At 23.7% G+C, this 60,948-nt stretch overlaps 5 protein-coding genes across 6 annotated transcripts in view; 3 read left to right on the forward strand and 2 right to left on the reverse strand.

Annotated features, from left to right (window-relative positions):
* The window catches only part of LOC129611314 (probable serine/threonine-protein kinase DDB_G0282963), a 3,558-nt gene extending 2,127 nt beyond the window's left edge, over positions 1-1,431 (forward strand). Inside the window, exon 1 of the mRNA XM_055524395.1 lies at positions 1-1,431. This exon is cut by the window's left edge and continues 2,127 nt beyond it. Coding sequence (XP_055380370.1) covers positions 1-1,111 — 1,111 coding nt within the window. The 3' untranslated portion in view covers positions 1,112-1,431.
* Positions 1,432-27,251: 25,820 nt separating this feature from the next.
* Positions 27,252-28,716, reverse strand: LOC129611411 (mediator of RNA polymerase II transcription subunit 18). Its single transcript, XM_055524554.1, has 4 exons — positions 28,518-28,716; positions 28,332-28,425; positions 27,564-27,879; positions 27,252-27,502 (listed from the first exon to the last, which is right to left on the reverse strand). Exons 1-4 carry the CDS (start codon positions 28,631-28,633, stop codon positions 27,390-27,392), a joined length of 639 nt encoding a protein of 212 aa, XP_055380529.1. The 5' UTR covers positions 28,634-28,716; the 3' UTR covers positions 27,252-27,389.
* Positions 28,717-30,047: 1,331 nt separating this feature from the next.
* On the forward strand, positions 30,048-47,698 carry LOC129611373 (probable low affinity copper uptake protein 2). Of its 2 annotated transcripts, none has more exons than XM_055524501.1 (4): positions 30,048-30,616; positions 46,055-46,292; positions 46,380-46,734; positions 47,255-47,698. In XM_055524501.1, exons 2-4 carry the CDS (start codon positions 46,155-46,157, stop codon positions 47,485-47,487), a joined length of 726 nt encoding a protein of 241 aa, XP_055380476.1. In that variant the 5' UTR covers positions 30,048-30,616; positions 46,055-46,154; the 3' UTR covers positions 47,488-47,698. The 2 variants fall into 2 exon arrangements, with proteins under 2 accessions (XP_055380476.1, XP_055380475.1); XM_055524500.1 differs by having other exon boundaries at positions 30,048-31,100; positions 47,255-47,697.
* Positions 47,699-49,611: 1,913 nt separating this feature from the next.
* Positions 49,612-51,705, reverse strand: LOC129611448 (zinc finger protein 567-like). The gene is made up of 7 exons (XM_055524627.1): positions 50,879-51,705; positions 50,711-50,817; positions 50,560-50,613; positions 50,258-50,482; positions 50,022-50,198; positions 49,856-49,957; positions 49,612-49,797 (listed from the first exon to the last, which is right to left on the reverse strand). The coding sequence occupies exons 1-7, from the start codon at positions 51,703-51,705 to the stop codon at positions 49,613-49,615; spliced, it is 1,677 nt and encodes a 558-aa protein (XP_055380602.1). The 3' UTR covers position 49,612.
* A 1,239-nt stretch (positions 51,706-52,944) lies between these two features.
* LOC129611324 (delta-aminolevulinic acid dehydratase) lies at positions 52,945-57,228 on the forward strand. The gene is made up of 5 exons (XM_055524407.1): positions 52,945-53,365; positions 55,699-55,846; positions 55,916-56,368; positions 56,449-56,565; positions 56,633-57,228. The coding sequence occupies exons 1-5, from the start codon at positions 53,259-53,261 to the stop codon at positions 56,789-56,791; spliced, it is 984 nt and encodes a 327-aa protein (XP_055380382.1). The 5' UTR covers positions 52,945-53,258; the 3' UTR covers positions 56,792-57,228.
* The last annotated feature ends 3,720 nt before the right edge of the window (positions 57,229-60,948 follow it).

Genomic DNA, 60,948 nt, shown 5'->3' on the forward strand with positions numbered 1-60,948 from the left:
TTCATCGTCACCAATTGATTTATCAATTGGCAATAAACGACGTTTGGACGATCAAAAGCAATTATCAGAAGAATCAGAAGAAATTCAGATTGATGTATGTGAGGATGAAGTTGATGATAATAAAGATTTAGTAGAAATAAAATCATCTAATCTCAATAAAATTACTTGTAACGATCAAACAAATGATAATTCTGTAGTTGATTTATCTTGTAGAAAACGTAAACTTAGTGATAATGATTTTGAAAATATTGAAAAACCTCCAGAAAAACAACAAAAACTCGATCAAAAAACAGAAAATCCAAAACCTGTTAAATTATTTAAACCATATCTTTTAGACAATGAAAATGAAAAGGACAATAATAATACAGAAAATATTTCTAGTACTACGAAAAACGAAAAAGTTGATCGAAATCCGGTAATATGGAGTCATTATCAATCAGAATATGATTTACATAATGATGAAATAGTTAATAATAATTTTTTACAAGATTCAAATTCTCACAACAGCAGCAACGCACAAATAAATTCCGATTACCATTATATGACTGGGAGTCCTAATTTTCAAAATCAATCATCATTAACATTATTAACTTCTTCTTGCTCCTCTTCTACTATAAACCATAATAATAATAATACAAATAATCCACATACAATAACACCATTAAGTGATAGTTGTAGATCAACAATCATTTCAAGTGGTGTTTTATCCCCAAGATCACCAAATGGATTTTGGAATTGTCCAAAAGGATCACCAGTTTCTGGTTATGAAACTGCATCAATTTATAGTGATTGTAGTGATTATCATAATTCAAATACTTATAATAATAATATTCATAATAATAATGTTACAAACAATACTGGAAATAATAATAATTCTACATTATCTGGAACAAATAATGTTATATCAAATAATAATTCAAATGAATTACATCAAAATATAACAGATACTTCTGTTGTAACTTTATCAACAAATAGTAATAACAATAATAATAATGTTAATAATAATGAAGAATCAAAAATCATATCATTTAAACGTAATCACATTCAAAGATGGCTTGAACATGATTCAGAATCAGATAACGGTAGACAAGGTATAACACTTTATAGTTAATGAAATCATTCAATTTCATATTAATTATAATGTTAATTATTAATTATTTTAAAAATTTTAATTTATTAATTAAGGATTTCATTTTATAAATATTAAATTTTTTTTTACAATATTTTTTTAAATGTTTTTCTTTTTTTGATGGTTTCATGTGGAATGTTAAAAAGAATTTATTCTCTGAACTTTATATTACTGAAATATTATCATATTATTAAAAATATAGATAAATATTAAAATTATTATCTGCTATTGATTTGATATCTGTTATATAAATTATAGTTTTAAAAATTTCAAATTAAATTTTGTTTCATTTAAAATTAAAATATTTTTGTCCTTAATTTTCTACTAAAATAAATTATTATTCAACATATTAAACAGTATAAATTTTTATCGTATTGAATTGTTAAAATATGAATTTTGAAATATCAAAAAAAAATATTTTTATCTTTATTTAGTTTATATTTTAATTAAGAATAATAATTATAAAATAGTGCAAGACTTAATTATCAATATAAATGTTTTTTTTTTATCTTTGTTTTATGTATAAAATATTTAATATAATTGAAATATGAATGAAAAATTTCGTATAATAAAAGAATAATTTCAATTTTATAATAATAAAATAATTATTTTTTTAATTTAATTAAAAAAAAAATATTTTATATATAAAATATACAAATATAAATATTTTTAATATTGTAATAATATAGAAACTCTGACTGAAAAATTTGTTAAATTGTATATAATATGAAAAATTAGAAATAATTATAATAATAATGCCTTATTAGTTCTTAGTTTATATAGATAATAAATATATAATGTTGAAATAATATTAAAATTGTAAATTAATTACAATAAATAAAAGAAAATAAATAGCTTTTAAATAGATTTATAGAATAAGGAAATCTGTTAACGTATACATATATATATTTTAAAATATTAAATTTATGTATATATTATTATTACATAATATATTAAAAAAATATATATGCATAATAATTACTTTATTAATATTCAATAAATTTAATGTTTAATTTTTAATGTTAATTATTAAAATAAAATTATTATTATTATTTCTTATCATTTTTTTTTATTTGTAAAAATTTTTAAGTAAAAAAACTTTTCAGTCAAATAAAAACAAAAAAAAAAAGTTTAAATTAAATAAAACAATTAAAAATTTTAGTTTTAAAATAATAATGAAAAATATTTAGTCATTAAATAATAATAATAATAATAATAATAATAATAATAATAATAATAATAATAATGACAACTTAATTTCACTCATTATATTTAACACTTATTTAATTTAATAAAATTAAAAATAAAATATAAATTGGAAAATATATTCGGAATATATTAATTTATTTTAATTGAAGAGCTAATAAAATAATAATTAAAATGAATATTTTCAATTAATAAATAACCACAAATATTAAGAGTAGAAAAATTAAAATTATTTTGCAATAAATAAAATAAATAAAATTATGTTGATAAAATATTTTTTGTTTTGAATAAATTATTATATTCTATACACTTAAATTTCATATCTTCAATAATCAAACAAAAAAAAAAACAAACAAAAACATATGAATTAAAAATAAAAAATTAAATTTAATTAAAATATTAATTAGCTTTAAAAATTAAATTTAAAAATTGGAAATCATTTTACATTAAAGAAAAGAAAAAAAATATGCCTTTTGTTTTTAAAAAAAAAAAAAAAAGAAAAAAATTGTCTAAGTATTTTGTGATATTTGTGAATTAAAAATAAATAAAAAAATTTCTAAAGATAACAATAAATAAAAATTAAGAGAAATTAATTGAAAAATAAAAAAAAAATTTTTAATAAAATTAAGAAAATTTTTAATTATGATTTTATCATAATTAATTATTAATCATCATCATTATTTTATATAAGAGTATTTTTGTATATAATATATAAATTAGAGAATATTTTTGAATAAAAATTATATTTTATTTTATAATTTTTATTTTTTTTTTCTTGTTAATTATAGAAAACAGTATTTTTGGAGAACAAAATTATATTATCTAATTATTATAAATGTATAAAACAAAAATGAAAGTATATATAGTTTGCTATATATAATAAATAAAAAAAAAATACAAATAATTTTTTAAAAAAAGAAACATTTTTTTTTTATTTTAAAATTATAAATTTGAAATTTTTCAGAAATCAAAGACTAATCTCGAAATATTCACTCAAATTCTAAATAGAATCATTGTGATGTGATGACATATGTCAAAAAACATTTCGTGTACTATTGGGTTGAATTCACTTTTACAATTTTCAATGCGAGAGATCTTATTAGTTAAAACTGTACTGTAATAGAACTACTGAAGCAGCTCTGTCAACATATACATAATGGTGTTATAAAAAGTTTTATTTATATTCTCTACTAATTGAGTTCTCTATTAATTGAGGCTGTGACTATAAAAACAGGAAAAAAATATTATGCTGCCAATTTGACAAAAGACCTTTTGCAATTTTACTAACAAAATATGTTTTTTACAGCAAACTTCAAAAATGTGCTTTCATTGCAGATTTAAACTTTTACAAGACTTTTGGTTGTTATTTTCATAAGCCAGTTACTAATCTTCGAAAACGGACTTAACCAATCGAAAGAAATTCAAATTTAAAGACAAATTCAAATGAATTTCGAAACAATTTTAATATGCAAGACATTTAAAACAAAAATTTTTATTTTTATTTAAATGTTACAAATCGTGTAAGTCTGAAAACAAATTTCAAATAATAGTCATCAAACATTTATTCCATATTCTTTAATCACACACCATGCGTTTACTTGAACTGATTAGATTTTGTTCAAAAATATTGAATTTTTCGATATAGGACTTTAATTTTCAATATTGCCTGAGTAAGCTACAATCCTGTTGAACGAATGGTGCTTGACTACTTTTGAATAGTCAAGAATACTTCACCATATCAACGCAGGCTTTTCTCACCAACTTAATAACAAAAAATATAATTATTTGCAACCCGATTAGTAATGTTCATTCAGCATTAATAAACGTATTAACCAAATGAGGGTTTCTTATACGAAAACTGATACGTTTACGTATTTTGCTCGGGTGATAAATATTTAAATACAATAAAACATAACGTAGGAATTAATGTGTAATAATAAAAAATTTACTCAAATGCAAATACAAGAATAACATTATCCTGAAAATACATTTATACACTACGAGTATTAAAAATAAAATGATTGGCTTTCTTAAAGTAGTTCACATTACTTCTTTCAAGCCATTGGTTGCCAAGAATTAACAATCATGTTGGTCGGATTAACACGCATGCTCACTATGTTTACATTCATTCTTCTCACCATATTTCTTAGGATAAACACAAAAATCTTATAACTTTTATTGAAAACTTAAGTTTGCTCAAAGAAAACTCTTCATTTTGAAAAAATTTATTGATGTCACAAATATTTTATAGAAAATAAACGTTTTTAAAATTGAATTAGGAGTTTTAAAAATCGAGAACTTTCTATAGTATTTTATTAAAATTGAACTTTTTAATTTTTAATTTGATAAAACAGACCAATAAATAAAAATTTTACTTTATTACACAAACAAACATTATTCTAAATGAAATTAATGAATTCTTATGTTTATGTTTAGCCTGTCTAAATTGTCCTCAAGGTCCGTTTGTCTTGAATAAGTTTATATGATTTAAATGGCAAATTTATGTGAGGTTTTTTTCAAAGGAATTTACACAAAATTCAGTTTCTTCCCATATATACATATGAGTTTTTTTATCCTGAACGCAAACATAAGTCGACGTCAGGCATCATCTTGTCAAAATAAATGAAAAATTGTAATGAAAATTTATAATTAAAAGTTTAGTCTTTTATTTAGATAATTGAATTAGACACTGAAATTTTAATTTTATTAAATGAACTTTAGAATATATTTTACTAACCCGCCGGATTTATATTATACCCTATACTTTTGTATATACCCTGCCTATACATATATATTGTACCCTATACATTTTCCACATAATTTAAGTAAATGTGTTAATATATTGTAGGAAATCAGAGAATGCTTTCTTATGAAAATTATAACTGCATACCAATAAACGAAGCGAAAATGTTCAATATTCCTGATTTCAAAATTGCAATAATATCGAATTAATACATTAAATTCAGTTTATCAATTGTAATGAATATTCCTTTTTAAATTATTAACAGGAATTTAAAAATTAATAAAAATGGTGGATATTTTAGTACCTATATACATATATGCATTAAACTATTTAAGTACATATGAAAAAATAAAAAGTTATAAAAATACTAGAATAACATCGCCAGACAATTTCGAATAGAACATTTGAAATAAAATAATAAAATTTTTTTTTAAATTGGAATTTTTCATATTCATACATAGTTGACCATAAATACCAAAAATTCTAAACCTTTCTTAGCCTATGTAAGTATAGTTGGATAAATTAACTGTATATTATTTCCTTTTTCTAATATAACAATAGATTTTAAGAAATTAAATGAAAAAACGAACCTTATAAAATTCTTTTCAAATCGAGGAAAAAGAAAAGAAAAACAAAAAATAACATGCGATTCAAACAATACCATTTCAAGAACAATATTGAACGCTGCTAAACCAGACAAAATGACTCTTTCTCTCGACTCGATCTCTTAAACGCCTTTGAAAAATTATTAATTTTTTTTCTCTTTTTCTGTTTATAAATTTCAGTATTTCATATATTATTTGATTTTTTTTTTGTTTTTGTGTTTTTTCACCTTCCTCTTTTGAAATTTATTAACACCTGCAATAAAAACGTTTTCAACAAATTTTTATTATTGCGCCATTTTTAATTTTTGTTTTTGTTTTTTTCCTCTGTTTTATTTACTTTATAGAATTTAAAAAAACAAAATTATTTTTTTTTTTATTTTGAAAATAACTTTGATAACACAAACATGGTAGAAATCTAAACAAAAACTAAAAAAAGAAAATTAAATAAAAAATTATTTTATGAAAGCCATTTTGAGTTAAAAGCTTCACATTGCTTGGATAAGGAACGCAAGATATGGCAAAACCAACATTGTTTTGACACATTCGAAGTTCATTTAGCTTCATATATCACAACGGGCCATTCTAGCCTGTTGTTGTGACTGTTACGATAGCCCCATCGATCCAACCTAAGCTAACCTAAGTCCTAACTTGATATAGATTATTGGCTAGTTAAGTATTAACAGTTACAACGTTCCTCTCTCTTTCTTTCTCACTCTCTCTCTCTCTCTCTTCGTTTTTCCAAAATACATTTTTCATTTCACTCGCAAAATCTTAAGGGGGGATCAAGCTGTTTCGTTCTTAAAACAAACATTCAAAGATATTGAATCCCCCCGAATAGTAAGGCATTGGAAAAATTTAAATCAGATGTTCCATTAAAATCTCGAACTTCAAAATCCTAGAATACCTTATTAATTCATAATAATTCAGTTTCTGAGTTGTAATTTCAGTATTATGTAGCAATTTTGAAGTCAATTTCTACCTCCAAAATGCATTCAAAATCTCATTCAAAACATCATCCAAATTTTTCTTTAATTCCTTATACACAATTTTTAAATATAATTATAGACCAATATACAAACAATTTCTATCAATATAACAGTAATATAACCATTATAATATAACAGTAATTTTGAAAAAAGGATAACCAACTGTGCAGACACAAATTTATTTATCTTATATAGATTGTATACATATGTAAGATAAATAAGTATATAGAATAATATTTTAGACTAAGGCGACAAACAAATGTTATAAATAAAAAATTTAATAAAAATAATATTTTCATAAAATTCTCATTTAACATTTTTATATTTTAAAAATCTAAAAGGATTTATTTTTAGGATCCTTTCAATATATTTTCTTAAATGGCCAAAAATAAAACGGCAAAATTAAATTGGTCCAGATGTTTGGATTTTCCATTTTTTTAATAAAGAACGTGTTCATCAGAAAAAAAAAATAAGCAGTAACTCTTATACTAAATATTACAGGTTCTTTATTACTAAATTTTATTTGAGTAGGTACCTGTTTGTATATTTTCGTTATGGGAAGATACAAATATTACAAGTATAACAATTAAAGTAAAAATATAAAAATGGTTATGAATGCATTAAAAAGCATACGGGAATGGTAAAAAAAAATTTTTAAACAATGCATTTACTAAGAAATTTTGGCAATTTAGAGAAAAAGTAAGTATGGTGAGTTTAAGTGTTTGAAGTATTTTTAAAATTTTAGAATAGTTTATAATGCGCTTATTTTGTGGTAAAGTATTCGTTTATATTTTAACTATGACAAAATCATGGTTATAAGGTTAATATTTTATGGAGGGTTAGCCAACTTATATAAATAAAATTGTAAATACACTAAATTTAATAACATTTTTAAAAAAACGTAATAGGTTTAATTAAAAACTTTAAGATTTATTCGAGGACATGCGAAATTTATACCAATTTTAATTGCAACGAAAAAAAATAGAACTGACCATGTCAACTCTGTGATACCCGTACGAATTTTTTACAACATTCTATAACTTAAAGTTACTGTATTAATTTATTCTAAATTTTACTATATATTTTATAGTAAAATTTCTTTACTGTTATTTCAATAGTTTCTAAGACATGACCAAACAATTATTGAAGTTATACGGCTTCTACAAAAAGGAGTAAAGCAATTTCAATAGTTTTTATCAGACTTTACAGCCCTAATAATATTTTCGATTTTGCGAAATTTCAAGCAATGGCTTTTATAATTTCTGGGCTATAGCCAAATAAATTTTGAAATTGTATAACAGCTACCCGACCAGTACTATAAGAAAACATTTTATTATTATAAGAAATCATATATAAAAATCTTGGTTATCTTAGCTCAATTAGTTTTTGTGTTATCACTGGAACAAACGGAAGAACGCACGGACAAATGGACAGACATTAATAGATCGACTCCGGATTCGATACTAGTCAAAAACATGCACAGACCATTATTTCTTAGTGTTACAAAAGGTAAGGCAAATTTAGTTTACATTTCGAACATACGTTCGTACGGGTATAATAACACTATCACAAAATAATTTCTGCCAGATTTCGTTCCACTTAATCCAAATTGCTTCCGATTTTAACCACTTTATGTACAACTTTATGTCTTAAATTGTATACATTTCACTATCACTTTATCATAGTGACCAAGCAAGTGATCAAGCAAAAATATTTATAAAAAGTTTTTTTCAGTAGAATTATCAGACATATAAAGTGTATATAATAAAATCATATATTAAACACTATTGAAATTCGATGAAGTAATTGAATCCATACATAAGTATGTATACTCGTACCAGTAAATATTTGCATAAAATTTGTAGACATACAAGCACATCGGTGTGCTTAAGGTTGCCAAATATTATCCGTACATGATTTGACTGCGCTTTATAAATTTAATATGACATAGTACGAGTACATAACCAGGCATACATAACATTACTTTGCACGTACATATATTAAACTATCATTTAAATTTATTTATTTCTCCTTGTCTCTTTCATAAAGCACGGTTGTTATTTAATTGTTTCAACGAAACGGAGGGTGTTTTTATTTTCTCTATAACTTTTAAAGGAAATTTTTATTTAATTGTCATGTATTATGAATTTAATAGTCAGGGTATAACCACATATATATATATGTATATATTCAACACCTATGTATACATTTGCAATTCAAATTATGGACATTTAGAATTATTAATCAATATAAATTTTTTACATGATTGGAATTTCAATAATGTGAAAATAAAAAAAAAAATATTTTAATTAATTTTTTGGAGCTTATATACATTTAAAATGCACATTACATTATTATACTTAGATTACATACACATATCCAAGTATATATAAATATGGATAATTGTACATTTTAATTATTATTATGTATGAATGTGTATTTTGATTGGAGAACAATAAGAAAACATTTTTGCAGGTGGCGGATGAAGACGTTTGCTTTTGCTTATAATATTAAACAACAGCAATAAATGAAGAAAAATAAAATAAACTTTTGAAAAAAAATTTAAAGGTACTGTTTTGTGGGAGGAAATGGGTGGCAGCTCTAAATAAGAAAAACAATAGCAACAAATATCCAAAAAAAGCAAAAAAAAAAAAAAGTACAACGAATCAATGTTAAAAATTCTAATACAAATTTTATTGGTGAAAAACAATAAAATTAAACTATATGAATTTTTAATGAGCTCATTTATTAGCCAATAAACACCGAATTAAAATAAAAAAAAATTATATAGGTACTACATGGAATATTAAAATTCAATAATTTTAAATAATTTTTACAAAATGGTGTTAAATTCAAGGCTATATTTTAATTCCATTGTCTTTATTCTAGCTATATATAGAAAATTTTTATAATTACATATAAAATAAATAATTGAACAATAAATTTAATTTAAAATTAAAAATTTTAATTACAGAAAAAGGTGATTTGTACACGGTATTGGAATTATAAATTTTTTTTTGTATAAAAAAGGAAGTTTCAAATTTGGTTAAATTGTAATCAAAAGATAAAAATTTAAAATGCGCCATTTTGAAAAATTCATATACAATAAAATCTCGATATGTAAGAAACATCGAAAATTTTACAAAAATAATTCCACTACTAATTACACTAATTACATAAAATTTTATATACTATTAATAGGGACAAATAAAAAAAAAATGACTAAGAACACTTCATACGTAACCCCTTGCTAAATTCATTAATAGGACGACAAATTTCATTCAATCAACATTACATTACAGAATTAAATTGCATATGATGAATTTATATAATTATTTTTGTCATTTCACTATATTGCTCTTACGTAACAGGCTTACAATCTTGTTAATACCATTTCCTATAACATAATTGAACTACATTTTTTTTATTAGTTGTACTCGGTTCATTTTGTCTGTTTACAAAACTTGTATATCATTCAAGATAGAAAAGTGAGTTTATATACAAAAATTTGTACCTGCTTCGCCAAATTTCCGGCCTTTTGCCAATTTTTCAAATTTTGCGAACGCATGAGAATAGGGACTTGCTTCTTCTATACTGCGACACAACAATTGTTGGTTAAAATTAACCGATATATTGAACTCGTTTTTTTTTTCAACTTCAAGACGTAGTTTTGTTTTTTAACGGTAAGTTGGAGAACTCAAAATTTATCGGTTTATAAAAATCAAAAATAGTGTAGTCTGTCGTGGGAAAAAAGTTCTACCTGCCTTTTCAAATTAAAAAGATTCGAATTTTCGGTACCTATGGTAATGGGCGAATTGTCAGAAAATAGGAAATGCGCTACTTCTCAAATCCTAATAAATATAGGGCACATTCAATTTTATTTTAGATAATTCTCTTTACCTAAATAAATCACTTTTAGTATACATATGTAGTCTCACAAAACGTACTTACATTGTATAAAAATTTTCAGGTAAAATAATTTCATCGTCTCTAAATACACAAATGCATTTTTAATTCAACAAAAATAAAATAATCCTTCTCAATAACATTTTATTAAGTTTTTTGTTATATTTATTTATTTATGATATGCGTACATTATATAAAAATATAAGCATATGTTTGACTACCGTATAATTATATTGTAAATTGTGCATTACTCTCTCTAATGCATATCCATATAGAAAATACAGGTAAAATTCCCACGAACAAATTATACTTACAGGTATTTTTAATAACCTGCAATCACTGAAAGACCATTTTTAAACATATTTTTTTTTTCATATGTTCAATTGACAAATCGGAAAAACCCCATATATTCTAAAACTTAGTTTTCGAAGAAAAATTTTTTTTATTTTAATCTATGTACATACAGATGTATATATATGAATATGAACGTAAGTATGTTGCATATGTTTCATACATGGAAGAATTATTAGGGCAAATTGTTTATTCTTTGTTTCTAGAGTGCGCAATGCATGTATTTTTTGTACGTTCGTTTATGATTAATAATTAATTTTAAAAAAAAAAATTTTAATTACTTTGAATTTGAATTACTAATTTTTTTTTTAATTATTTTCAAAATAAATATAAATATGCAATGTTATTTTTTATTACTAATGTTATTATTTCCTCTAACATTTCATGATAATTTGCGAAATTATATAAAAAGGGCATTTATTTAGGTGACTGTGTATATGCGTGTCTATATTTAATTCATATTCTATAAAAATTTACCCTTTAAGTAATAAATTAGTGACTAATAAACAAGAACATTGCAGTAAAATTGTCATTACTCATTGGAATTGTATAAAAAATCGAATTTAAATTTTAAAATTAAAAAAAAGTTGTTAAAATTAATTTCTTCGCTTAAAGAAATGAGAAGTGTAGAAGTTTGGGTAAGAAGATATAGGGGAGGGAGTGTGTACGAAGCACCTCTTACAATAATAAGAGAGCTCTGATCCATAAGCGAATTGGAGTCTCGGTACATCTTTCACAGGAGAGAAGTTACAGACGCTCATTTCTTACAATACACTCTAATATATTACGTTGATTTAGATCTAGGAGTACTTAAACGCAGTTTCTTTTCACGTATAATCGAATACACAACTTTTATTATTGATGTAAATTTAAAAATCAAAAAAAAATTTTCCACTTACCTTAATTAAAATATTTAAGCTTCCACTTTTTTCTTTCTTACAAATTCTGTTCTCATATTTTTTCATACTTTTCCAAAAAATTTTCTAATTAAACTGAATTTTTTCTCTATACTTTTCCAAATTTTTTCTTATATTTTTCTGATGGTTTTTTAATATTTCAACAATTTTCTTCTAATCGCCAAATATTAATTGTCCATGATATCCCTTAATGCATTAAATACTAAATTTTTTAAAATGGCCGGTCCTTGCAGGAATATGAATTTTAATTGAGAAAAATAATTTTTATTCCAAAATATAAGAATCCTCTCCTCATATAAGAATATTATTTAAAAGCCAAAATAAATTCTTGATCTTCAATTTTTAATAGAATTGGAATAAATTAATTCTGTAATATTAAATTTTTTCTATTAAATGAAAAATTTAAAATTTTTTATTTTTGATTTATAGAACAAGAATAATACGATTGTGATGTTTTTTTAAAAATTTAAATTTTTTAATATTCAAAATTTTGTTTTTTATTTCTTTATAGTGGTATCAATTTTTGGAGCTTGTATAGATTACATACATATATTAGAGGAAGGCTAGTATTTGTAAAAATTATTTTGATATGTGATGGCTTTTATTCTTCTTAAAATAAAATTTTCAAATCGAACAAGTAATCCACCTATTTGTACTAAAAATGAGTTTTGAATTACATAAGGTTTTGAGACAAAACGTGTAAGGTTAGATTATAATGACTTAATCTTATTATTCTTAAATGTAAAAATTTTCAGGAACGTGTAAGTATCCTTATGGTATTTTAAAATTAAGTTTGATGACAAGCTCTTAGCTTCACAACAGTAGTAAAATATTTAACTTTTACAAAATTAAAAAAGTTTTAAAAAATACGCTCCTAAAATAGTGTATGTTAGTCTTGAGTGTCATGACTAATTTTTGATGTTAAATTAACAATTCTTTGCTGCGTTTCTTTTACAGTAATGAAATATTTTAAACGTGTAACTCTTCACAGAATACTACTACGAATCACAACAGCCTATAGTTACAAATGAGCACTTGAATGGAATAGTTACGTTTACATTTGGTGCGGTAGGTGGCTTAAAATTAATTGTACAGAATGTACAATTGATTTAAATTTGTAAGTTAATTCTTTGCTCCTATGTACAACAACGGAATTTTCCATACAAAATAGCGTTTCATTTGCAAACTTCTCCAAATTACTCCAAAGTATTTTAGATTTTAGAATGTCATATTCCTGTTTAAGGGACGAGCTAATTGAATGATTTTAATTATTAGAAAAATAGATGACATATTCGATAATAAACAAGTGGACTCAATCTCAATTCATCTTCATACATTTTTAATCTTAAATTAATTTTAAATTCTAAACTCATTCATTTAATTGAGAAGTAATATTTATTATTTTGCAAATTTTATGTTATTCTTTCTAAATAAAAAAAAAAAAAACAAGAACAACAAAAAATTATTTACCTATCATTAAAATAAAAATAATTTTGAAAGATCCGCAAATTTCATAAATAAAATTAAAAAAAATTTCTACAATATTTTGAAATTAAGAACAGAAAAAAAAACGTCTACGTAAAGGTACATAAAATGTATGAATGTGTGTACTTTATCTCAGTGTTTTTAATGTAATCAACAAGAAAACATTAAAAATAAAATAATTAAAAAAAAAAAGAAAACAGAAAAAAAATCTATTTTTAATGTCACCTTATAACAGAAACAAAAAGTAAATAAAAAGTACAAAATTTTCACATAGAAAGGAAAAATAGCGAAAAGCGAAAGAAGAAAAATGAAAATTTTCCTCTTTTTGCCAAAATATTTTCCAACTTTTTACACAAAATTTTCAATTTTCTTCTTGCCGCGTCGTGTTGTCAAGTGCTCTTAAAAGTTAATAATGTTTTTTTTTCTGTTTGTTTTTCAAAAAAAAAAAAAATAAGAAAATTTTTAGTTTCTACTTTTTTTTTTTATTTTCTTTTTAAGAAAAATAACATTTTATTTGATTTTCTTTTACTTTTTTTTGTTATGGCAGTCAATCAAATATGAATAACAAAAACTAAAACAAAACTAACTTAAAATTGCAATACACATTATATGCACTTATAGACATTGTGGTACTGTAAATCAAAATTTAATAAATAACTACAGGGTCATTTGGATTAAATGTAAACAGAGTTAAATATAATGTCTATGCCTTACTATACAATTACAATTGACCCAAAAAGTTCCATTAGTTCCAAAATTATCGATTTTTCTAAATGGTTTTCATGAGATATTTTTGAAAAGTATAACCTAACAAATAAAAGTAAACGCAATGTTAAAAAATTAATGAGCTTCTAAAATTCCAAATATTTTTTATTTTGATTGATTTTTAGCAAATATTGCAACCAAATTTAAGAAAATCAAAGAATAGCAAAATTTGGCAGCAGTGAGAACAAAATCTGGCACATATCAAATATTAAATTCATGATTGATAAACATAGTCGAGTGTAGTACTAATGGCTTTTTTAAAATTCTTAGTGCTGTAATATTTAACAGAATTACAGGAATAAGCACTTTCAAGAAGCCAGGGAAAGTGAAGCTACAGCAATACATCGGATCTAAAAAATTAACTTTTTTCTAGAATGAAATGTTAAAAATTCAAATTTTTCGAGCTGTAATATCATGTGATTTCGAAATCTGAACGGATTTACAACGTACTTGTTTATGAGAAAGCTGTTCTTCTGAGACTTCCGAATCATATTTATTAAAGCGCCTATCTAGTACAGGTGATTCACAGAAATCAGACCATGTTGATTTAAAATTCATGTTACTCCGAATCTGTTGAGTTATGAACATTATCTCCATACAAGGATTCGGTTTACTCATGAAGGTCTTACGATGGTGATATATAAAAGTTTACTTAAATAAGAAATACCCTGTATATTAATAATAGGGTTTCCAATAATAATGCAAATTTTAAGTAAATAAAAAATAATTAATCATATTCAAAATAATTAAAAGAATTAAAAGAATTAATAAGAACTCAAAATTTAAAACTTACCTAATAATACATTTAAATATAATAAGAATGAGCCATTATAATCTAAAATTTACTATAGTTATAACGGACAAAATGTCAACAATTAACTTTTATGTATACTGATTTTCTGAAAATACTTTTCCATATACGTACATATGTATGTGAATCATCCTAGCTCGAAATGAAATACATAGCTGAAAATTTTTCCCTTATCGCATTAAGCAAAGTAAATCTGAGTACGTTCCAAATACAAAACAGCAGTTTCTAAATTAAACTATACGCTTCTTAATTATTTTAATTTTGTAAAATTATTATTTTACAATTACATGCACTTATTGTTGGCAACCCTAAACATAAACTCGTATAATAATTATTATGTTGCATGAATTGTGCACACACATTCGTCCTAGAGTCCTAGACTCTAGAGATATACATGTGCATATGTACATTTGAAAAAAAATAATAACAATTGTTACTACATTCTATTTGACTTTTCCTACAGGTGTGCGTTTTTATTTTAGACTATTCTTATATTATAATAAAATATAAGCGAACAGAAAGTAGCCCTACTGTCTAGGATGTTTTTCACTCTAAATTATACATATGTATGTATATGTACAGACATACATTCAAATACAATTTATACTATTTAACATAAAATTAAAATTTTATTTTTACTACAAAGATTATTTAAATAATTTTAAACAATGAAAACAAAATAATAATTTGAAAAAATTTCTATATGTACAAATCCCCAAATAATATTTAAAATTCCTAAAATTTTTTAAAAATTTTTCAATTTCATTAGAAAATTTAGTTTTTAAATAATATTTATATTAGATCATAGTTAAGTATAATTAAAAGAAAATTAGATATTTCTTTTTTGTAAAAATATGTAGTAAATTAATGTTAGAATTTAATTTGACAGATAAAATTTTAAAATTTATTTTAAATTAAAAATATCTTAAAAATTTTAAAATATACGCGAATATTCTACAAAAATAAAAATAATTTTCTTATGCGTAATGTTTTTAGCATAATAAAGTGGCTCATAATTAGAAATGTCATATATAAGTTGTCATATTGTAGTTGTAAGTATACATTTTAATTGTAAATGGAATCAACTATTTCAAAATGTTAATAAAAAGTGATGAACAAATTTTAAATCTGTAATTAATAAATGTTGACAGATGTAATCGCGAAACTTTTATTATTAAAAGCTAGCTTTAAAAAAGTGTGCTTTCAAAAATGCAGTTCATTTAATTTGTACATGATACTTCAAAAGCTTTGAAGTTCTGACCTTAAGAACTGCAATTTCAAAAGCACAATAGTTTATGCTAATTGATTATTTGTGTATGGGGATTTTAATTTATGCATGTTGCACTGAAACATGTATACATTATAACTTCAATTTCTAATAAATTCGAATGCTAAAACTTCAGCAAAGGTTTTAATAATTTCTTAACTTTTAAATTTTGAATTTTCTAATTAATCAATCAATCGAAAATAATATATTATATAACATCATTATGAAAATTAAAATTTTTAAATTTAAAAAACAAGAAAAGCTCATATGTGGAGCAAAAAAATTTAAACTAGAAGTGTACGCTACGACAATACCCTCGACGCTCAATGAGAACGATACAGAGAACGACTAATTATAACAAAAACAAATTTTCGATGTCGTTGATAAAAATGAAATTTTAATTTAGTAGTTGCAGTTCGAAATTTGACAAACGGAACATATTGGGACTAGAACACATTTGGGTGTCAAGTTATTTTTCAATTTATTAAAAATTAAAACCAGAGATGACCTTTTGTATCAAATGAATGTGTTTTAGTTAATTGTTATTAAAAATCATTTTTTTTTCACTTTAATTGATTTTACAAAAGTAGCAAAGTTAATATTGGAGATAACAAAGGAATAAGCCTTATTATCAAATCACGGTTCGCCAATATTCTTTGCTAATTTTAAACAGATCGTTGAATTTCCATTGAACATTGTCAACAACATCAGCGATTTATAAAATAGATCGAGATTTATAAAACAGATTTCCGAATACACATTATTACAGTGAGTAATTTCTGAAATTACGATCTATAATGAATTTATATCGATATCGATCTATACAAATAACGGATTCTCATAATATTCTCAGTGTGTGCAGAGTTTCGAACAATTTTTGAATGTGCTAAAAGTTAATCCCCTATTTACTATATGAATTGTTAAAACCTATTAACATCGTGAATTACTGAATTGTATATATTAATATCGTATTACCGTATTTTAGAAGTCATGATATTATTGAAATTTTGAAATCGGGCATTTTCGTAAATATTGAACCTGCATATATTTCCTTTAATTAATATCAATTATAGATCTCGTTAAAAAATCTTACTTCTCCAATTAAATGAGGTAAAAAATTTAAAAATGTTGAGCTCATAGTTAAGAATAATTATTAAAAATTTTTATTATTTCTTCCTATTTATAATACATATTAAAATTCCAGGTATGATAAAACAAAAATTAATTTCAAATTCTTATAAGGATCAAAAACAGAAAAAAATCTCAAAACAAAAACTAAAAATAATTTTATTGCCAATCTAATCACATTTATTAGAAGGCATAAAAATGACGCAAACACAGAACAATTTATATACTAACAAGTAGAAAAATAACAAAAAGTGCAAAAACATAATTATTAAATTCTTTAAAAAAAATAAAAAAGGATTCGTGCTCGTGCCACCATATTTATACAAAAATACTTTTTGCATTTAAAATTTGTGTATGATTTCAAATTTCAAGGTTAAAAGCAACACTAAAAAGCAAACAAATACAAAAAAAAAAACCAAAAAATTAAAACAACCTGATTTTTTATTAAGAATTTCAAGTTCACACTCTTTACAGTCAGTTAAGAAGAGTTCTAATACTTTAATTTTAATACCATCATAAATTTTTTTTTTTGCAAAATATTTGGTACTCTCTCTAACTCTACTACTCTAGTTCATTTGAATAAGAAAAAAAAAAAACTATTTTTGCTGTTTTCTTCTTCCCTTTTATTTTAAATATTTTAAGGTAATAACCAGGTGGCACTATTCATAGTATCTCTATCTGTTTATACAAACATACATACATTAATTCATGTACATATACAAAAAAAAAATATTATTTTCTCTAAAATTCTTGCATAAAGATCCAACCATTTAAACTAACCATTCGAACAATTCACTAAATTTTATTTTGGCTTTTTTTTTGTCATTATCATCATGTATTTTGAGATTTTTGCTGGAATTTTCAAAAAAATTCTTTTGAACTAATTTGCATAAATTATTTTCACATTTGAATTAAGGATTAAGTATATAAGCGATTATTAAAAAAAAAAAAAGTATTACCAACAATTTTTTTCAGTAAAGTAGCCAGTACACTTCCTAAAAAATATTAATATAATTTTTCTTCTAACTCGAAAATTAAAGAAATATTAACCATTCTTTTTCAAATTGCAGAAATATTAACACTTGGCAAACTGAATTTAATATGATTTACTATTTGGCTCCAAGATTTTCACATCTTACGCCATTATGTTATTAAATAAGTCATAAGTGTTGCTAAATAAATCATAAGTGTTGCTTAATTTATAAAACGTTAAACTAGAAACAGAGACTTTGTATCGAACAAAATTTATATGATTCAGTCATAATGGTTTAATTTTAAAGCTGAGACTTAAAATATAATGAAAGTAACATTTAGTTCACTAAACTTTACGTAAATATTCTCAAAAGACAACTTGGTTTCTTTAGAAAGAATTTGACAACCACCACATCCGGGATACAATTACAATTTTAAAAAAATACATAGAAAGCAAGAAAATTTGTATTTATCAGGATTGTAAGGACGGACAGATTTTTTTATTTTTAATACACATTTTTCAAAATGATTTCTTTGAAATATTCTTACAAAGAAAAAAGTCTTTTTTCCCTTTGAATATTTTTTTTTGTCATTCAGAATCTTTTTGTTTTGCAAAATCCTTTAGTTAAACAATCAATTTCTATAAAAGAGAAGAAGATTAAAGGTGTGGTGTTAAAAAAATATTTAACAAAAAAAAAGAACTCTTGAAAAGCAATTTAATCTCAACTCAAGTAAGAATAGTGAAAAACGTTTAACAGAACAGAACGTTTTTCATTTAAAAATTTTCTCCTATTTTATACAATAAAAATAAAGAATTCAAGGACCTTCAGTACGAGTACATACATACATAAAAATTTAAGCTACTACATATTGTTTTATTAGCATTCTATAACAATTATTGTCTTTCATTTTCATTCGCTATAAAAATTTAATTTCTTTGGAAATTAGAAGAACACTAGAAAAGTATTGAGTTTCATTTCAATTAATTCCATAGTTCATATACGATATGAGGAATCTTCATTAAAGTTTATTGTTTCTAATTTTCATTAGAATATTTGAAAAGAATTTTTAAAATATTTTATTAAATGCGTAAATAAATTAATAAATTTGTAAAATTCTGTCAGCTTTTACTGAACTATAAACATTAAGAATCATAAAGGTTTCTGAAACTGCAATCCGTTCTTGGTTTTTTAGTGCGAATAACACTTAGTTTTCGTTATTGTTCACTTTCAATTAAATACAACGCTATTTTGCAAATAAAGATATATTCCCTGAAAGAAAGGTGACGTGGAGCTTCTTAAAAAACTCAATTTATTAAATTCTGAAATACTATATTTAACGTGGATGCGATTTTGAATACCAATTCTAATAGCTATATTGCAATTCTAAAAATATTTTATTTTATACACAAGAATCTATTCTAAGCTTATCATAATCATACTGCAGAAGTGACACACTTAATTCTACAGATTCTTATTTTATAAAAATTTTTGTATTTACTAGATTAATTTTTATACTTCTTATAATTCTGAACCATAAAAATCTCTGTTTATGTCACATAGGAATAACAATAATCCGGATTCCATAGTCAAATTTATAATTTCTGTTGTGACCTGTGGGTATACTTGGACCCCTTCTCAATACGAATTTGTTATTGACGATTTTTGAAACAAAATTTCACTTATATGTTTTTTTTATTAATCGTTCTACTTTTTTCTGTTCATCGTATAGGAAATCGGTGTTGATGCAAAGGAAGAAGCAATTCTTATTTCAAAACAATATATTTTAAGTGCTTCGAAAGTACACGTAATTGATTGAATGCATTTCTCTTTTGTTTTACACTTGGGGCTATTAAAAATAGCAGAAAAATTTGAATTTTAATTTCGAAAGAACCAATTTGAATATTTCCACATCCATTGCTTGCTCATTTTAATAAAATATAAATGTAAACTTTATACTTAGTTTATTATTTTATGGTTTTTGCTTTAAATAAAGTCTGAAATATTCGTATTTTGTCATAGTAAATATTAATTTCCCTTTTTGCAAATCAATATGAGAATGCGCTGGGTCAAGTCGGTTATTTGTCTCTAGGAATTTGACCAACTACAAAAAAATTTCTTTATTTTCATGATTTTATAATAAATAACCTGATAGCAACTACGTATAATTACACCTATCTACTCAATCTGATTATGTCAAATCCTAATAAAAGAAATTAAACCATTCAATTTTCAAAATTAGAAAATTGATACATAACACTTAGACCAACGAAACCGGCTGAATTATCTGAAAAATTTATATTTAAAATATGAAGTACTTTACTAAGGTGCCTCATCTGTTGTGCCAAATTTAAAATTTAAATTTTAAACTCTGTATGTAATTACAATTAAAATAATACAAAAAAAATTCTAAGCAGCTAGTAAAAATTTTAAAATACTTCTAAGTACAACAATATATTTAAGACTTTGATCTTAAAAACAAAAGTATAAATATTTTTATTCCATTTTCAAAAATAATATAAGGATATTTAAAATATATCCTCTTTCTATATACATACATAGTCTTTGTCATATTATGGTACTCTTGATCTCATCTTAAGCAAAGAAGCATCCTATTTTTCTTTAGAATATAAATATGATGCTCTTCAGAATAATAAAATACAAAATCTTTACACAAACAGCATCTTTCTTTTCTCTTTTTTTTTTTTTGGAAAAGAATAAAAAAAAATGGAATATAAGATTTTTCTTGAGAAAATGAAATTTTAAAGGTAATTTTTGGGGTTTTTCCGATTTTTTAATTAAAAACATTTACTGTTAATAGCAAATATAACACAGGTTCTTCTTACAACATTTCTTTTTCTACTTTACTAGAAAATTCTAAAATTAAAATATTCATATACCCTTTTTTACCATATTATATAGAAAATTCACTTAAATCCTATATTGCATCTCAAAACGCCTGCATCTTTTCTTATTACTTTTATGATCATTTTTGTATCAGAAGCACCATGATCATAAAAAAAAATCTATGAATAAAAATTATAAAACATGCGTGTGAAATTTCTTATAACTCAGGTGCTCGATTCATTTACACGTTTATTTTATTTCTAACTACACATTCCTGCAATAGATTACCTGTCTAAGGTAATATTTAAATTTTATTGCATGTACTTGTAAACACCATATAATTTTATGTCATAAAATACCTATGTACATATACACACTTTTACCATTATGATACGTATGTTCATGGCACCACTAGCAGGTCAAAACAAAAATTGAACAATTGAAAGTATTCATTAAAAAAAAAAAATTTTAATATTGCGCTATTTATTTTTTTTTCCAAATTGTTTTCTGTTTTCTGCCATTTTGTTTTTTTTTTTAATGAAATTGTACAATATTTATAAACTTTATTTAGATAAAATAACAATCGTAAAGAAAATTAGATGTTTAGCGAAATTTACCTATATAAACTTAATTAATAAACGAAATTATCTCATTTAAATTGAAAAAAAAAAAAATATTCGCGATATGATCTGAAATTCGATATTGCTTAAATGGTACACATCATTCATAAATGCATTCGCCATTGCTCAATTCAAAAATATAAATATGAACTACCAACGATCCCGATCTCGATAAAATAAATGCACAAACTGTGTTGCAAACATCTAAATCTGTTTATCCACCCATATATTATTCTCTTAAATAGATCAATTATAGTAGTACCATTATTCAAAAATATCGTAATTTTCTAAATAATTTTAAAAATTTTAAATTCTATAACTTTGGATAAAATTCCACAACCTCAACTAATTCGACTAACAGAATTTATTATTGACTGCAATGCAAAAACTCAATAAACGCATATTTTTAAGAAATATTCCACCAGTTTAGTTACAGCGCATAACTCTTCATCCCAGATTATATAATTTATTATTTTTAACTCACTTATTATAGGGATTTCTAATTAAGATTAAGCCGCTTTTCATTACTTTTTAATGATTCGGAAAATTTGCCATAAAATGTTAATATTATCGGTAATTAACAGCCAGTCTTAGCAGTAAATCGCCTAACTGCAATAATAATATTATAGTTTTACTGCAGTAATTTTTAGTAGTATATTTTTTATAGATAATCCGCAGTATTTTGAACTAATTGTACAATCATATATACATATGTGATTACATATGTATATACAACAATTGATAAATTATAAAAAAAAAAATAAAATCAATTAAAAAATTCTCTATGGGAAAGCAAATATTTAACTTATAAAATAAAAAATTAAAGTTCAAATCACAGCCACTATTACAACAATATTAATATTATCAGAAGCTTAACCTAATTTTTTATAAAAATGGTAAATAAATATTGATTATAATTAATAATTATTATAAAAAAAAAAATGTTCTAATCGGTTGCACAAAGCTATTTAAATTAATATCAAATAATGTAGAAATTACACAATAAAAATGACACACACATACAACATAATATATGCAATATAAGTATGTATGTATATATTTAAAATTAACAACAAACTATTTTTTCCCATAGGCATTTAAAAGAAAAAATAACTATAAAAATACACTAAGGAAAATTTTTTTTCGAAATTTAAAATTTATAAAAATTTATTAAGATTCAATCTGCCTTTCACAGACTGACATCTCATATGTGTATATGTATATATATATGTACATATATGTAAATAAATATTTCGGCGGTTGGAAACAACAATTTCCAAAATTAGTTTTGGTAGCTCTGGATTTTAATTTAAGACAATTTTATGAATAGAAAGACTGAACCACAATTTAAAAATAAATCTAAATTTGGAATCGTCATTTGCTACTAAAAACAGATTTTTCAAATTAAAAAATGTTTACCAAAGAATTTATTTATATATAATTGAAGCGGAGCTGTAAGCTTCAAACTAGTTAAATCTTCTAAATTTACCAATTAATTTCGATTATTTAAATTTAATGAACATAAATAATTAATTGTTAGTCGAATATTGTCATGTACGTGTAAATTTCCGCAAAATCTTCTTTTTCTCTACTTAAAATGAACAAAATTTTTATAGTTCGGCATTGTAGTCAAGTTCAATATTATTCCAACGCTGGACCGGTAATCAAATTAATTCTATTGCATCAACTACTTTTACTTTTGCATTTACTTTTTTTAAAGAATTTGAACTCTTGATGCAATGGAAACCTTACAAATTTTTTTGAATAATTGAATAAAATAAAGTAAAAAGCAGTTGATCCAATATAGCCCAGTTCTAATCTACTGTATCGTATATATTAAAGCTCAATAATAACCAGATTTAACAATAGCAAGATCGAAAATTTTCTATAAAAATGATAGAATAAAATAATTTTGCTGAGTGTGAAATTTATTTTAAAATGAATAACTAAAATATCTCAGTACTTTTTTTATTTTCAATTTGCTTTTAAAACACACTATTCTTATTCACTACCACCACATTCACATAATGTACAAACAAAACTTAAAAAAAAAAAAAATTCCAATGATTCTGGAAAGTTTTAGACATTCTGGCACCATAACTATAAAATATACAATTGTACAAACATATTATTATAATTAACTATTACAAAAAATATTTTCCATAGAAAACAAATAATAATCAAAAAAAAGAACAAATTCTAAAAAAGCTTATTTTGTTTTTATGTTCTAAATTAATTTTCAATCTTTTTTTGTTTTTCCTCTCTATACTTGAAAAAAAACTCGTACAATATGCTCGTAAATTATACACTCATATCTCATTTGACGTGTAAAATAGATAAAATGTGAAGGCCATACGTGAGAATGCTAATCTCACGCTACAGAGAGTGACACAAGTTAGCAAATTTGTTACTCTACTTCAGTTTTAAAATCACTTACAACTTCCATTAATTCATATGCTTGAAACCTAATTAGACATTAAATTGAGAGTAGTTTTTGTGTTGTGGAAAATGTCAATAAGTTGTTCATGCAATTAATCTCTTATGTCAGTCTTGAAGAACAAAACACAATATAATGTAAATTCAAATTACATAAATTTATATAATGAATAAATTAAGTAACTTAAGTAAATTACTTCATTTAAAAGACAATTATTAACTAGGTAACAGGGTCGTTTTACTTATTACAATTTTGACGTACACGCTATACATTCGTCCTAACTAAAAATATTATCAACTACTAGTAAATCGTAAATAGGTAAGTAGGTGTTTAACAAATTAAAACGAAATGTACAACACACTGTGCTACCGTATATCACGTTCCTAGAATAATAATAATAAATGTATGATAACTATCATTAAAAATTGATTATATATGAAAATATTAATAATACAGAATTATTGTGATTATAAAACTTTGCTACTCCATGTACAATGGCATTATAAGAAATATGAGAGGGAAATAAGAGTTGAAGAGAAATGCAATATGATATACTCATATTCCTGCAACAAGTGACTTACATCCAACATATCCACAATTAATTTGAAATAAATACTAACGAATTTTGATTTATTTTTTTTTTTTGTAAATATTTTACATGGAATATGGTAAAAACAAATTGGGACTATTAACGAAAATATTACAACGCCTGATAAGTAATATTAAATGCCATGAATGGTTTATAAAATTTCAAATAATATTTTTTTCAAAACTAATATAAACTTTAAAATTCAATCAGAATACACCCTTTCAATTGAAGATTAAAAATTAATTTAAATTTATTTATGAGCTTGTGTCTGACTATGTATAAAGATATTTGAAAAAACAAAATCCATTTTGAGGCGAATTTCAAATAGATATGGTATTACTCGTAATTTAGGCTACACAGGAAAAAAAAACTAAATTTAAAATTTATTTACATATTTGCATAGAATCCGCACTACTCTGGTCTCTAATTCAAATCAAAATTAAATTTCCAACAAGTTCACAAATATTCTTCAAATATTCGGAACAACTAATTCGGAATTGATGATGAAGTACTCAAAATAATAAACTAAATAATTCAAAATACAAGATTTAAAAAATAGTCTTAAATTTAAAATTTTACAAAAAATAAGTTCAAATGTGAAGAAAAATACAAAATTGTAGAAGTGAAAACTTGTAAACGGATATTGTACCTTATTGATCTCTTCCAAGAAACTAAAAACTATTATTAAACCAATTTTGTACATGTTGCTTATTTCTAAAAAACAAAATTTCATTATTTTAAGTAAAAAGTAAGCAATATATAAAAGTTAACGTCCCAAAACATATATTATTATATTTCATACTTACTGGTATAGCTAAATTATTTTATGAAACGTTCAGTCTTCAATACCTATGATGATATCTGAATCTCTACCTATGATTACGAGGATTTTTGAAGTGCTCATGTTTTTTTTTCAAAATTTTGCGCTTTTTTCATTTGCAAATTAAACGTAACTCTTTAAAATTTTTGCATTTCTATTGTTAAAAAGTGCATTTTAAAAGCTGCCTAATTCTTTATTTTCTTACTTAATCCTTAATTTCTTTTTCATGAATGGCTACCATCTTCATTTCATCATAAAATAATTCTAAATTGCAATTTGTTTAATTCATATAACATCATTTTTAACACATATAACTCTATTTTTCTTCAACTTTTCAATTAAACCAATATTTTAACTCTCAAATCAATTCCATGACATCTTATAAAAGCTTTGGTTGCTTAAATTTCTAATTTCCATGTCTTACATGAAGAAAATTTGCTTTTAGAGTTTTTTAATTGCTTTCTATTCATTGGCTTGCCTTTCTTCTAAAATTTTTTGAAAATAAATTGAAAACCATTGAATTTATACTTATAAAAAGAATCTAAAATTTGCTTCCCCATTTAATTAAAACAGACAATTCAATGAAATTAATATTGTAGGATTGGATTTCAAAATCTCAGATTAATGTTATAGAAGCGGATTTACATTTCAAACTTCATTTAAAAAAAATCAAATGAGAAATTACACCATTTTATTAATCAAAATCTTAATTAAACAAATTGATAGAGAATTTAAAATTTGGCTTGATATAAGGAAAATTATTTCTTTTAAAGGAAGCAGCATGTATGCTCCTAGTAGCCGAGAGAAGCAAGCATGCGCTGAGTAATAGTTAGAACATTTTTACAACGATTAGAATAATTGATCAATATTTTGAAATTTACTCTAATAATAAAAAATTAATCAACTATGGGATAAGATACCGAAAGCAATTTACTTTTTTAAATTATTGTATTTAGTTTTTCAAACTTTTACTAAATACAATTGTATAGGTTTAAGGCTTAAGGTTCATATGGTATCAACCTTATCAAATTAAAATTATGAACAATGGAAAGGACAAAAGAAAATCAGGAAATTGGTACATGAAAGGAGATGCACACACATAGAAAAAGTTTAAATATTAACACTTTTCTTTTTAGCAAAATAAATAAACAAATTTAGTGGACTGGTTGACAAAACCTTGAAAAACCTTCCTCTTACTCTTCTTGAAATTCACTTTAAAAGATATTCCAACGGTAGTACCTACTTAACCAAATTTAAGCTCTTCATTAAAAATGTTTTCATAATTGCTTTAAAAAAATATTTTTATAAAAATAATTTTGTTCTGAAAAATAAAATAATTATCTCACCTGTTGATTACTTTTACCAAAATGGCAAAATACAAGTTCTCTTAATTACAAATTATGTTAAATAAACCATTATATTGCATAAGACCAAATATTTTAGTATTTCTTTCTTACTAAATTTTTGTGTAGAAAAATATTTTTTTAATCATTTTTGAATTATGGAAATGTTCACCTGTTATAAAAGCATATTTTAATTGAAAATGAAGTTAATCTAAAATTAGTATTAGTAGTTGCATGCAAAAATGAAATATTTTAAATTTTTAAAATTGTTTTTCACATCAAAATCTGTTCACTTTTAAATCTGTATCTGCATCTTATTTATTAAATATCTTATTTTTATAATATTATATTATTAAATTTGTATTAAATTTAATATGAATTTAATCTTTTAATTAAAATTTAAATTATGTATATTTTTAGGTACTAATATTAATAGTTCATTTATATTTCATTAAAATATTTATTAAGGTAATGAACCCAATCTTTTATAATCTATTTTTTCTAATTGTACCAATGGTTTTAGTTGTTCTGCAAATGTTTTCATTTCCTCACCAATTTGATCTTGGCCACTTGGAGCTAAAAATAAAATGAAACTTTTAAATTAATATTTTTGCTTTAGTTTTAAATTCTTTATTACCTAATACAGAAAGTTCAACAAGATAACTATTTGAAATTGCTTCAGTACTAAATTTTCCAGGTTCAGTTGTTTTAAATATTTTTGATACTGTAATTTTCATGCGACCCTTTCGAAACATATAACCACGATTTACATATTCAAATTCTATACGACATCCTAATTCTGTTAGAAATTCTAATACTGTTGATGTACAACCAACATCAATACTTGAACGAACTAATGTCGGACGTGTACCAATTTCAGCTTGACCAATGTAACGTAATTGATATGGAGCTTCTCCATCTAATGCTCTACGAACACGTAATGACAATGGAATCTAAAAAATATATTGTGTGAATATCGAAAAATGCAGATACAATAAAATAGACGCGGCTTGAAAAGGGCGGGCAAAGTTTTAACTACACATACATACATAAAAAAGTTTAATAATGACAAGCTAAAGTGTCTATGTTGAAAAAGGCAAAAGTGAAAATTTTGTCTATCACAAAACGTATATATGTGTGTATGTATTAAAATTTTGCTCCAAAATAATGTAGGTATGTAATTAGAAATAAAAACAAAATATTTTGGAGGACATATTAAAAGTCAAAACTTCAAGGTAAGTCCATACATATGTACATATGTAGATATGTGAGTGAAAAAATTTTATATGAACTTTAGAATTTTTATATTATGATTTATGTAGAAAAAATTTCAATGCACAATAGGCTCCAAACTATTTCCTTCTTGAAACATTTTTGCTTGAAATTATAGAAAATTTCAACTCACCGCTTGATTATTTGGCGATCTTAATGATAAACATATTTCATGGTCATGAAATGCTTCAGGTCCAGTATCCACATTATCACATAAACCTTTCAACCTAAAAATATAATATTATACTTCACATTTTTAATATATATATATATTTACTTTTGTTAAGATTAATTCATATAATTTGTATATACAATTTACCTATGAAGTAAAGCTTCAACACCTGAATCTAATATTGAACCCTGCAATAAATACTCTTGATTTGGAATAATTTGCAATGCTTGTAACAATGTATCTTGTGCAGCTTGAATTGACATTATCAAATTTATTTTAATTTTATATTTATTTAAATTTAAAAAATTAGTATTTAACCGGAAAATTTTTTATGATATTTTATAAAATAAGTTTGAGTAAACAATATGCTGTCAAATTTGTTTTGATAATGCCGGAATTGTCAAAAATGCCAATTGGAATGAAGTATCAATTTTAACGAGTATCAATTAAAACTAAAATTCGAGAATCGAAAATCATGTATTTTATTTTAATTTAAATAGCATTTGTGGTTTGTGTCTATATTAAAATTTGAAATTACGTATTTAAAATATTACCACGACAACAACTAGTTTTAAATTTTTTATAAAATTTAATTTTTTTTTTTTCAAATTTCTTAAATAATCACAAAAAAAATTACAGAAAAACCTTTTACATTAGAATATTTAAAATTTAAAATCCCATCAAGTTTTATTATTTTAAAAATTAGTAAAATAATATTGCATAAATTTTGGATTCATTTTCAACTTAATTTTTCCGAAAAAAAACTGAAATCTATATAATACCAGATGGCGCTAAATAATATGAAAAATTTTCTTTATGCTTTTCAAAAATGAAAATTGCAACATTGAATAGCAATTGTTAAATATTTTGGCAATCACACCTAGATTGGAATTATATTACATAAATTTAGGATGACCAAATATTGTTATTAATTATTTTCGTTTTTTATCCTATAATATAATAGATGGCTCTTATAACGTTGAAAAAACAACTATTTACATAAATTTAAGAATTGACAATATTAATATAATTTTTTTTTTAAACCGCTAAATAATATGAAGGAATTAAATAAATATATTAATATTTATTTGATATATTAATTTAATAATATGTATTACATGTTTTAATAATTAATTATTAATAATTGTATATTAACAAAATTGAAATTGCAGCATAGATATGCATTTCTTAATTCATTCTTAATTCTTGGTTTAAATTAGAAGAATTGCATACTTTTGGGATTAGTCAAATAATTTATATTGCTACACATATTTCAATATAATTATTTTAGTTTTTTATATAGCACTCATAATACACAACAAAAACAATATTATAATTTTTTTTAAATTGCTAAACACAAAATATGAAAGAAATTTTGTCCTCACAAAATTGAAATAGCGTTTTTGAAAGACAACTTTTAATTTTTTGAAAAATGCAAGGGTTTGTTTTTACAATGCATAATATTAGCAGGACTCAAAAAAAAAACATTAAATTTATTTCAATATTTCAATATTATTTTTCTGTTCTATAATCTAATAGATGGCACTTACAACACAACAAAAAAACAATATATGTTACAATTCATTTGAAATATAGTTTAACAATAACTGTTACATGACATTTCCTCTCAATTACTGTTGTAGAAATTCTCAAAAAAAAATAAGGAGAAATAACAAAACAAAAATCAGCAGGTGAAGAAAAATATTTTTTTATTTTATCAAAACAAAATTTTTTTTAATTGTAAGCGTAGCTTTGTCGTGATAAGATGTTTGACGGTGTGACGTAAAATAAATAAATCGGAGTTTTTAAAAATCTAATTTGCAACTAAATACAAAAAATCGTATCAATAGAATTCTTAAATTTCCAAAACAAATTTGAAATACACAAAAATCAATTGATTGAAATTTGGAAAAGATACAACAAAGAATTTTGTGTACCTACAAGGAAAATTTAATTATAATAAAAAAATTAATATTTTAACGCGTCCAAAATAGATAATAAATAATTTAATTATGAATTTAATATAAAAATAAAGGAAGCAAAAATGGTTCAATAAATTCAATTATATTTTATGCAAGATTTAAGAAAAAAGCAAATAAAAGAAACAAAATTTAATTTTGAAGGCAATCAAGTTTTCGATAGTTGAAAAAACAACAAAAGAAGAGTTTGAGTTCTCTGGAATTTATTATTGGATTGGAATAAGAAATAAGAAACAAAAATTAAAGTACATATGTACATGTAAATATGTATGTATATTAGATAATAAGTGACCTACCTAAAGTGATTTTATAGTTTTTTACTCATTTTTACACAAAACATATTAAGTAAACGCAAACTTGTTGATTAAACCCAATATTAAAAGAGAATTTTAATCAGAAATGATAAAAAATATTGCATTTTAGACTGTGTTTTATAGTAACACACAAACACATATCTATATACATACATACCTGATATTTTATTGTCTTAAAGTGTTTAATCTCTGTGCTTCCCACTTTTGTTTTAGTATTACTAAAAAGTTATTTTTGTAGTTTTTTTTTTTTTTTGGTCCAAATTTGAAATAGATAGTAACTAAGTATATAATCTTCTACGCTGATAATAACATACATACATATGTAAAATATTAACGTATATGGCAGTATAAATTAAATCTAAAACCTAGATTTTATGGGGACTGGGATTGTAAATACAAAAAAAAAATTAAAGCTTTTTCTAGTGATTATTGATGTGGTAAGTGTTTTTTTTCCTCTCATATTTTACTTTATTCTCTATATATGTAGATAGATACAATAGATGTTTTATTGAAATTATTGTGAAACATCATATTTAAGATAAATATTTATTAAATTAGTTGTTTCCGTTCTAAAAAAAATTCTTTGCAATTGAATGATGATAAAATATTTTTATCTTTTTTTATTTATTATTTTTAGCAAAAGAATATGAACTTATGTGGGTATATGACCCTAGTAAATTTATTGCAAATACTTTCTTATTAAACTTGGATGGAGTTTAATTTAGGCATTACTTATCTTGCAAATTACAATGCTTGTGAGTAGGATCGAGAAATCCAAAACAGAGAAAGGAAGAATTTAGAATGATTATTGATATAGGAGTTGTTAAGAAGAATAAATAATATAGACGGTTTTATTGTTGGCAAACGAGTTGTATTTTCCTCGTTCTACAAAAAATTTAAATTTTTAAAGCAATTCAGAAGTCGTATATATATGTATGTATAATAGCACCTACTGCCACTGTGCTTCAAAATTTTAAAAACTATGTTTAGCGAAACATTCAATTTGTAAATCAAGTAGCAGCTCATATTAACAGGAGATATTATAGAAAAACGATAAATGAATGTTGGTTATAACATCTTTTTTAAATCAAGAGATAAAATATATAAAAAGTACACGTTTACTAAAAGCATAACGAAGCAATTTAAATATAGATTTTGTACTGAACAGGAAAGTTTGCAATTTTGCAATTGTATACCCAGTTTACAATTTATAGCAGAAAGATTAATTCTGCTATCCACACAATAGCAGAAAGATTGAGTTTATTGATGGTATACCTCCTGTGTCATATGAATTTTAAATTTATACAAGAATAATTTACAGAAAACTTAAAATTAATTCTAAGTTAAAGTCTTATTTTATACAATTTACTTACTATGTCCATAATTATAAGAATTTTAAAAGATTAAGACCAAAAAATGTGAACAAAAATAGGGAATTCCATTCAAAAAATAGAATTAGACTCACCCCAGTCACCAACCGTTTTCTAGGGAGACGCTATGCTAGCTATGGCATTTTATTCTTCAATTATTTTAGTTTTTGTAATAAAATTTCAAAAATGTGGAATATTGAAATATTGCTGTACATTAGGAAAGTTTTAAGAAACTTGAGACAAAAAATATAGTACTTAGAGGTTACATGAGTAAAATGTAGCACTGTGATTTTAAATAACAGTTAGAACTTTTAAACATTTTCTCTAAATTAAGAAAACTTTCAAAGGCAAACAATGTTGTAGATTGAAATTCTTTAATATATAAATTAGAGATAAGTAGGTACTTAGTTAAAAAAAATTTTAGATAAACAAATTGCATTTTCACTTCTTTATTCAAGTGTAAATATTTGCCGTCTGGTTACATTATGCACGTGCATAGATGAACTTACTTAATAGATTACAAAACTTGATCTTATATGCGCTCTTGGGCTTATTTAATTCTTTTAATTTAACTATTTTAACAAAAAAAAAAATGTTATTTTTTTCTCTACAATAATTTGAGCTTTTCATGATAATTTTGGCGAGTTTTAGCTTTTTATACTTTTAAATATTTTCAAAGCAAGTTTTTACTTATAAGTATATCTGCTTATAAGTATGTATACTTATTGACTGGCATATTTTTACACAAGAGTATTTAAGCATTTATAAAAAATAGCAACTTATGTGTTAATAAAATATTTTTTGGAATGTTAGTAGGAGTTAAAAATATACAAGTTATGTAACATGGTTATGTTCATATTAATTTCTATAGTAGTTTTAAAAATTCGATAATGTGAAATAACCTGACAAAAAGCAATAAGTAATAGTTGAAAAATTTAATCGTACAAAAAAAATTTAGTAAAAGCTTAATGCATGGTTAAGATTAAAATTTTGTTCCCCATTTGAAAATGAAGCAAAATTGTACAAAATTCCAATTAAATTTAAATATTTATGGTACTTAGTTTATAAATATATGTAAAATTTATTTCTGAATTGCTATTTTTATTAAAATAAGGCCTAAACAAATAGTAGAAGTCATTTAAGATTAAAATTTTAAATAATGAAAATTCCCTCATAAAAATGCAGGACAATTGAATATCATAGCTAAAGGAACAAGTCAAGGCAGATGAATTAAAAAAAAAATTCTGCTCAAACTGGACCAGAACCAGTGATCTACCGGTTTTTAGACCTTGTTATTGTTAATTTTTACAAACATAGATACAATTAAGTTACAAAAATTAAAAATTTTACTTTTCGAATTTATTCTCACATTGATTCCATTCCAAATTTATTAAATTTATTTACAATTTTTGTAATTTTTAAATGATTTTATGAGAATGTTTTGTGCACTAAAAATAGTTTTCAATTTGTTTCTTTTATTGTTAGGGAACTTCCCCGGTCTTGTCTAAAATTAAATTATTACAAATTTGTAATTTTAATATCACAGTTTTACTTTATTCAATTTTCAATAAAAAAAAAAAACAATAAAAATAATTTTCTAAGTAAAAAGCAATTACAGATGGTAGAATTCAGAAGAATATAGTGGATGCATACTTAGAGTTTAGTTTAAAATCCATACCAAATAGAATTAGGCGCGATTAAAAAGAAAAGAATGTCTACAATGGACATTTTCACAAAGTATTTTGTGCCGATATACGAATATTAAGACGGTATTATAAGACTGTATATTTTAGAGTATGCATAATAATTAATTAGGTATCTGTGTTTATTGGATTGTGCCATATTTATCATCATGAAAATTTGAAAACTTCGCTTAGTTTTGGATCTAAAACTGATTGATTTTAAACCGAATCGTCTTTGATTGATTTCCATTTTAAAATCTTTTACAATTCTAAGGCCTAAAAATTTTAGCTTTTATTAAATGCTTTATGTGAACAAAAATTGGTTGGTGAAATAGGGCCCAGGCTTTATTTACTAAAATATCAAATCATTGAATAATTACAGAATTTGAATAATAAGGATTAGTTAAGAACAAAATTCATATAAAATCTTTATTATTTTGTGAAAATTCAAGCTTTGAATTTTAAATAATAAAACCAATTTAGGAACCATAACTGAATTGACCATAAATTCCATTTAACATAATCGTTAAAATTAAGTCGTTCCATTGAGTCTTTCCATTGGTATTTTAAAAACTGCATTTTTCTTTTTCTGATTTCCCCTTCATCTTTTAATCATTTGCCATTTCCATATTTCGAGTTTAAATACTAATTAAATGTAAATTTTTATGGTGCAATAAAATATTTATATACATATATACAATAAATATATTTATTAATTAATTTATACATACATACATATGTATATGAGTACGATTGATATGTTTAAATAAACAACTCAATACACATAAATACACATACAAGCTACATATATAAAAGTAGTTACGTTAAAAAATGTAATTTTATTTATTTATTTTTCTTTATTCTTTTAGAAAATGAAAAGAAAAACCTGACCATTCCCAATATTTACTTGTAAAATATTCAAGTTTATTTACTTTTTAATAATATAAATATGTGAATAAAAATTTATGTTTAAATTTATTAAATTATTTGAATATGTGCGGTTAAGTAAAGCGAAATCACAAGACTAGCATTTAAGTAACTAAGTATATAATGATTTTCCAAAGCAATAAATTTGAAAAATTAATGTGGTTTAACCAACTTTAACACTAATTGTATGCAATATGGAAAGTATGTATGTGTATTTAACAAGGTATTGCCTTATTAGAAAATCAATTAGAAAAAGTAGTTAAAAAGAAATGAGTATTGAAATATAAAAGAAAAATTTTTTTATTTATGAAATTTATTTTTAGAGCCAAGTGACATTATTGTATATACAGGATGGTTGGATTCAGTCTAAGATATTTAAACTAATTTCTAAACTTTTGAAAATCTAATGAATAAGAGTTGCGGCTAATGATCATTTGTGTTATGGGTATTAGTTTGAGATAATTCAGCCGAAATCGAAATATATTTGATATCCTTGAAAATTATTCTGATAAGTGTTTTTGTTTAGAGAAATTGGAATTCACAATATATGATTATGTAACTGCGTATATAAAGGTTCCATCAGTTTTGATTTTATTTCAATAGGTTCAATGTCAAAAGCTATCTTATGGTATTCTCGATATTTTTGCAATTTTTTTGCTTCTACATTTGGCGGCTAAGATCCAATTTTTTTTTTTTGAATTTTAACAAAACATTGTGAGATAGTTATAGAATTTCGGCTTTCGGGGATGCCTAATTAAAACTAGCCTTTTTAACAGTTAATACGTATAGTAAAATTAAGCATGAATTGACGTAAAGTATGAATGGCGAATGAATTCTTGATCATATTAGAATGCTTGGATCAAAGTTTTTTATTTATTTTTTAATTTATATAATAAAAGCAATATTATCTACATACTTGTTTATACTTATTAAAAATGTAAAATACTTTTAATTAAAAAACTTATTTAATTTTATCCGGAAAAATCTTATACTTATTTTAGGGAAACAAACTATACGCACACTCGAGTAATGTAAAAAAATATATTTTATTTTTATCAATAAGTAATGAAATTAAATTATACTTTTTTATCTATTTTAATTAAAAACTGGTTGTAATTTTAATAAGGCACTTAGATAAATTTTAAAAATAGTTGAAGAACTTATTTTTTATAGTAATAAAAATGGTAAAAATAAAGAAATTAATCTACTTGCAATTCCTCGTTAATTTATTATCACTTTGACTTTGCTTACTTGTGCTGTGATTTTATCTTTTTACAAAATATGTTTTCTGTTCATCATGTCTCTATGCTACTTTATTATTGTTAGAAAATCACCTGCTATTCACTTCTTTGAAAACATCTTAAATAAAAGCGCTTGTTTATACTTGGTTTAAACATTTTAAATTTAGCTCCATTAAAATTTTCGCCTTTTTCGATAATTGCAAAATGCATTTGAATTCTTTTTTTTGTACTTCCATTCTAATTGTTGTAACGTTGACATAATTTTAGAATTTATGGAATAGTGACGAAATAAGCTTAAAATTAAATAAGATTTTTTTATACTTAAAGTGAAAACGAATGTATTCAAATAATATGATGTAAAAGATTTAAAATATAAACTTAGTAATTCGCATAATAAATTAAAATATTCTACACAAATTATAATTATAATTAAAATTATAACACTTTCTTAATTTTAGATTATTAATTCATATTGATTCAAAATCAGAAATAATCAGTACTTATAGGGCGTGATCGTGTATCTCGCTATTTTATTCATCAAGTAAGAAAACAATAAGTGACTATCATTATATTTGTATAAGTATAATGCAATTTTCGAATGAGAAGAATTTGTTTGTATTGTGTATCGTGTTTTTTTTTTAAATGCATACAAAATTAAATTCACTTTGTTTTTGAACGTTTTATTAGTAAATAAGTAAGGTATTATGAGAAAGAGTGCGAAAATCCAATTAAATATTGAGAATTCTGAGTTTAATTCTGATCTAATGACGACTCTTAGGCGTTCATATTAAATTAAAATATTCTACAAAAATTACAATTATTGCAATAATTATTTAACAACTTTATTAATTATTTATTAATGATTCATAATAAGTAGGTATATTGATTCAGAATGAAAAATAATTAGTATACATACTTAATCCGAAACAGTTCAAATATTAGAAATTAATATAATTTGGTAACCCTAATAATAATAATTAACACTCCTTATTTACTTATATGCATTTGATCTTTTTTTTTTTTTGTTTAATTGATTGCAATTAACAATTCAAATATAATTATTTTGTCTGACAGAATAAAATGACAGAATAATTTAATTTATGTATGTAGATACTTGCTTACAGTTATTGGTTACGGATGATTTTCCGATATTACAAAGAAATTATTTTTTTTTTTTTTCAAATATTTACTTATGATGATCAACAATATCAAATAATATTTATTTGTTTTTTTTTAATCTATTATCATAAAAATAAAAACAAAGTGTTTTCCTATTTTATGTATAGAATTTTTGAACAATAAAACATATGGTAAATACAGGAATATTTTTTTGTTGCCGTCAGTCTTAATCTTATAAAATATGTAGACTTAAAGTACATGTACCTACATATATTGGCATAACGTTCATATTTAATATTTGATCAACTTTTTTTCTAAAATTCGTTTAAAAAAATATTTCATATTGAAATATTATTCAGCAGATCGGATCGGATCGGATCGAATCGAATCGAATGCTTCTATCAAAAGTATATGAAAAGTATAAGAAAAGAAATTCAAATATATTTTTTTTTTGGTTATTTATTTAGTTGTTGTTTAGATTTACTTATTCTTATTAAGTATAAGTAAAGTAAGAAAATTTTTATTTACAAACTTAAGTATACATAAACAGAAAAAAAAAATAACCTGAACAACAACATTTTTTTTTTATTTAAGAATAAATTTTTTGTACTTATTGCAAATAATTTTTTATTGTTTTTGTACATGTGCCCTCCATTCATTTATTTGTAAGAATTTTATATTTTATAATAAATTTTATTAAATAATAATTTTGAATATTTTATTATCGATTAAAATTTAAATTTCATTTTTCAATAGATATTTAAATATTAATCACCGGTTTAAATTCGGGATCATTTAATTTTTTTATAATTCGTGTATTTATTTTGAGTATAAAATTCAATTTATATTTAGTTATAATTAATTGAATAAATGGTTTGTTACAATTATTTTTAGTTTACCAAAATTTACTTAAATAAAAGTTGAAATAATCCAATTTTCGTCCAATTTGGAGATAAAACACACTTAGCCTTTTAATGCATATTTTTGGTTTATTGAGCCTTTAAAAGTTTTATTTATTAAAAATATAAAATTTGTATCAATAATTAATATTTGTGCTTAAAATAAAGTCATTATAAAATTTTTAATTTAATAATTAACAAATTTGTTCGAAAATTTGAAACTGTTAAAGCAATAAAGATTTCAGTTTTTATGATATAAATACGTTATAATGTGACATTGAGTATATTACACGAAATGAAAACTTTGCAGTCTAAAAATATTCTTATTTAATTGGTATAATTTCATAATAAAATAACAATTAAATAATTTAATAAAATAAGAATAAGTGATTATGAAATTCATTTAATAAAATTCAATAATTCTGAAATTATTGTATTCAAAATTAGAAATCCACTGTAACTTGCAAGACAGAAAGAAAAATAAGAATTTACTTACAGAATTTTTGATATAATTTTAAAAAACTGAATACCATTTCTGATTCTCATAAGATCAATAAGAAACTGCATACTTAAAAAAAATTAAATAGAATTTCGCAGCTCTTTGGTTTTTTTTTCAAAATTGTAATCTCCAATTTTAAATAAAAATGCAAAAATGATGTTTAATATAGTGCTTGTGAATCATGAAAGTTCAAGCTGAAAAGATTTTCGGAAAATCTATTCTAAAAATTCACATGGTCTCAACTCATGCGCTTAAGTGGAATTAATTTTTGAAATTATTGTCAGTTGTTACTTGAAAAAATTGTCTATATTAAAATTCTTAGAAATTTTATGTACTAATGCAGTTCTGATTATAATTATAAATTGAAAAAATTAATTTTTTTCCAAATATTTATCAAAATATAAGGTAGTTTTTTAAAATTCTTCAACAATTCTCCAGAATTCAAGAGGCTGGTTGAATTTTTAACAATTTTTTTAAATTACTAGCTAGATATCAAGTATTTTCATTCAGAAAATATTTAAAAGAACTTGCAGTTTGTTTCAAAATTCAATCAAATTTAAATAAATTTGTAGCTAACGCATGTTCTTAATTCCTTCAAATTTAATTTCTAAAATAAAACCAGCTTTTATATTATTATTTAAATACAAGTTACTTCATTCTTTTACTTAATAACCCCAAATATATTATAGGCCGGTTTACAAATTAAAGCCACTTTTTTTCCAGCATAGTTAGAATTAATCTTTAACCTCATTCTCGTAACTGTAAATTGTAGCTGAGAATTGATCCAATATTAAAATTTGTAATTTTTTCATTCTACTTACAATGAATCAATGTTTAATACAATTAATTAATAATTTTAAAAATGTTTCACCGAAAAATCATGAAAAGTGTGTTCACATACTTTTATAGATAAAAACTTTAGTAAGCTAAAAAAAAAAAATTAGCAATACTCACTTTTCCAATAAAATTCAATCAAGCGGCAAAGCAAAAACAAAAAAAAATTTCATAACACTATGCTTTATTAAAAAAAAAAACTGCTTGAATTTAAATTTTAGTTGAATGACCCCAACAATTTTCACAACTTTAACAAATTGTAACCTTAATCAAATATTGCGAAAAAAATTTAATTTACTTATATTCTTAAAAATATTAATAATTTTTTTTTTTTATTTAAATAAAATTTTAAATTAGAAAAAAATTTTAATATAATTTCCAAGGTTTCAAAAGTTTGGTGACTCTTATGGAGTGATTTTTAATTGGTTTACACAAAAAACAAAACAAACACGTGTGTTTAGTGTCACTTGCACTTTACTCACTTTATCTGTTTCTGTATGCAAGCATTTTTTGTTTTTATTATTCTAAGAAAGAGCATTGCCATTACTAGTGCAAATAAAATCATTATGGTAATAAATTTAGAAGTTTATTAAATTTTAGAACCGCATAAAAACAAAAAGGAGTGGTGCTAATGTTTAAATAAATTTTAATTAATTATTATTTACGAATAATAATTATTTTGAAAAATTTTTTGTCATTCTATGGTTAACTTAAATAGTGATAAGATTAGATAAGAATCAATTTGAATAATTTGAATGGAAAACGCATTAGATCTACATCATTTTTTTAGATATGTGTGGGTTCATTATGCCGTCTAAACATTCATAATTATAAGAACATTTTTTAAGTTAAAAATTATCTTAATTTCTGTTTATTTTGTTTAAAAATTTTCGCTGTTTTAAAATTATTAAATTTCATTTCACTTTAATCTAAAATTAATTATAATGCAATTGTGAAAAATTTGGAATAATAATCACAAAAATTATTTACAACCAAAGTATCACAACACTATCGTATAGCTCACCTTTGCAAGTTATTCAGAGATGACACTTCGTTTCAATTCATTTAAACCTGTAATAATTACAATTATTACTAATTAGAACTTGAAATTAATTATTCTCATTTAGAATTATTAATAATTTTAATTAATTATATAAAAATATTAAAATAACTTAAAATAAAATAATTTTAGTTTTAGGATTTGTTTAACTGTTTAACATATGTGACTTTGACAAAATCTTGCTCAATTTTGACATTTAGAAATCAAATTTATATTACTTATTTATAGTATATTTTATAAAATTAAGCGCTTACACACAGTATTACAGTGTATTAAGTAATAAGTCCATAAATTCGAAGTAAGGAATGGTTTAATAGGTTTGGTATACAATCAAACCCCTCTATAAGCAACTCAAAAAATTAAACGATTTTCATTGCTTACCACTTAGCCATAATTTGCTGTGCTTACCCATAAAGTAATTTTGCTTTTAATGCGATTTAATTTTATTCGGGTCGAATTGTATGTGTGTATAATTTATTATTTTAAACGTTTTAATGCAAATGCAATATTATTTCTGCATGGTCACATAATTATAATGCTGTTATATAAGTAATGACAAATTTTTGTTAAGTGTAATAAACTTAATCAAAATGTAAATTAAATGAATTTACTTATTCCCAAAACGTATGAACAATTTATTTAACATTGTTTTTTGGGCATAATTTTTATTACTCGCGTTTATATTCACGGTATACCTGTCTATTCGTACCGTCCATTCCAATATGAGCGCTAAAATTTAAATTTTGTAGCGTTTAAGAAAATTTATTGATTCTTTCATTTTAGCATTTAATTATTGTGAACCGTTTTTAAAATTCCTACAAATATTATAAAAACTGTGATAGTTCTTAGTTTATTTTATTAAGTTGAGTATTTGATAATCAATACTAAATTTTAATAATTTTTATTTTAAGTTTAATTTATAAAATTAATTTCTAGGAAAATTCAAGTAGTTTTTAGTTTCGCGAAACGTTGGGGGCCTGATAATGTGTTTTTGTTGATAAATTGTAATATTTATTAATTTTACTTGTCACATACTTACTTAGAACATTCAAAATCCTCTTAAAAATTTTTAATTTATACATAAACCAGTCATTTAACACAAAATGACAATAAATACACGTTATATAAAGATTTGCAGTTGAATAAATTTTACATTTTAAATGAATATGACCAGTTTTAATTTTTTTTTATAATTCTAATAATTTTGTGAAAATTATTTAAATTAGGCGATTGTTATATGCAGGGCGATTCTGTAATCGGTAAGTTCAGTAATCAAAAATGACTAAAATTTTTGTTCGGAATTAGGTGCCAAATCTCAATAATTTCCGAGGCACACGGATTTTTAGGAATTTTCACAATATTATTACTTGTCCAAGTTGTTTTGCTTATAACTTCCCTTCCGAAAAAGATAAAAGTTTCAAACAAAAAGTTTTAGAAAGGTTTCTATTAAATTGCTTGAAAGCAACTTAGTACTAGATTTTGTATTTTATATACTTACTTAATTTTGGAATACCAAGCATTCGAACTTTTGAAAAAATAAAAATTTTCCCTTTTTTCATTTTTTTAATTTTCTTTAACCCAGAACGAAGCTTTTTGAAAATATTTAAAATTTTTGTTACAACACCTTTATCCAGCTGCTTAAGCTTTAATTTAAGTCATTAAGCGTTAAAAATCTGTTACATAGGAGATGTAACATAAAAACCATTTCTATGTCAAGATTTTAAAGACCCTAATAAAACGTAGAAACTGAAAAATTATCACTATTTTTCATTTTTATCAATTTTAAGTGCTATAATTGTTATTAATAATTAAGATTCTGTCAGTGATTACTGAATCACTCTGTATGTGAATAAGTAATATGAAACATTAAATAATTTTTTTTAACAATAAAATTAATAATTAAAATAACACTGCATAAATTTCTACAAAACACAAAAACCGCAATTGAAATAAAATAAAAATTTTTTTTTTTTTTTAATTTATTAATTTTAAAATTTATTACTTAGTGAAATACTTGAGAACTGTTAAAAATTAATGAGAATTTAATTTTTTTTTTGTTTTGCTTATTAAATTTATAATTAAATAATATATGTAAATTTGATTAATAATAAAATTTAAGTACCTATATAGTAGATTTAAACAAAATTTTAATTTTAAAATAAATTTTATATCAGTAAATTTAAATGCGTGTGATAAGTTTTTAATTATGAAAGTTAAATGAATTTTATAACCATAAGCTTTAGTACATTGCTAAAAGAGTCAGTTAGTGTTTATGTCAAGGGAATAAATAATTGACAAAACCGAGAAATGTTGATGTTACATTTGCAATAATCGCTAACTTCAATAGCCATATAGCACCCAGCTGCTATCAGAACACAGTTACATTGATATGACTGAAATAAATAATTGCTGCATTCGCAATAATATTCCGCTGTAATAGTCATAATATTTAAGTATTAGAACCAGCTATATATCTCAAAGAGCCAATTTACATGGTAAGGAAATAAATAAATGCGAAAACAATAAAAATTTTACGCTACGTTAGTAATAATATCTAGCTACAGGAGTAACGAAAACGACTTGTATTTTTTAGCAGATATAGCAAGAATTCAGTTCAATAAAATAAGGTAGAAATTGCATTTCTTACGCACCATCTCAATTTCTACTAGTTTTTATCACGCAGGAAACTGCAAAATTATTACTGATCTAGAATTTTTTTAAGCGCTCAAATTCATATCTACAAAAAGTAAGAAATCCAAATTATCAAATTTTTTCATACACGCACAAAATGACGCATTAAGTACTTCTGAATTGATTTTTTATTTATTTTTTAAGAAATTTTAATTATTATAAAATTTTTATGATTAAACCGATGCGCGCACTAATATTTTACAAGAAACTGGGTTTTTTTTTTTACTTGAATTCATAAAAAATAAATAAAAATGATTCATTTTTGAAAGTACAAAAATTATTCAAGCAGAATGGCAGCTTTTTTAGCACATTTGTTACAAAACTAAACTTTATTACTCTATCCATTTGTTTGTCCTCCTATTCAGTGCGGATTTCTTTATAGAAATTTAACATAAGTATATTTTAAGAGTGAATTCTAAAATTTTAAAAACGAATGATGATTACGTTACCAAAATTAAATTACAAGTGTTAATTAAAACTTATCAAATATAAAATAAATTTGTAAACAAGTCTACATCGTAAAATATTAATAGATCTAAATTATAGAATTCTACATCTAAAATATTAATAGATCTAAATTATAAAAATAATTAAATGAATAAATTGATTAAGTTGAATTTAATTCGATCGTTATATCACAGCTCCTCTCTTAATTTTCTAGCAGTCATTCTCTTAAAGCAGTGTTCCCTTAAAGGTAAATAAGAAGAGAAATTTTTTTTAATAAAAATTATTTTTAACGAAATTATTTTGTATTTTTTTACCATCTTAAGTGAAATGTGCTACTTTACGTAACATTGATTTGGAAGTTGTTAATTTTTAACAATAACATTGCGCATCTGTACAATTTAAAAACAAATTCTAAAAACTAGCTGAAATATTGCAAATTAATAATACTTTGATTAATTACTCGTAATTATTATTTATTGTACCTATACGGTAAACATCTGGTAATTAAATTGAAAATTCTTTTTCATTTCAATAAATTCTTGATACGTTTTATAATATGTAATTGCAATTGTTCTTCTAAAAATCATTGTTGGTTTTAATTTGACCTCAACACTTCAGGGAATTATTAATTGTTTTATTATCGCCATTCAACAACACATTATTGGAGAATTTTTCAAAAGTTTACCGACAATTAAATTGTACATTTGAAACTAAAACTTATTTCTGATGAGTGATGATTATTAATAGCAACAACGCCTCTGAAAAGATTTATTTGTGGTTAAAAGTTCGAAAAAAAAAATGAAACAATAGGAATTTTTTTCAAAAATGTATTTGATTTTCAATAAAATTCTTAAAATTTAGTAAAATAGCAAAATAACATCTTTTAAAAATGTCAACTCCCATCTTAAAAGATTATGTAACATTTAATAACTTAAGCCTGGTTCAATTATTAAAGAGCGGGAAAAATTCAGTAAAAACCATTTTGAAAGTTTCACAAAATTTTAATTAGAAATAGTCGAAACAAAAAAAATTAGAAAAATCAGAATTTTCTTAAAATTCGGATGCTTGTACTTCCGAAAAAACATGAAAAACCAAATATATTCTATTTTTGGTCCTCTCTTAGCCGGTTAAAAAAACTGTTTGTTTGAAGCTTCTATTTTTTTGAAAAGAAAATTGTAAGTAAAAAAAACTTAAGTACTTATACTTATGTTAAAATTTCGGCAAATTTTCTTAAAATCCCTGTAGCTCAGCAATCATTAGAATTTGGCAATATGTTCCGAGCAAAAATTTTACTCATTTTGGACCATCTACCTGATAGTATGTGGCTCCAAATTTTCTGCAGAATCAGCCTGTCAATGTACACATAATTTGAATATAGCTATACTTAGGCTTCATAAAAATATACAAGATTCGATTTTACATGTTACATCTGCATACATAAGAGTACATATACTACACGCATAAACATATTTTCTAAGTTTTAGATTTAAATAAAAACAAAGCATCGCCCAATTTTTGTACACCTTTGCATAATAAATATGTACACAAATATAAACATATTAGAAAGATAACAATAATGCACGCTTACACTCACTTATTGGTATTCAGAGTTCAAACAAGAAGTGGTTTAACCAGAAGAACAGCGAGATTTATTAATTGTGAATGTACTCAAAACGCGTTTGCCAAAACATAAGCAAATCGTAAATAAAATTTTGATTTCGCAGTACAATTTTTTGTTTTTCTTTCTATTTTTTGTTTTGCACTCTCACTTTTTAAAACAATTTTTTTTTTTTTTTTTTGTAAAATACTCGAAAGCTGTTAAACAAGTGTTTTTTTTTCATTTTTTGTTATTATTCGAATTTTTTATAAATTTATCGAGAAGAGTTTTAAGGGTATCGAAAATTTATGTAAATGCAGAAGAAAAGCAAAAATTACTTAATATATTGGTTAATTTATGCTATGCACGTAAATGTATATATGGTTGTATATACAAAAGGTAAAGCGTAATACGTAATAAAAAATTCGTGGTGCCTGATTATACCTAGTTATGCAACTTTGAGAAATACAATCAAGAGATGATAAAAATTGTTTTCGTTATGTTATAATCAATGTTTTGTTCGGATTAAGAATAATTGTAATATTATGATATATATGTACATATATTCCAAATTATTATTATGTTAGTAGAAATATTCTTTCGAACTCAAAAATTTCAAATACAAAATTGATTTTGTCTACTATTCTTTGAAATTAAAATATATTTAATGCGCAAAAGAACAATTTCTCCACGGGTGACTCTATATAAGAGGAAAGTCTCCTTAAATTGAAGTCAATGTGTTACGAATCAAATGATAAAAAGTATGTTTTTATCCTATGCAGTAGTTGTTATTAAAACGGTTGATCTGATTCCAATATTTTTAACGTTCTTGGTATATCTCCAAGCTCATTAGATGCAATAATATTTTTATAATGCATATAAACAAATTTTATTTTAAAAATTAAATTATACACGGAAACACTATTCAATTATATAATACTCGTAAAACTAAATTTTATTCAACTGATCAATTAATTAATATAATAAAATTAAATAATTATTTTAATCTTCTATATTTTTAATAGATAAATGAATAAATACAAGGCTCAAAATTATATTATATATAAAAACCCGTTATTAAAACAATAAAAAAGAAAGAGACAAATAAATTAATACAAAATCAAAATGCATCGAATGTCATTTTATTGGGATACAGATGTTGGTCTATTTATGTTTCCTGGTTTAAATATTAATGGTGTTGGACCACTGATATCATTATGTGCTGTTCTAGTGATATTTGCTTTAATTTACGAAGCAGTTAAGGTAACAAAAATTATTTCAACATTATTTTGTACCCATTGTAATTTTAATTAATTTTATTTTTTTTTCTGTTTTTATTTTTCATTTTAGATTATTCAAACTAAAAGTAAATCTCGTACTGCAAGAGAAATATCACATGATAATTCTTGTCCATCATCTCATTTAATAAATAATGAAGAAAATCAATCACAATTACATACGAGAAGAAGAAAACAATTATCTGAAAGAATTTATTGGACATTACTTCAAACATTAGTTTTTTTATTTCAAACCGTACTCGGATATTTATTGATGCTAACTGTAATGGTATATAATGGTTATGTATTCGTAGTTGTTATATTAGGTTGTGCACTTGGTTATTTCTTTTTTGGTCATATAGCAATGAAAATAAATATGGAAAATATAAGAGCACGTAAAACTCATGTTATATGCTCACCAAATGAACGTAAGTAGAGTAGATTGATAATAAGTAAGTCTTCATCATTTCCTATTCAGTAGTTTTGTATTAATTATAATTAGATTGAATTTATTTAAATTAATTATTATGTATAATTAATTCCATTAAATTTAATAATATTTCCATTAAATTACTTTTTTTGTGTCTATAGATTTTGTTTGATTTTATTAAAATTTGTTGAAAGTATGATGTGATTAAGTTCATAAATTTTGTTTAGCGCAAAACATAGAACGTCATTCAATAAACGGTACCTAAAACGGTAAAATGGTGCGGTTTCTTAACTCAAAATTATTATAATTTATAGAAAAAATGAAATTATATCAGCATACTTATAAATAAATAATTTTCTAATATGTTAAGGCAGATTTTATGCAAAGCTTTTACTTATTCCAATTTTTATTTTTAAAATTAATGTCATTGATTTTTATTATCTTTCCTATATATAATTATTTTTCCAATTGATTTTCTTAAATAATTATTAATTTTATTAATTTATATTTATTTTTAGCATCAACTTCAGCATTTTGTGAAAATTCAACTAGTTCATGCCATTTAAAGAATAAAAAACCTCAACATTGTGAAAAAGACGGTTATACTAATGAATTAGCTATATCATCATCTTCTTCATCATTAAGTACAAGTTTGACACAAACAACACAGTTAGATAAAGAAATAGAATCTAATATTAAAGATGATTGTGATGATAATGATTCAAATATTGTTCATTCCTGCCGTCTATAATATAAAGCTAATAAAATTGTTACATTTGATGTTATAGAACACATTTAAATAATTTATACAATTAGAAGTCTTTATTTTTTTATTTTTTCTTTTAAAAAAGAGCAGAGCTTTTAAGTGACAAACATATGTATTACGAAAAGATAGAAATCATCAAAAGTTTATAAATTTTTAAATTCTTGTACATACATACATAAATTTCAATTAAAAATAATATTGGTACTGCAAAATACCATAAGTTAAAAATTAATTTGATATTATAAAAGTATGTAATTGTCATTTTATAATTATAAGAGTATTATAAAAGTATAGTTTGTAAATTTGGTAATTAACTAGAATATATAAATAATATATTGTTACATTATATTTATATGCATTTGTGTTAAATTTTGAATACGAAGTTTAATACATTTTTTTTTAATTTCAAATAAAAGAATTGCATTTATTGAAATAATTTTATGTCACTTTACGGAAATCTTAAAAATTTAATATGCATTTTTTTTAAAAATTTGATAAATTCCTGTGTATTAAAATTTTTCAAAATAACAATTCTAAAACAATAAAGTATGTATAAAGAATTTAAATAACTTTACATAAAATCAAAATTTATAATAAATTAAGTAAAAACTTATACATGTATGTATATATAATGTTATTGAAAGAATTTATTTTTCATTAGATGATTTAATAAAAAATTAAATTTAACATTTATGTACATACATATGTATATGCAAACCGTATATGAATATGTATATGTACCCCCGATTTATATATATAATGTAGTGTGTCTTACCCGGTGTACTATAACCCACCATAAAGTGTTTTAAAATTTATTGGCAACTCGTTAAAATGTTCAAAGCTCCAGAATCTTAAAATGATATTAAAAAGAGTTTAAAATTTATTGCTACGTTTTCAAAAATGTATAGTTACATAATGTACATACTTTGAAATCTTCAACATTTTAGATATTTATTTAAAGTCTTAGCAAAGTGTTGGCTTTTGCTTCAGGTGAACTTCAAAAATAATGAAATAATGCGAATAATAAAATAGGTGTAAGTAGATTTATCCAGAACCTATAAAATATAAATTATTAAAAGGGCTAAAAAAATGATAATCCAACCGTTACAGAATTCAAAGCTACTTTAAAAGCGATTCGGGCAGAAAGGACAAAAGCGGTATGTATTACATTTCTATACTTCAGTATGGTTCTGCTGTTCTTTCAAAAAAAGGTGAAGATAATTTCATTCGTTTACCTAAATGTGCAGAGCATATTACGACTTATTTTGCAGATAATCGGCATTATTTTTATAACTTAAAATATGTGACGCTATCAATTCCTTTAACAGAAAAAGAACATGATTTTGAGCATACCTAAATTGATTATACAAACAAAGAAGAATCAGGTTTCCCTTCAAAATATTTAGTTTGTAATACAAACTAAAAATTTGTAAATTGTATGTATTGAATTATAAGAAAATACATATGTAATATTTAATGAATTTTAATCAAATAAATTTCACTCTATAAGTTTACTAAAGGATTTGAAACAGCGGTAATTAAGCCTTAATTCCATTGGGAATAAAATAATTCGTATGCTTTGGTTAAATTAATCCAGTTGGTTATTCAAATAAAAAGAGTATAAAGCCGATCCACTAAAATCGAGTACTACTGGAAACGTTTCTTTATAATGAGAAATTATAATCTCCCAGAATAACAGCATTATTATCAATGAAAACTGCAACCGATGAAAACATTTCGTTTACAATAAATAATAATTTTTAGTAATACGGTTACTAACCAAATTATTCGAATAATTATTCATTGTTATTATTCATTTATGTCAGTTTGAATTTTTATTCTATTTGTTCTTTGTTTTTAAAATTGATATAGATGACGTTGCCTTTAGTTAAATGTAAAATCTTTGAAGTCTGAATAACAGTTCAGTATTTTTTCGGCTAATTCTATGATATTTTTCAAATTTCCGTATTCTGCCATTAAAAAGCGCAATACGCAAAACGCTTCAAAAAGTTTTGCTGTTATGGTTTTTGAATGACTAACTTGATGTTTTCCATTTTCTCTTTAAACACAAATTTAATAATGAAAAAAAAGTTGTTTATATTAGGCACCTTTATTTTGTATTTTTTTGTCTTGCTAGAGTATAATTACAACTCGCCGTTGTAGCACATTTATGCTTTCGCCTCAAATGATAATTGATATCGGCATATGTTCGGAAACTTTTTTTGCACAAATTGCAAATGTAGTCTTTTGTTTCTGTATGAATGTACTCATGCATTCTTAAACCTTTTTTAGTTGCTAAAAAATCAAGAGTCTTTTAGTTTACATTAAAATGATCTTAGGCTTAAGAGCTTACCAAAAGTAGTTGAACAAATGTTACACATAAATTTTTTTTCTTCCGTATGAATTTCTTCGGTTGAAGACGTTTTCGATATATTACGACACGTGGGTTCGTTAACTAGAATAAAAAAAGGATGGAATTTGAAATATGTATGTAATCTTAATTTTTTACTGTTGTATACCTTGATATGTTTCCATTACATAATTTAAGTTTGCTATTGGATTACATAGGTGACCTTTTTCTATATGATACCACACCGCAGAACGTGTTTGAAAATGTTCCTTACATATTTTACAAATAAAACCTCTTGATTTTGCATGAATTGTTTTCTGATGTTCATCTAAAGCATATTTACATGCTACAAGTAAAAAAAAGCATAGTATTGAAATAAAAATTTAAAAATTCTTAAAAACTTACAGAAGCGAGCTACACAAAATTTACAGTGAAATTTTTTTTCAGGATGAGATTTACTTTCTATGTATGGTAGTCTTCCTGGTGGCTTACGCTCTATTTTAACAATTGTGGACATATCATTATTATTTTCACCTGGATCAAGTGGTTTGTGCCTTTTTTTATGTATTGTTAAAAGACCAGTTGTTCTAAATTTCTCACCACATATGTCACACATATATGGTTTTTCACCTATAGAAAAAAAACCAAAATTTTAATACTATAATATTTATATTAGCAAATTTATATCGAATTTTATAAATATTTACCGGTATGTATCCTCTCATGATGTATTACATTAATCTTAGTATAGAAACGTTTTTCTGCAATTAAAATATATGAAATTTATATTTTAAATTCTATGGGGCATAATATGATACACCTAGCCTTTAAAATTGTATTGAAATTGAATTTGCGTACCACAAAATCTGCAAGAAAATTTTCTAGTTCCTGTGTGCGTCATCATATGACTTATAAGACCATGATGGGTGCGGTAATCTTTAGGACAGAGACGACATTTTAAAGGTCTAAAATATTTAAAAGCATTTTTTCTTTATATTGTTACATTTTAAACAAATTTAAACCAACCTTTCTCCAGTATGTGTTCGCATATGTGCTTTCAAAACATCTTTGGAACTATAAACACCTCCACACTCTTCACATTTGAATAAGGGTGGCAATTCAAAATGGGTTGCAATATGTATCTTTTGTTTTGCTTTGGTTGCGTAAGTTTTATCACATTCAGAACATGGAAATCTTTTCCCTTTCTTAGTATTTGTTTCAGTTTTCTTGGGGTTTATTTCGCTATATTCAGTTTTAATAATTTCTGATTCATCTTTATCAGCTTCTTTATCTTCCGATTCAGTTTCCTTTCCATTTGTTAGAATTTTTTTCTCATAGTTTTCATTTTCCTCATAAATTTGCTCACTCTTTATTGTTTTCGGAAAAATAACTTCTTTATCTTCAACATTGATACTATTTATATTTTCATTTTTAATAAACCTTATTTCATTACTACTATTAATCGCCATATCATCTTTTCCAAATATATCTTCACCCAAAAATTCAACATCCTCATAATAGTTTTCATCCTCACTGCTATTTATTGATGATGGACAAGAAGTATTTATGTCTTCAATCATAGTATCAATTGTATTTTCTAAATTTAAACTTTCTATTTCAATTTTATGGATACCATTTATTCCATTTTGTATATGTTGGTTAATAGCATGATTTATAAAGGTATCTACTACGCTATATTTATCTTTGCATATGTTGCAGCAGATCCACCACTTTTCAGGATTGTTTTCAATAAAAAAAAATTCTCCATAACTTGCAGCATGCAACGTAAATTCATCTTCATCTAAGAAAAGTTGGGAAGAATCAGAACCATGAGAATTACCGGAACTAACCATTTCTTAATTTTACTTCTAGTATCTCAAAGAATTACCACGAATTTTGTATATTTTGTACATCTTTTTGTATATATTTTGTCAAAATAAAGGGCAAGAGGAAAGGATATCAGCAAAAGACGTATAAAATATAGACTAGCAAACAGTGTTGTCGTTAGTATTTCAAAAGTAGACAACCAACGTCACTAGGGAACATTTACTGATGCAACTGCTGTTGGTAAAAATAATAGCAAAATAGCCACAAAAAATTAATTTCATTTGTCAAATTCAATTTAAAATGAAATGCATGTTTACTTAAAAATTTAAAATTTCTGTCTGGGATAAAAATTTAAATAGTCTGTCTGGGATAAAGCTTGAAAAAACTTTAAACATTTTAAAAATGAGAATCTATATCATTTTCTCTCCTTTTCGTTCGCCTTGCTTTGCATGAAAAAACCAACGAATTGGAAATACTAAAGGAAGGAACATCTTTGTTTCTATCTCATTAAAAAATCGTATCTTGAAAAAAAAAAACATAATGAAGCCAAAAACTTTAAAACAATTTAATCCTTTTCTTTGCTCCGAGCATTGTCAAACTGAAATCAAAATTAAATGCCAAATTTTGTTGTTTTTTTTTTCTTAAAAAATTACGCGCCGTTATATAAAAAGTAAACAAAGAAGATTTTTTTATTTTGATTATAAAATTACCGCAATTTGTAAATAAAAAATTATAAAATACTTAATAAAAATTGTTTAAAAAAGAATACTTTTTGATAAAGACTTATAAAAAAAATATAACAAGTGAAAAAAAGGAAAAAATCTATTGAAAAAGGAAAAGGTATATAGTTCTAAATTGTTATTTGCTATGTAAAATCAAATAGTTTTCTTATTCTTTCAATAATTAAAAGAAATATTTATTCAACCGTTCTTTGATTAATTCATAATTTATAATTTTATTAAGTTTTTAATTTTGCAAAGAAAACATCTGTTTTTGTTTTATAAAACAGATGTTTTCTTTGCTTTGATAGTTCTTTTACAAAAGAACTATTGTGTAAATCCTGCTAATTATGCCACTCGGATACTCAACATTTTACTGTATATAAAGTCGCAAAATTCTTTTTTCTCCAAACATATTTCTTCTCAAAGACGTCATATTTTCAAATCTAATTACTATCAAGTAGATCTTTTAAATTTTTAGACCATATCGTTGTCATATCATCAGAAGCAACAAAATCTCAAAAATATAAATGTGGTATTGTAGCTTTAAAGAATATTGTAATTAAACTTTCATTAGAATAAAAAAGCGTGATGATAATTTTAAGTTAGTCAATTAAGTATAGTTGGTTGCTGATTCTTTAATTTTTTTTTACTTGTAACCAACTTACCATGACATCACAATAGTTTCTTTTTAAATATTAAAGTTTTGCTTAGATAACTGGAACAGTTCCTCGTTTTATTTTAATTTGATTAAGTTATAAAATTCATTTAATCCTTCAGTTTAACAAGAAAAGTGTACTTAATATATACATACTTAGTATATTACTTTTTAAGGAAAAGGTGCAATTTTAAGATAAAATATGCCTAGAAAATTACATAGTGGAATATTTCATCCTACTCTTAGGAAATTACAGGAGCAGAATGTTCAGCTACATTCATATAATTTGATGTATCCTATATTTTTAATGTAAGTATTCTTAGATAAACATAACCTTTGATAAACATACATATGTATCCTTGTATGATAAACATACATATGTTTAGTTTTCCGGTAGGTAAGCTAATTTACCTAAATTATTTACATTTTATCTATAGATTACATTTTATAATTAATATTCTTTATGAAAGGAAACATATACACATTTTATAATCACATTTAATTTTTTTAATGGAGTTTGATAATGATAAAAAAATAGTGTTTGTCATATAATTATCATAATATGACAATTGAAGTTCAACGGTATTGTTCCTTATAGAAAAAATTAGTTGATTGCCAATAAACCCAAATATGTTATATAAGTTTGTATTTATGCACATAATATAAAAATCTAAAATTTATTACGTAAACTGAAAGTAATGACATCTGGTAAATTTATTTGTAATTATCTTTAAGGTTTGTTAACCTATTGCATAAATAATTACATAAATACATCCATCCAATACTCGATCTACAGTCTGTTCAAGACAGATAATAAAATTTTAAAAGTTTTATATGTATATATTATGTCGGGATTTTATTTAACATTTTTCTTAAATACACATTATTTGCATAACTGAAAAATTTCAAACTACATAATGTTTGTAGTTAAGTGTATATATAATAAGAAATTGTATTGAATGTTATAAGACATTAGGTTTTTATAGGAAGGTAGGTACAACTGTGTTTTTACTTTTGCTAATACAATATAAATTGCAAATCAAAATGTGCATATAAAATTTTCTATTTCCATTTTTAATAGAAATAATATAGATTTCATACACACGCAAATAATTAAATTTTATACGCATTTCAAATATTATTTTATTTTTAGAACAGATAATTAAGTAATTAAAAAATAGAAATTTTAAATATTTTCATAATTAAACGGTTATCAATTCTTGACTACCTCTATAGATAAAATATTTTGTGTATTTAATAAAAAATCATCTACAGTATAGTGTCATTGCAGACACTTAGAAAATAGGTATAACTATACATACATATATACATAAATACATATTAATAAGACGGTTGCAGGAACTTGTTTTCAATTCGAATTTAAGTAATTGTTTAATTTTCACTTTAATTCAATTTAAAATCGTTTAAGTCTTTTGTTTTTATAATTTTTTGTTTATCAGTATTGCTACATACATACATATATGTATATTACTTTTTTTCCTTTTTCCGTTTTATAAAAATATGAAAAATTATTGCTATATTAAAATTAATCAAAAAATATTTGCTACTTGCTTTATAATTTAGATAACTCATTAATGGAGTATTTAAATACATATATATATAATATATATATAAATACAGGCTGTCTCGTATTTGAGTGCATTGCTATATACAATTGTATAAGCCCTCATGAGTAAGCAAAACTTTTGTATGGTGACGATGTTCACAGCTCAACAAGTTTCGAGTTACAGAGGCTTTTTTCAAGGATATTTTCAGGCAGGTGCATTGATAAATATAACTTGGAAAACTCAAAATAAGGTTTTCTCATGATTATCTACATTAGTTATAATTTGTTAAGATTTTGGAATCACATAAATTTAAAATTCGAAAAATTTTAAATTTTAACTTTGCAGCTTTCTCTAATTTTAGCACAGCTTACAACTTTGTCAACTGAGCTTTAATTTAGTATATGACTCATCTTCCTATCTGTTCTGGCTTAGGAAAAATTAAGTACATACTGCAAATGTTATATTGAACCAATTTGTTTTCTTCAATAACTTAAAGTATGTACAGCAAGCGTTAGAAAAGGTGTCTCTCTTTTGAGACTAAAATTTTGTATATTCATGAAGTCCTATATAATTGTATGTGGCAGTGCCTTTCCATACGACATACCCTGTATGTATATACTTTTGCCGAATAATTATTAAATCATGTGTTTTGAATAATGAAAGAGTTAATAGTTTAAAATTTTATTGATAATTTATACGGCCGGAAGAGTACACTATAGTAAAGCTTTACTTGGTTGAACATTTTTTTTGGGTCTTAATCGTTATCAATTTATACTTCTTTTATTATACGCCCGCTTGTAGTATAATTGTATCTCATCGGATTATTCGCTAAGAAGGATCGAATTGTGTATCGGATTTTGTAACTAAGGTTTTTATCTAAATTTTCTTTTAATGTCATAAAATACCTACACATACATACTTTTTATTTTCTAAATGCATTAATTATATTTAAAAATCTTTCAATTCAGGAAATGGTAAATTAAGTTTAGTAAATTATGTTCTGCGAATCATCTAATAATAATTAATTAAATTTAAAATTCAATTATGTACTAAATTTTTCAATATTGTTTTAAGAGAAAATGATGATGACGCACAGGATATTCAAAGTATGCCGGGAATACAAAGAATGGGTATTAATAAGTTAAAAGAACATTTAGAATCTTTAATTCCAAAAGGATTGAGTTCAATTTTACTTTTTGGAGTGACTGAAAGTATTCCAAAGGTAATTTTTTTTAAATAAAGTAAATTACATTGAAGACTTTAAAAGAAGAATAAAGGTATATTTTTTTAGGATGAAAATGGAACAGCAGCAGATCATCCCCTTAATCCTGTAATTAGAGGCTTACCAAAATTACTTGAGTGGTTTCCATCACTTCTTATAGCATGTGATTTATGTTTATGCCCATACACCAGCCATGGTCATTGTGGAATATTTAACAAAGAGATAGGATTAGATAATGAGGCTAGTATAAATAGATTAGCTGAAATTGCAGTAAATTATGCTAAAGCTGGTGCTCATATTATTGCGCCGTCTGATATGATGGATAATCGTATTAAAGCAATTAAAGATGCATTAATTTCACATGGTTTCGAAAAAAAGGTAGCACTTCTTTCATATGCAGCAAAATTTGCTTCAACATTTTATGGACCATTTCGTGATGCAGCAAAATCTGCTCCTGCTTTCGGAGATCGTAGATGTTATCAGTTACCTTCCGGTTCAAAAGGTTTAGCGGCGAGAGCTGTTGTGAGTATTATATATATGAGTCCTTAATAATTTAAAGTACTTACATTATTATTATAATAAACTTTATATTGTTTAATAAGGAGAGGGACGTAGATGAAGGGGCTGATATGTTAATGGTAAAACCAGGTTTGCCTTATCTTGATATCGTTAGACAAACAAAAGACATGTATCCTAATATTCCATTATATGTTTATCAGGTGATTAATATAATTATGATTAGTTTTAATATTCATTGCCATAAATTTACATATTAAATTTCTTTAGGTTTCGGGTGAATATGCAATGATATATCATGGTTCTAAAAGTGGAACTCTCAAATTAAATGACGTTCTCATGGAGACAATCATATCTTTTAGAAGAGCAGGTGCTGATTGCATTATATCATATTTTACCCCACTTTTACTAGATTTGATAGCCAAATAAATATATATTTTTAAATTATCCAAAAAACATGCAAAAATTATAAATTTCGGTTTTGAGGTTTTTATTTGTTACCTTTCAATAATGTACAACTTTGTTAGTATTGTATTAGATTAGAGAAGTAAGCTTTATTTTTCAAATAAAAGGGAAAAGTAACTTTTTTGCTGTTGTGGGAAATTATGTTTTTTTTTATATTTTAGAAAATGCATTTATTTTTTTTAGTTAAACTTAAAATGGCAATGTGTGCAATAAGAGTGTTGAAGATTGCAAATAGATTAAGTATGAACCTAAAAAATATTTTGCACTTGTAATTCAAAGTAAAATAATTTAAAATTAAATATTGTACGCATATAAAATGGTTAATATAATATGATGTCGTGAAGGCGTACTGATAATTGATCAATTGATGTGACAATAATCGGAAATACGATAGCATATCATATTATATGTGGTTTTATGAATGTTTTTAAATTTTCTTTATTTCATTTAAGTTTCTCATTTTAGAAAAATTAACTCAATACTAAACCATCTTAAACAATTATTAAATACATATAGGTTTGTACAATAATATGTTTAATTTCTTTTTAATTCAAGTCTCCGTCCACTCTTAATTGAACTGTTTGAACTTTTTTTAAATTGACAAAAGTCTACGAAATGTAGTTAAAGCAGACTTTCATCTTCATAAACGGATAAACATGGATAGAAATGACATACAGTATTTAATGTAGAAAAATATTATATGAATATTTGTGCTGTAATCTTCATATATCTGACGAAATTGTACCACGCGTATTAATTATTTAATAAACTTTAAATTTTTTTTGGTTATTTTAGTTAACATTGAAAACTAATACAACAAAAACAAAAAAAGCGATTGTATTTTTTGAAAATTAATGTTTTCGCCTCATATTGTAGGTTTGATATGAGTAAAGAACTTTATTTTAATTCCTTGAACTTTCTCTAAATTCATTAAATAAATTCGTGACAATAGAAAATTAAAATTAACAAATAATGACAAAGTTTATTTTTTATTTTTCTATATGTATATATGTATATAAAGGGTTTATCCTTGAATTTTTGGAGTATCGACTTTATTTGAACTTAATTTTCTATTTGAATTATTTTAGGGACAATAAGTTAATATTATTTTGTTTTTTAGTTTAATAATTACAATTTTAACTTCAAATTGTTATGTAACATTTGTCGTGTTACTTATATACATATACTCTATTAAGATACTTACATTTATTAAGAATCCAATTCAAAACATTTTTTTATTAATGTGTATTTCTATAATATTATAAATAAATAATTCTTATAAATTTCGTATATCTTTAAACAGAAAACATTTCTTACAATTATAAACAACGAATATTGTGGTTAGTTTTTATACATCGCGTGATGGCAATTAATTTAGTATGTTTCCTTAAAATTCGTATAAGACCTTGTAGTTTCAATATTTTAATTGAAAAATTAAAGGATAAGGCTAAATTAAAAAATGTGAAATATGACTATGTTAATATAATATATATGTAAGTAGGTATACCTATCAAAAAATTATTATTTCTCAATTAGAATTATATTAAAATTTTAATGTTTGAAATCAATTTTACTGTAATTTGTCTAGACAACAAAGAAATGGCAATATAAAAATAAAAAAATATTTTTGTAAATCTTTTAAATGTTAATATAATATACACATCTTATGCACATGTGTACATGCATTTAAGCATTCAAAATATACACATATTGAGTATTATGAGTGTAGGTATACATATATGTTTATATAACAGATATTTTTTCTTAAAAAACATAAATTGAGTTCATTGATACAAATGTTGTACTCTTAATTCGATAAACATGTGTACATACATGCATACATAACTCTTACTTATATATGTACGTATGTAAATAAAATTTTGATGAACTTTAAAAGGACTTCAGAACTTAAATGAAATTTTCTTTGTTTATCAAACAAAGGAAATATTCTATACTCTTATAATCATGATTCATAATAATGAAATTCCCAGGATTAAGAATATTGGCATCAGGACAAAGATGCATATCTAAAAAAAATTTTATTAAAACTTTTTTATATGACCTTGAAATGAGAAAAAAAAAAACAAATGCACTTAAAAACTATACATACATATCCATATTTTATTTATTTATTTTCTTATGTACATAATTCACACAAACCCATGTGCATCTGAACTCTAAACTAAATTGCATTCTCTCAGTTTAGATATATGTATATTTGCAAAATCCTTTTCCCATAAGTATTCAGTGAGTCTCGGTATTAAAGCAACAAACAAACAAGTGGCGCCACATAGTCTAACAAAGAAAAGAAAGAAAAATTTCTCTTTAAAAGTAAACATTTTTTATATATGTGGATTCTTTTTATATAACACGCGCAAATATACTTGCATAATGTAAATAAACATAAAAAATATACATATACTAATAATGTAAATAATGTATATAAGTATCTGCATACATACATATGAGAGTATTTAATGCAAATTTTTGCACACTATTTTCATTGTTTTCAGTGTTCCCACTTGGTTAAAGCAAAATGTATCCAATTTCGAGGAAAAAATGTATCCAAAATGTATCCAACCTCATAAAGCAGAATTTTTATACCAAGCCGTCGTGTTGTTGGTTTTTTTATTTATAGTAAATTCTTTAAGAAATCACATACAACTTCTATTATATTTTAAATGTGTAAAAAGTTAAGGTCAGAAAAAACATATGCATATATGTTGTTGAACTATGTGCTAAAGACAATTTACCATTAAAACGGAAAAATGTTAAAAAATATGTACAGCCAATGCATTTTCTATTACAACTAGCTTACTCCAAAATATTTCTGGTACGTTCTTGTCTAAATGTTCTAGATTTGGATACAGGAAGAGACAGCACTCATTTAATAAAGCAGATTTCTTACTTTCTTCTAGTAAACTCGGAAATCTGCTTAGAAATGCCAGCAAATAACACTTTTGAAAGATAAAGCAATTACGCGTTTTAATATTAGCAGCATTTTAACAGTTTTGTAACATTTATTTAGTGTTTAGGGAATAAATGTATCCATATTTCAGCAAAATTTTGAAATGTAGCCAATTTCGGCATTTTAGCAGATTTGAGTATCTTTGTATCCAAGCTAAATTTAAAGCAAAAACTGTATCCAAATGGATACAATTGTATCCAAGTGGGAACGCTGATTGTTTTGTTTGTTACTTTAAAAAACAAAGTCAAAACAAAATAACAGTTAACAGTATAGAGAAAAGTTGTACTCTTTAAAATTTTATATATTTAGGTAAGCATGTGTTGTGCATGTGCATATGAATAAAATATAAACTTATGCAAAGCTTAAAAAAATCATAAACAGAGAAACATAAAACAATAACAAATGAAATGCGCCGAATCCATATTGATCTCAGTAAAATTTAAAAGATTCTCAGTAAAATTTAAAAGATAAGTTAAAAGTTTAAGCTGTAATTTGTATTGAATTTGTAATTTGTATTGTAAGACAAATGAGCAGGAGAGAAAAACTGCAAAAAATTAAAAATTTTCATAGTTACCAATGAAAATGCAAAAGTACTCAATAATTCTACGATACCATTATACCAATTATACTACATTTTCGTTAATACAAAATTTAGTACGTACTATTTTTATTTAGTACATTTTAATAAAATTTAAACAAAAAATTATTTTTGCAAAATTTTTAATTTTATTTATTATGAAACTACAAAATAATTACAAAATATCTAAAATTTTAATTGTCAACGTCAACTCATAGAATTATTAAATAAAAAACGGTAAGATTGTATAAATTCTAGGCGAAATTCTTATTCTTTATTTTTATGAATTCTTGTTCTTTATTTTTTTTAAGAAAACTTTAATTTATAAAGTACCTCTTACAAATTACAGTACGCAGATTTCAAAGTGCAGTGTTAGCCCTGATCATAAATCATAATCCATCGCATTCTTACATACTCAAAGTTTCACTCAATTTTCTCACTTTTGAAAATTTGAGTTCATATTGAGCTCATATTGAACTCATTGAATTCAAATTTTTAAGTTCAAAATAAGTTTTAGTAAGCTGAAATAACAAAACTAAAAATTAATGTAATTGAATTACTTCCTTTTGTTCAATA

This window comes from Condylostylus longicornis, unplaced genomic scaffold (assembly GCF_029603195.1).
Source record: "Condylostylus longicornis isolate FDR11 unplaced genomic scaffold, ASM2960319v2 ptg000049l, whole genome shotgun sequence".
Taxonomy (NCBI): Eukaryota; Metazoa; Arthropoda; class Insecta; order Diptera; family Dolichopodidae; genus Condylostylus; species Condylostylus longicornis.

Coding starts and splice junctions, on each gene's coding strand:
- LOC129611324 (XM_055524407.1), top strand. CDS start 53,259: ATGCCTAGAAAATTACATAGTGGAATATTTCATCCTACTCTTAGGAAA. Junction 53,366..55,698: donor ATGTATCCTATATTTTTAAT/GTAAGTATTCTT, acceptor TATTGTTTTAAG/AGAAAATGATGATGACGCAC. Junction 55,847..55,915: donor TGACTGAAAGTATTCCAAAG/GTAATTTTTTTT, acceptor ATATTTTTTTAG/GATGAAAATGGAACAGCAGC.
- LOC129611411 (XM_055524554.1), bottom strand. CDS start 28,633: ATGTCAATTCAAGCTGCACAAGATACATTGTTACAAGCATTGCAAATT. Junction 28,426..28,517: donor GTTGAAGCTTTACTTCATAG/GTAAATTGTATA, acceptor TTATATTTTTAG/GTTGAAAGGTTTATGTGATA. Junction 27,880..28,331: donor GATCGCCAAATAATCAAGCG/GTGAGTTGAAAT, acceptor TATATTTTTTAG/ATTCCATTGTCATTACGTGT.
- LOC129611373 (XM_055524501.1), top strand. CDS start 46,155: ATGCATCGAATGTCATTTTATTGGGATACAGATGTTGGTCTATTTATG. Junction 46,293..46,379: donor TAATTTACGAAGCAGTTAAG/GTAACAAAAATT, acceptor TTTTCATTTTAG/ATTATTCAAACTAAAAGTAA. Junction 46,735..47,254: donor TATATGCTCACCAAATGAAC/GTAAGTAGAGTA, acceptor ATTTATTTTTAG/CATCAACTTCAGCATTTTGT.
- LOC129611448 (XM_055524627.1), bottom strand. CDS start 51,705: ATGGTTAGTTCCGGTAATTCTCATGGTTCTGATTCTTCCCAACTTTTC. Junction 50,199..50,257: donor ATTTTGTGTAGCTCGCTTCT/GTAAGTTTTTAA, acceptor TTTTACTTGTAG/CATGTAAATATGCTTTAGAT. Junction 49,798..49,855: donor CATTTGTTCAACTACTTTTG/GTAAGCTCTTAA, acceptor TTGATTTTTTAG/CAACTAAAAAAGGTTTAAGA.